General features: G+C 48.3%; 3 protein-coding genes and 3 pseudogenes across 17 annotated transcripts in view; all 6 read left to right on the top strand.

Moving 5' to 3' along the window:
- The window catches only part of LOC309853304 (leukocyte immunoglobulin-like receptor subfamily A member 6), a 5050-nt pseudogene extending 511 nt beyond the window's left edge, over nt 1-4539 (top strand). The window contains exons 2-7 of the transcript XR_014316605.1: nt 1-30; nt 211-493; nt 638-940; nt 1163-1458; nt 1657-1959; nt 3961-4539. The exon at nt 1-30 is cut by the window's left edge and continues 6 nt beyond it. The product of XR_014316605.1 is annotated as a leukocyte immunoglobulin-like receptor subfamily A member 6 (transcript). The remainder of the gene's footprint in view (nt 31-210; nt 494-637; nt 941-1162; nt 1459-1656; nt 1960-3960) is intronic.
- A 14261-nt stretch (nt 4540-18800) lies between these two features.
- Nucleotides 18801-23891, top strand: LOC309852714 (leukocyte immunoglobulin-like receptor subfamily A member 6). 9 transcript variants are annotated; one of them, XM_082709852.1, is made up of 9 exons: nt 18836-18981; nt 19230-19307; nt 19464-19499; nt 19681-19968; nt 20110-20420; nt 20636-20924; nt 21140-21442; nt 22929-22979; nt 23122-23891. In XM_082709852.1, exons 2-9 carry the CDS (start codon nt 19274-19276, stop codon nt 23256-23258), a joined length of 1449 nt encoding a protein of 482 aa, XP_082565978.1. In that variant the 5' UTR covers nt 18836-18981; nt 19230-19273; the 3' UTR covers nt 23259-23891. The 9 variants fall into 9 exon arrangements, 8 of the variants coding, with proteins under 8 accessions (XP_082565983.1, XP_082565978.1, XP_082565982.1 ...); XM_082709853.1 differs by having other exon boundaries at nt 18860-18981; nt 19233-19307; XR_014305343.1 differs by lacking the exon at nt 18836-18981 and adding an exon at nt 21704-21818 and having other exon boundaries at nt 19001-19307.
- An 8612-nt stretch (nt 23892-32503) lies between these two features.
- On the top strand, nt 32504-34844 carry LOC309853303 (leukocyte immunoglobulin-like receptor subfamily A member 6; the record flags this gene model as incomplete). The annotated part of the gene is made up of 6 exons (XM_082711139.1): nt 32504-32537; nt 32694-32729; nt 32911-33195; nt 33393-33641; nt 34014-34310; nt 34528-34844. The coding sequence occupies 6 exons, from the start codon at nt 32504-32506 to the stop codon at nt 34842-34844; spliced, it is 1218 nt and encodes a 405-aa protein (XP_082567265.1).
- Nucleotides 34845-35682: 838 nt separating this feature from the next.
- On the top strand, nt 35683-39882 carry LOC309852723 (leukocyte immunoglobulin-like receptor subfamily B member 5). Of its 4 annotated transcripts, none has more exons than XM_082709888.1 (6): nt 35683-36216; nt 36547-36589; nt 36668-36705; nt 36907-36959; nt 37713-37754; nt 37949-39882. In XM_082709888.1, the coding sequence occupies exons 1-6, from the start codon at nt 35892-35894 to the stop codon at nt 38093-38095; spliced, it is 648 nt and encodes a 215-aa protein (XP_082566014.1). In that variant the 5' UTR covers nt 35683-35891; the 3' UTR covers nt 38096-39882. The 4 variants fall into 4 exon arrangements, with proteins under 4 accessions (XP_082566014.1, XP_082566012.1, XP_082566013.1 ...); XM_082709886.1 differs by having other exon boundaries at nt 37713-37874; XM_082709887.1 differs by having other exon boundaries at nt 37710-37754.
- Nucleotides 39883-46702: 6820 nt separating this feature from the next.
- Nucleotides 46703-61687, top strand: LOC309853302 (leukocyte immunoglobulin-like receptor subfamily A member 6; annotated as a pseudogene). The gene is made up of 11 exons (XR_014316604.1): nt 46703-46772; nt 46928-46963; nt 47144-47433; nt 47578-47879; nt 48099-48395; nt 48607-48909; nt 49175-49249; nt 59109-59144; nt 59326-59610; nt 59754-60056; nt 61548-61687. The product of XR_014316604.1 is annotated as a leukocyte immunoglobulin-like receptor subfamily A member 6 (transcript).
- Nucleotides 61688-68351: 6664 nt separating this feature from the next.
- LOC309853301 (leukocyte immunoglobulin-like receptor subfamily B member 3) overlaps nt 68352-69790 on the top strand; it is a 3724-nt pseudogene continuing 2285 nt past the window's right edge. Inside the window, exons 1-3 of the transcript in view lie at nt 68352-68385; nt 68758-69041; nt 69185-69487. The product of the transcript in view is annotated as a leukocyte immunoglobulin-like receptor subfamily B member 3 (transcript). The remainder of the gene's footprint in view (nt 68386-68757; nt 69042-69184; nt 69488-69790) is intronic.

Raw genomic sequence — 69790 nt, 5'->3', positions numbered from 1 at the left:
GTGTGGGCCCCAAGACCAGAGCGCAGACAGGTGAGTCTGTCCCCAGGGTTCTAGTCCCACCTCCTCAGTGGGGACAACAGTCACCCACCAGGCAACGGGGGATGGAGAATAGAAGTTCTGGACTGACCAAGGGGAATGTCTGGGAGTTTGGGGCTGAGCTGAGACCTGGGGGAGGGGAAGGTCTCTGTCCCAGCCTCTGTTTCCTTCCAGGGACCCTCCCCAAACCCACCATCTGGGCTGAACCAGGCTCTGTGACACCCTGGGGGACACCTGTGACCATCTGGTATCAGGGGGGCTTGGAGGCCCAGGAGTACCACCTGCGTAAGAAGGAGAGTCAAGGACCTGGGACAGAGAGAAGACACTGGATCCTGGGGACAAGGCCAACTTCTCCATCACATACATGACAGATGTACATGCAGGAAGATATCACTGTAACTACTTCAGTCCCACCGGCTAGTCAGAGTACAGTGCCCCCTGGAGCTGGTGGTGACAGGTGTGAGCCCACTCAGTGTCTCAGACTCAGGCTTTGCCCTAAGGGAGGGGGTGGTCTCTCAGGGGTCTCCCTCTCACAGCCCAGCCTGGGGATAATGTGGGGGATCTGAGCCCCATTTCACATGTCGCCCTCCTCCTCTCCTAGGATCCCAGGGCAAACCCAGCCTCTCAGCCCTGCCCAGTCCTGTCGTGACCTCAGGAGGGAATGTGACCCTCCAGTGTGCCTCACGGATGGGATTCCATGGGTTCGTCCTGATGAAGGAAGGAGAGTGTCAGTCCTCCTGGACCCTGAACTCCCAGCCAGCCCCCCATGGGTGGACTCAGGCCCTATTCCCTGTGGGCCCTGTGACCTTCAGCCGCAGGTGGAGGTTCACATGCTACGGCTATTACAGCAACACCCCCCTGGTGTGGTCAGACCCCAGTGACCCCCTGGAGCTGCTGGTCTCAGGTAAGAATGTCTGACTGGTGCCTCATTCCTGTTCTGAGGCACCAGACAGGTTAATGGGGACTCTTCTCTCAGGGGAGCTCCAATGAGAGTGTGGGTGAGGGGACCACGGGGACTCGCAGGTCAGTCACTGAAGGTGATGGACAGTGAGACCTGGGGGTCAGGACGGGAGAAGGGAGGTTTGGAGAGAAGCCACCCCTGCCATCCAGGGCTGGTCTCTCCCAGGTGTGTCGGGGAAGCCCTCCCTCCTGACCCAGCAGGGCCCTGTTGTGACCTCTGGACAGAGCCTGACTCTCCAGTGTCGCTCTGATGTCGGCTATGACAGATTCGCTCTATCGAAGGATGGAGCATGTGGCCCTCCCTAGCAGCTTGGCTGGCAGCCCCAGGCTGGGCTCTCTGGAGCAGACTTCCCCTAGGCCCGGTGAGACCTGCTCTCAGAGGCCGGTACACGTGCTATGGTGGACACACAGTCTCTTCTGAGTGGTCGGCCCCAAGTGACCCCCTGGACATCCTGCTCGCAGGTGAGGGCTCACAGCATTAGTTAGGAGCCCAGACTCTGCACAGGTCCTGCTGGGGAGCTCAGGTGGTGGTGGTCTGGACCAGGGGTGGAGGCTCCCCAGGGAGGGGGGGTGATGGGAAGGGACAGACTCAGAGGACACAAACAGACTCAGTTCAGAGCAAGGGCTGGACAGCCCCTCACCTGCCCATCCTCTCTCTAGGACAGCTGCCCCACACACCCTCCCTCTCGGTGCAACCAGGACCAATGGCGGCCCCATGAGAGAATGTGACCCTGCTGTGTCAGTCATGGAGCCCTGTGGACACTTTCCTTCTGTCCAAAGAGGGGACAGTCAATCACCTGCTAAGTCTTATATCATAGTACTGAGCTGGGCAGCACCAGGCTGAATTCTCCATGAGTCCTGTGACCTCAGTCCACAGGGGGACCTACAGATGCTATGGCTCTGCCAGCACCTCCCACTACCTGTTGTCACAGCCCAGTGACCCCCTGGAGCTACTGGTCTCAGGTGAGGGACCCTGACCCTGTGCTGTCTGAGCTCTGTCAGCTCAGGACACACGTCTCAGGAAAGCCTGACACAGTAACACATGTGGGGGTCACGGGGGCTCCACAGAGGAGAGTCCTGCCTTGGAGAGGTTGGGAAGATCCACAGTGTGCACCCGGGGTCCCCCATCCTTCAGTCTCAGCAGAGTAAGGAGTAATGGCTGCATGGGGGGTGAGCGAGGATGATGGTGAGTGGACAGCACCTCCCACTCACCTCCTGTCCCTCCATAGCAGAATCCGATCCATGGTGTCAGCCCTACGGGGCACTCTCCTGGACAAAAACCTCCCCACCTGCGGGCACTGCTCTGCTGCCCACCCCGTGCTCTCCTGGGGGCCTCCATGCCCCTTGGTGCACACCTGAGACCCAGGAGGGTAGATCCCTGCTCACGGGAGTCCCCATGGAGGATGCACCCCATGTCTATCTGCACTGGTGTCCACTCTGCGTTGTGTGTGGCCCCTGGTCCAGTGTCCCTGTGTCTGCTTCTCACACCTTCTAGAGAAGCACCTGTAGATGACGACAAAGGGAACCCAGGTAACAGGGACACCAGACTCAGAAACCAGTCTTCCTTCTCCTGTGTGCATTGGGGTTACATGGATTCACAGGGTTCTTGTGGGGCACAAGCTCTGGGCACTCCTGGGTCTTAGCATGTTTTCAACGAGTCTCATTTATTTTTTGTTCATTTATTAATTTTTTTAAAATTTTTTATTTTTTATAAACATATATTTTTATCCCCAGGGGTACAGGTCTGTGAATCACCAGGTTTACACACTTCACAGCACTCACCAAAGCACATACCCTCCCCAATGTCCATAATCCCACCCCCTTCTCCAAACCCCCTCCCCCCAGCAACCCTCAGTTTGTTTTGTGAGATTAAGAGTCACTTATGGTTTGTCTCCCTCCCAATCCCATTTTGTTTCATTTATTCTTCTCCTACCCACTTAAGCCTCCATGTTTGTTCATTTATTTATTACTTATTTGTTTATTTACTTATGTAGCTCTTCTTCCCATCTCCATCCACACTGCATGCGAGCAATAACAGTGTTCCTATGACCCAGTGCCTGACCGTCACCTTTTGTGGATACATATTTATATGTCTGTTCTAGATGTGTGCACACAGATCTCTCTCTCTCTCTCTGTCTGTCTGTCTCTCTCTCTCTCTCTGTGTGTGTGTGTGTGTGTGTCTGTCTGGCACTGTGGGTATCTGTAAGTAAATGAAGAATGAATGAATGAACACATCCAAGGAGGAATACTGTAGGTACAGAAGAAAGTGCAGACCCTGAAGGAAGGGAGCTGGTTGACATGGAGGGACAGGGACCCGACCCCAGACATCAGGCCCCTCTGTGCTCCTGAAAGTCAGGAGCCCCTGGCACCAAGCCCTCATCCATGGATGCAGCTGGAACCTCAGCTACTCAATAAGTGGGAACTGTTATTTACAGGAACATGAGCCCAGAAGGTCTTGTGTCCCAGACTGAGCAGAGAACATGCGAAGACATGATGATTTCTGTGCTGGGAGGCCATTTTTCTCTGCAACCCTGAGCTGGTGGGGCACAGCCAGAATCTATCCTGAGTAACTCAGAAGCAGAGTCTGAAATCAAAGAGAACAAGGAGGCTGAAGAAATCCAGTGAGGAGAGCAGAGGAAAGCCCCCTAGTGCAGAGAAGGGCTAGTTCAGGAACTGTACAAAAACCACATAGTGACAGACTGAGGGATAGAGATACAGAGCAGAGGACAGGCTGGACGGGGGTCTCTAGCTCCTTCCATCTGCTTCCATCGTCCCTGCAGAAGCAGCTGGCACCGTGAGCCCACCCCAAAACAACTCAGACCCAAGCAGCGGAGAGTAGGAGAAATTCTCAGTGATGGGGCTTGTATGGAGGGGGTGTCCTGTCTGGGAAAGCAGGTTCCCTGGGTGGACATGCAGGATATGGGTCCTCTCTGACCTCTGCAACCTCTCTGTCCTCATTTCTAGCCTCGGATCCCAGAGATTACACGGTGGAGAATCTGACCCACATGGGCATAGCTGTCTTGATCCTGGTGGTCCTTGGGATTCTGCTGCTAGAGGCTCAGCACAGCCAGAGAAGGACCCCAGACACAGCCAGGAGCTAAACACGAGGGGGAACAAAGCCACCATTCCATGTGTCAGAGCTGTGGGCATGCATCCCGGGTGCCCAGAGGGATCTGTAGGAAAGCCTGCAGTTCACGCTCACTGATCTATCTGCTGACAACATCCAGGGGGAGCATGGTTCAGGTGCAGGACATGTCTGGGCTGCTCCCTGTCCGGGACTCCCCCGCTGTGACCTGTGGTGCTTTCCCTCCTGCATTGTTGGACATCCTTGACTGCCCCTTCTTTCCTCATCCCTGTCATTTAAGGGTTACACAGCGGGGCTGGTTCATACCTTCCGACAGCCGCAGCTCTGGTCCACCTTCGTGGGATTTATTTTCCTTCACTTTCCATTTCTACCTTCCCTGATGTGCACTATTGTCCTCCATCCCTTCAGCCCAAATCACAGACTCTGTTTTCATAAGTAAATAAGTGGGTGAAAATTTGGACCATGTTGTAGCAGATGAATCCCAAACCATTCCCTGAACCCTTTCTGGACTCACAGAGTTCCTCTGTCCTCATCTGGTGACACCTGGTGGAATATTCCAGAAACACCATCAGTTTGAGTGAGCTCAGGGGCGTTTGAGGTGTAGCCAGGTGGGGAGCTGCTACACTGACTCTATGGATTAAATGTGTGTGTGTGTGTGTGTGTGTGTGTGTGTGTGTGTGTGTTTTAAGTTGTGATTCATAGTATTTGCCCATATCTTTGGTGTAAACACTCCCATCATGGGCAACATCAAGGAGCCGTGTGAACGCACTGTGCGCCCCGGTGGGAGTCATGGATACACCGTCTTCATGAGTGTGTGTGATCCAGCTGTGGTCACCTCACTGGTGATCTCAAGGTGCACGTATGCCTCCCTGTATTGTAAACATCCTGGTATTTTCCAGCTCAGTGTAATGCCACGGTTTCAGGGAACTGTGACACACAAAATCCTACTACAACCATAGGACAGGCAAGAGAACACAATGGCAATATCCATCGTTGGAGAAAATACTGTGTACTTAGAACTTCAGTACATTCCTGATAGGCGTATAAATTGCTAAGACCAAGTTGGGGATCAGATCAGAATCACCTGGTGAAAGCAAGGGTGCAGCTCTGCCCCAGGGGTCCACACCCTAGAGGAAACCATGTGTGTAGGCATGGGCACCTGCGGGAGAATATTGACAAGTGTGTTGCTCAGTGTAGACACAAACCATAGAGTTCAATCCCACATAATTAGTATTTAATGGCAAATGTGGAATGGGATGTTTTAAGGTTGAAAAATCACAAACTTAAACCACCAGCAATGTACAGATCAATTTCATCCTCTACATCGTGTATAGGAAAGCATATGTCAAGAACCCTGCATACAGGATTAATCCATCACATACATAATGTTCATGAAGAGACCAGTCATTTTTAAAAAAATTTAATTAATTTATTTATTTCAGCATAACAGTATTCATTGTTTTTGCACCACACCCACTGCTCCATGCAAACCATGCCCTCTCTAATACCCACCACCTGGTTCCCCCAACCTCCCACTCCCCGTCCCTTCAAAACCCTCAGATTGTTTTTCAGAGTCCATAGTCTCTCATGATTCACCTCCCTTTCCAATTTCCCTCAACTCCCTTCTCCTCTCCATCTCCCCAGTCCTCCATGCTATTTGCTATGCTCCACAAATAAGTGAAACCATATGATAATTGACTCTCTCTGCTTGACTTACTTCATTCAGCATAATCTCTTCCAGTCCCGTCCATGTTGCTACAAAAGTTGAGTATTCATCCTTTCTGATGGAGGCATAATACTCCATAGTGTATATGGACCACATCTTCCTTATCCATTCGTCCGTTGAAGGGCACCTTGGTTCTTTCCACAGTTTGGCGACCGTGGCCATTGCTGCTATAAACATTGGGGTACAGATGGCCCTTCTTTTCACTACATCTGTATCTTTGGGGTCAATACACAGTAGTGCAATTGCAAGGTCATAGGGAAGCTCTCTTTTTAATTTCTTGAGGAATCTCCACACTGTTCTCCAAAGAGGCTGCACCAACTTGCGTTCCCACCAACAGTGTAGGAGGGTTCCCCTTTCTCCACATCCTCTCCAACATATGTAGTTTCCTGTCTTGTTAATTTTGGCTATTCTAACTAGTGTAAGGTGGTATCTCAATGTGGTTTTAATTTGAATCTTCCTGACCAGTCATTTTTTAAGCACAACTGACTAACTTCAACCCCATAAATAATGGGAGGAAAAGCTTCCCATAATCCATTATGGCGGTAAATCATACAAATGCCTGAGCTATGTATAGGACCGTCTCTAAGAATCTGTCTGTTCTTCCTCATGGACTCGCTCTCTGTCCTACCAGACCATCATCCTGAGCAGCTGGGAGGAACCTCAGTTCCAGCTCATTCCTCATCTGTCCCATCTCTAATCTCTGAGAGTTCAGGGCAGATAGCTGTGTGCAAGGGTGCTGATCTCCAGGGTCAGAATTCTCTCCACTCCATTCCTAGATGGAAACTTATAAGGGGCTTGACCTTGAAAACAGATACAGAACCCCTAGACCTTAGTGTTGTATTAAAAAATGGAAATAGGGTACCTGAGTGGCTCAGTGGGTTAAGCCTCTGCCTTCGCCTCGGGTCATGATCTCAAGGTCCTGGGATCGAGGCCCATAGGGTCTCTCTGCTCAGCAGGGACCCTGCTTTCCCCTCTCTCTCTCTACCTGCCTCTCTGCTTACTTGTGATCTCTCTCTGTCAAATAAATAAATAAAATATCTTTAAAATATATATAAAATTTAAAAAATTTTTTTAAAGTAGAAATGACTTTTGGGTGGCAGAGAGCTTCCAACACAGGAAAACCTCTAATGACAATCCCTGGAATAATTCTTGCCCCACAGCTAATAGTTCCTTCCCTTATGGATCTTACTTCTGGAGAGAGAAAAGAGTGGGGCCTGTGAAGAAAGACCCCCATTTCCTCCGGGGTTCACCATGCACGAGTGTCCTAGATATGCTGACCCATTTCCATGGCAATGACAATATGGCTCTCTACACCTCTACACCTGCAGGAAGAGAAATGCTCTGAGCTTGAGGATAACCAGGCTCCATGAGATCCCAGAATAAGCCAGCAGGCCCCAAGCAATGACTGTGGGCATTGCAAATGACCCCAACAGAAAGTGCCCCTGGCGAGTGGAGTTGTCAGGTCAGGGTCCTGTGTCTCCACCTGAAGCTCGTCTTCCCCTTGTGACCTGAAGTACATTAGGGACCAGACCTGGGTCATGGTGCTGCTGATTCTCACAGTAGCCCCACAAACAAATCTCTGTATGCTGTTCCACACCCTTCAGATAACAAGGTGACATGCACTTTTAAGTGCAACTAACAGTTTAGTTCTCCCATAAACCTCAGCGGGACATTAGCAATACCATTGTCATTCGGGAGAATGGTTTTCCCATCAAAATCCAAAATTTCTTGGTGAAAAACACATCCACAGGGTTTGGGGGAGGCCAGGTGTTGCTTGTTTAGTAACTCAAGCCCAGAGAGATGAGTTAACTCTTAAGGAAATGAGATTGAACTTGTATCAAATTCAGCTGCTTCCATTCAGTAAGCCAGAAGAGTTAAAATGAAGGATTACCAAAAAATGTTTGGGTGGTATCTATATTTCTGAGAAAAGAACAGCTCAGCAGGCTGGTGAGCAAGATCTAAGTTGTCCCGCTACAGAAACTGCGAGATGCCAGATGATTTTTCAGACTTATTTGTAATACTTTATTTTTTATTGTTATTTTTTATTGTGTTATGTTAGTGACAACCATAACACAATATTTGTGATATTTGAAAGATACAATAAAAGCTGAATTGATGTGGAGGAGGAGGAAATGATCTCATTTATAATAACATCAATAATAAAATATTTGGGAATAAATTTAGCCAAGGAGGTTAGAGCTATACCCTGAAAACTGTAAGACTTTTGATGAAAGAAAATGAAGAAGACACAAACAAATGAAAGATGTCCCATGTTTATGGGTCAGAAAAATACTATTGTTAAAGTATCTCTATCGCCTGTATTATCTAGATATGCATTGTAGCCAGATATCTATAATAATGAGAATGGATAAATACATGTTGATATATTCATGCAAGAAATACTATATTGCAGTCCAGAACAATGAAATGGAGCTATAAAAATTGTTATGTGTATAGCCTAGCAATATAAACTGAAACACAAAAAAGGCAGCACGTGTTGTGATTAGCACTGGGAATTATACACAGCTAATGAACCACTGAACTCTACCTCAAAAACCAATGGTGTACTATATGTTGGCTAACTGAACATAATAAAAAATATGCAAAAGCTGACAATTTTAAAAATGTGAAACAACTGTATATGCATATATGGACAGGAGAGACTGTGGACTCTGAGAAGCTAAACTGAGGGGTTTGGAGGGGAAGAGGATGGGGGATGGGTGAGCCCAGTGGTAGGTACTAAGGAGGGTACGGATTGCATGGAGCACTGGGTGTGGTGCATAAACAATGAATTCTGTTAAACTGAAAAGAAATTAAATTTTTAAAAAGATGTAAAAAAAACCTTAGCCCTTGGTGTTGTACATAAACAATGAATCTTAAAACACTGAAAAAATAAAATAAAATTTTTAAGAAACCCATTTATTGAAAAGACTGTCTTTTTTCCTGTTTTGTCGAAGATATTTGACCATAGAATTGAGGGTCCATATCTGGGCTCTCTACTCTGTTCCACTGGTCTATATGTCTGTTTATATGCCAGTACCATGCTGTCTTGGTGATCACAGCTTTGTAGTAAAGCTTGAAATCAAGTAACGTGATGCTGCCAGTTTAATTTTTGTTTTTCAACAATTCCTTAGTTTCTTCAATAAATGGTGCTGCGAAAACTGGACAGCTAAATGTAGAAGAATGAAACTCAACCATTCTCTTACACTGTACACAAAGATAGACTCGAAATGGATAAAAGACCTCAATGTGAGACAGGAATCCATCAGAATCCTAGAGGAGAAGCTAGGCAGTAACCTCTTTGATATCAGCCACAGCAACTTCTTTCAAGATATGTCTCCAAAGGCAAAGGAAACAAAAGCGAAAATGAGCTTTTGGGACTTCATCAAGATCAGTCTCAGTCTGTTTACTGTATGTGAACTTAGTTATACTTAGTAAGCACCAGTAACTTCACTTGCTAAAATAGAGACAACAATATATACCTACTTGCATTACTGGAACAATTTTATAAAATTATTATATAGAGCAATTAACCATATATCTGACATCTCACAAACATTTAATTAGCCTTTGTTTTTATTGCTATGAAAATATCTTAAAAAATACATGTGCTATGATTTCTTAAAAAAAAAAAAAGATCAAAATCTTCTGCACAGCAAAGGAAACAGTCAACAAGACAAAGAGGCAACCCTCTTTGTTGGGAGAATATATTTGCAAATGACAGTACAGACAAAAGGTTGATATCCAGGATCTATAAAGAACTCCTGAAACTCAATACACACAAAACAGATAATCATATCAAAAAATGGGCAGAATATATGAACAGACACTTCTCCAATCAAGACATACAAATTGCTATCAGACACATGAAAAAATGTTCATCATCACTAGCCCTCAGGGAGATTCAAATTAAAACTACATTGAGATATCACCTTACACCAGTTAGAATGGCCAAAATTAGCAAGACAAGAAACAACATGTGTTGGAGGGGATGTGGAGAAAGGGGAACCCTCTTCCACTGTTGGTGGGAATGCAAGTTGGTGCAGCCACTTTGGAGAACAGTGTGGATATTCCTCAAGAAATTAAAAAGAGAGCTTCCCTATGACCCTGCAATTGCACTCCTGGGTATTGACCTCAAAGATACAGATGTAGTAAAAAGAAGGGCCATCTGTACCCCAATATTTATAGCAGCAATGGCCATGGCTGCGAAACTGTAGAAAGAACCAAGATGCCCTTCAACGGACGAATGGACAAGGAAGATGTGGTCCATATACACTATGGAGTATTATGCCTCCATCAGAAAGGACGAATACCCAACTTTTGTAGCAACATGAACTGGACTGGAAGAGATTATGCTGAGTGAAATAAGTCAAGCAGAGAGAGAGTCAATTATCAAAAGGTTTCACTTACTTGTGGAGCATAACGAATAGCATGGAGGACAAGGGGAGATGGAGAGGAGACAGGAGTTGAAGGAAATTGGAAGGGGAGGTGATCCATGAGAGACTATGGACTCTGAAAAACAACCTGAGGGTTTTGAAGGGGTTGGGAGTGGGAGGTTGGGGGAACCAGGTGGTGGGTATTAGAGAGGGCACATATTGCATGTAGCACTGGGTGTGGTGCAAAAACAATGTATACTGGGACGCCTGGGTGGCTCAGTTGTTTAAGCAGCTGCCTTCGGCTCAGGTCATGATCCCAGCATCTTGGGATCGATTCCCACATCGGGCTCCTTGCTCCGCAGGGAGCCTGCTTCTCCCTCTGGCTCTGCCTTCCACTCTGTTTGCCTGTGCTTGCTCTCGCTCTCTCTCTGACAAATAAATAAATAAAATCTTAAAAACAAACAAACAAAAAAAAAAACAATGTATACTGTTATGCTGCAAAGAAATAAAAAAATTTAAGAAACCCTATGGAATAAATAAAATTAAAACTTAAGAAATAATTTCAACAGATGCAGACTAAGCACTTGTTAAAACACACAAACAATTCATAAAGAACTCCTCAAACTCAACACACACAAAACAGGCAAACATATCAAAAAATGGGCAGAAGATATGAACAGACACTTCTCCAATCAAGACATACAAATTGCTATCAGACACATGAAAAAATGTTCATCATCACTAGCCCTCAGGGAGATTCAAATTAAAACCACATTGAGATATCACCTTACACCAGTTAGAATGGCCAAAATTAACAAAACAGGAAATAGCATGTGTTGGAGTAGATGTGGAGAAAGGGGAACCCTCTTACACTGTTGGTGGGAATTCAGATTGATGCAGCCACTTTGGAGAACAGTGTGGAGATTCCTTAAGAAATTAAAATAGAACTTCCTTATGACCCTGCCATTGCACTCTTGGGTATTTACCCCAAAGATACAGATGTGGTGAAAAGAAGGGCCATCTGTACCCCAATGTTTATAGCAGCAATGGCCACAGTCGCCAAACTATGGAAAGAACCAAGATGCCCTTCAACAGACGAATGGATAAGGAAGATGTGGTCCATATACACTATGGAGTATTATGCCTCCATCAGAAAGGATGAATACCCAACTTTTGTAGCAACATGGACGGGACTGGAAGAGATTATGCTGAGTGAAATAAGTCAAGCAGAGAGAGTCAATTATCATATGGTTTCACTTATTTGTGGAGCATAACAAATAGCATGGAGGACAAGGGGTGTTAGAGAGGAGAAGGGAGTTCGGGTAAATTGGAAGGGGAGGTGAACCATGAGAGACTATGGACTCTGAAAAACAATCTGAGGGGTTTGAAGTGGCGGGGAGGGTGGGAGGTCGGGGTACCAGGTGGTGGGTATTATAGAGGGCACGGATTGCATGGAGCACTGGGTGTGGTGAAAAAATAATGAATACTGTTTTTCTGAAAATAAATAAATTAATTAAAAAAAAGAAAACAAAAACTCATGTTTCCTACCATCTATGAAGGCATGATTAGCCATCAGTATCTGGACATCATAATGGGGAACCCTCTTACACCATAGGTGGGAATGCAAGCTGATGCAACCACTTTGGAAAACAGTATGGAGGTTCCTCAAAAAGTTAAAAATGAAGCTACCCTAACACCCAGGAATTGCACTACAGTGTATTTACACCAACAATACAGATATAATGAAAAGAAGGACCATATGCGTGCCAATGTTCACAGCAGCAATGTCCACAATAGTCAAACTGAGGAAAGAACTGAGATGCCCTTCAACAGATGAATAGATAAAGAAGATGTGGTTCATATATACAAGGGAATATTCCTCAGCCATCAGAAAGGATGGATACCCACCATTTACATCAGCATGGATGGGACTGGAGCGGATTATGCTGAGTGAAATAAGTCAAGCAGAGAAAGACAATTAGTATATAGTTTCACTCATACGTGAAACATAAGGAATAGAATGGAGAACATTAGGAGAATGATGGGAAAAATAAAGGTGGGGGGGGTGAAAATCAGAGTGGGGGAAAAACCATGACAGACTCTGGACCCCAGGAAACAAACTGAGGGTTTCAGAGATGAGGAGGTCAAGGTGGTGCATTAGCCTGGTGATGGGTATTGAGGAGGGCATGGTTGCAGTGAGCACTGGATGTTACATGCAAACAATGAATCATGGGACACCACATAAAAAACAAATGAAATACTATACAGTGACTAACATGACATAATTAAAAAATTATATATATGTATATGTACTTGAAGTTCTTCTCTCTGTGATGGGAAATGTTCCAAGTATGTTTCTTTTGAGCATTTGTATTCAGCATAGCCATCAATTCATAATTGGAGATACCAACTAATTAAAGGAAACAAAACAAAGGGAGAAGCACTGAAATGGATAGAATAATACTTGTATTCCTCCACAATTTCACAGTTTGAGCATAACTAATGAATCACTGAACATTATATAAAAAACTAATGATGTACTATACCTTGGCTAATTGAATTTAAATGAAAAAAAAGGAAAAAATGAATAAAATAAAAAATAATATAAAGATGTATTGCCAAAATTGAAAAGGAGAGGGGGAGATGAACTATGAGAGACTGTGGACTCTGAGAAACAAACCAAGGGTTTTGGAAGGGAGGGGGGTGGGTGGTTAGGTGAGCCTGGTGGTGGGTATTAAGGAGGGCAGGTTATGCATGGAGCACTTGGTGTGGTACATAAACAATGAATCTTGGAACACTGAAAAAATAAAATTAAATTTAAAAAAACAATGAAAAGGAGCTTTCCAGATTCACTGCATACATGGTCAATATTTAGAAGTCAATTGCATTCAGAATTCGGGTTCTGAATGAAGATGAAGTAAGTGAATGTTGCCCTATTCCTTGAGTTTATAGCTGTTAGACTCTATTTGTATTTCTGACCTCCAGAATTTTAACATTATTTATATTGTTTTAAGACACCAAGTATGTAGTCATTTGTGACAGCAGCAGTTGGAAGCTAATTCAATGACTTCAATATTCTTTGGATTAGTGTTTCTGTTATACATTTTTCTTACTTTTTATAATGTGGTTGAATATACAGAACATAAAATTTACCATTTTAATCACTGCTAAGATATATAATTCAATGGCATGAACTACATTACCAAGTTAGACAATCATCATCACTATCCATTTCTAGAACATTCTTAATATCCCAGTGGAAAGTCCCTACCCATTACATAATTACTCACATGTGCTTTTGCCACCAGCCCCTGTCAATCTCTGCTCCACTTCCTGTCTCTTGAATTTGCCTCTTCAGGTCATATAAATGGAGTCACACAAGATATGACCTCTGTGTCTGGATATTTTTTCTTAGCATAGTGTTTTCGAGGTTCATCCACATTCTTTATTCTTTTACTTTTAACCTATTTACATCATTACATTGGAAATGAATTTCTTATAGACGCAAATAGAAGAGTCTTGCTTATAGTTGTTTTTCTTGAACCCATCTTACAATCTTTGTCTTTTAAGTGTTGTGTTTAGACTGCTGACATATAATGTAAATACAGATGAGATTGTTATTAGATCTCCATTTTATTTTTGCTTCTCTCCTCTTTCATTTGTTCTACTATTTCCATTATCTGCCTTTTCTTGGCTTTAAGAAATCTTTTTAGGATTCCAATTGAATATCCCTATTGGGGTTTTAACTATACCTCTTGGGTGCTATTAAGCAGTAATCTAGATATTATCATATGCATACTTAACACAGTCAAGTTAGAATTAGTATTTTACCTCTTCAAGTGAAATGTAGGAACCTTAAAACATCTAAATGAGGGTATCCTCACCCTTTTACATTGTAGTTGTTATATGTATTGTATCTAATGACACTTTCAGGATGTGTCAGGCCCCACGGGACCAGGCACAGGTGGGTGTGCCCTCCTCAGAAATCCTGCTTCAACCCAACAACCCCACTGGGCAGCTGGGGGATGCAGAGGGGCAGGACTGATAATGACCAATGTGGGAGGGCCCTCGGGGTTGCAAGCGGGGAAATGAAAGAAGGGTACCCTTGCAACTCTCCATCTGATTCATTTCTAGGGGGCCTCCCCAAACCCTTACTCTGGGCTGATCCCAGCCCCATGGTCACCAAGGGGAGCCCTGTGACCATCTGGGGTCAGGCATCTCTGCAGGCTGATGTCTACTCTCTATATAAAGAGAAGGTCTCTGAACCCTTCTTTGTGAAGACCTTGCAGGATTCCAGCAACAAGGCCAGTTTCTCCTTTGCATCCATGAGCTCACATGATTCAGGGTGATACCATTGTGCATATCAGAGCAGGAATAGCTGGTCACAGCAGGGTGACCTCCTGACCCTAGTAGTGACAGGTAAGGGCAGGAGCTGGCCCCCTCCCACTGGCACACCTTCTTCAAGCTTAAGGGAAGAGAGTGTGGCCTCAGGAGGATCTCTTGCTCACAGTCCACACCAGGGATAGGTGGGTGATGGCCCTCTTTAGCACACTACCTCCTTCTCCCTCAGGAGTGTAAACTACAACTCTTTTTTTCATTTCCTACCAATCATTCTATCTAGATGGCAAACTGAATGAGTAATTGGATTTATGTTAATTGTGGTAATCCTTCCTCCTAGTGAGATTGCATGGTGGATTGCAGAAATCCCACCATGTCATTCCTTAAAATAATAGATGGACAGATTGAAAAATAGAAAGTGCTGTGGAAATATATAATCCCAAGTCAGGGACCAGAAGGAGTTGGTTAATGTGTGGGGACGAAAAGGTGGATCCTGCTGTTCACTTCTCCACCTTCCTGATTTTAAAAACTGATTATTTCTTTGAGCCAGTGTAGCAGCTCACCACCAGGCTGTCACTTCGAACACCACTGGGTTCCCTCAAACAGATGGTAATTCTGGAAAGCTCTACCAGCTATCATCAAATGAGCAGAGAACAGCTCTATGAGTCCAGAGAGGGTATAGGGAATGGTCTTCCATTATCTGTTTCCAAGTAGTCTCTCTTTTTACCCCATCTATTCAGCGATTCAAAACCAGATTTTGTGTTCTATAAGGAACAGAAGTATGCTTCAAAGGATGTGGTTAATAAAAATGAAGGAGAATGTGTATATATATATAGAAATGGACCAGCTTGTGAGGGTGCACATACGTGTGGGTCCATACCTGCAACATGAATGCAGTCTCATGTCATGGGAGTGAGACAGGCAGGGACCGGTCAGGGACAATCACTATTGGTAGAGAGGAGATTACCAGCTTAATGGCACAAAAGTCCACTACAAACAAGAAATGTTCTCTCCACACATTTCCTACATGCGAACCATTTTAACTCCTCTGGACATTCTCAACATACAGTTCCCTCAGTGTAATGCTCCAGATTTTCTTCCAGGATTTACCCCACTCAGTGGTGAGGATCTACCTTGCTGAACAGACAGTCTTCTATCTTCAGATTTATCTCCTGGTTGCATCTTGGAGTCTTCTCTGACAGAGCTGCTTGAAAGAGAAGCACCCCGAGAGCCATCAGGATCACAGCAGACATGCCCATCTGGTTGACATTCTCCACTGTGTAATCCTGGCTGTTGTGAGACTAGAGGTTGTGGTGGTCAGGGCAGACTGAAATCACCAGGGATCCCTGCATGTCCACTGGGGTCAACTGCATCTTTGAAAGGATGTGACCCTCTGACCCCAGGCAGATAACCCACAATTCCTCCTCACTCACCTCTCTTGGAGTCTCACTTGTTTTGTGATGTTCTGTGGGTATCAGCTACAACAGAGAGTCAAATATAGAACCTGTGGTTGAGGAGACATAGGAATGCCTAAGTATTCCCTTCCCTCATTTCTAGGGAGTTCCTGAAACTAACTAATACCATCTCAATCCCTTGAGGTGAACATCTCCAGTGTCTCACCTTCCATCTAATGAGGAGGCAAAAATAAACATGTGAGACTTTATTTTGTCCCAAGAATCAGAAATCAGATGTCTCTGTTCATCTGATGATAGCTGGTAGAGTTTTCCAGAATTACCATCTGTTTGAGGGAACTCAAGGGTGTTCAAAGTGACAGCCTGCTGGTGAGCTACTACACTGGCTCTAAGAAATAACCAGTTTTTAAAAAGCTGTCCTTCATGGCATTTTACCTTTACTTTAGTGTAAATATGCCCATCATGGCCAATATCAAGGACCTCTGTGAAGGCACTGTGTGCCCAGGTGGGAGTCATGGATACACTCTTTCACATGTAAGTGTGATCTAGCCACCGGCACACCTCACTGGTGACCCCAACATGCTTGTATGCCCTCTTCTATTTTATTTTTCCCCTTTATTTTATAAGTAGACTCTGGGTCCAGCATGGAGCCCAACACAGGGTCTGTAACATGAACCTGAGATCAAGACCTAAGCCAGATCAAGAGTCAGATGTTTAATGGACTGAGCCACCCAGTGGCCCCTCCTTCTACTTTAAACATTTATTTTATTTATTTGAGAGAGATATATATATAGAGAGAGTGAGTAGGGGAAGGGGACGATGGCAAAGCAGAGGGAGAGGGAGAGAGTCTCAACCTGACTCATCTCTGAGCATGTTCACTGACACAGGGCTCAATCTCAAGTCACTGAGATCATGATCTGAACCAAAACCAAGAGCCAGACACTTCACTGAGTCACCCACCACTGTGCCCCTTCTTCTGGCGCCCAGAGTCTCCTTGGACTTGGGAATGTGGGCACTGCTGACACTTTTGCCTTTCTCCCTTCACAATCCCATGGGTGAGTAAGCATTCTTCACTTATCATTGCTTACAGGTGTTCTTCCCAAATCTATTTTTTTTTCTGCTCAAAGGTCAGCTTCTGTCAATTTCCTTCACTCCACCACGAGATATGGAAACACAGATTTTATGGACACTTCCATGAACACCAGTACCTGCCTGTTTTGTCTCCATCTGTAAAACACCTGACTATTGGCCAATGCGACTGTTGCCTGACACCCTCCTCACTGCTTTCCTTCTGGAACTCACAGTACCCAGTGTCCTTCCTGTTCCCCAGATATCTGCAGGCTTTCATTTCAGTCTGTTTTGTACCCCACAAAGCATCCTCAGAATTGTCTTCCAGTTTCATGTTCTGCTCTTTAGCTGTGTCTTCTCACAGATGAAACAAATACTTGCATTCTGTTGTATCAAAGATTTATTTATTTATTTATTTTTATTATGTCCAGTTAGCCAATATATAGTACTACATGTTGGCTAAGTTATTATTATTATTATTATTATTATTATTATTATTATTTACCTCCAGAGTATTTGACTAATTCATTTCCAATTTCTATATTTTTCCACAATATAATTTGTTATTACTTCAAAAATCCAATGTTCACTTTTTCAGTATTTCATGTGCTAAAAGGAAAATGAGTTTCCCATATTCTGGCTGTTCCACTGGACTATGAGGACTCTGCACACCGTTTTCCATAGCACTATTTATCATATTGGTCCACTCTCTGATGTCCATTCCTGTTGGACACTCACTTCCCACACTCTTGAGTTCCAGGCATAGTTGCTCCCAGAGCTGTCCTGAAGCTCAGGACTGTAAGAGTAGATGGCCACAGCTCCAATAACCCCCTGGCATCCATCTTCCAGCTTAGAAATGGAGCTTGGATGTGTCTGACAGGGATGGCTCCCATGGGAGCCACATACTCATACACGGGCAAGACACCACTGGGGGTGGTGCACTGGATGGAACCATTACACACACACACACACACACACACACACAGAAGATGCGGCTCAGTGTTGACCTCTGGGCTGGGTCAGTGGGCATAGACATGCCAGTGCCCACTCCACACAAGGTGGAAGGGTCACTACTTCCAAAGTCAGCCAGAAACTGGATGCCCTTCCTGCCTGTAAAGACCTGGCTACCCACCTGACCTCAGAGAGGCAGAAATCAAATTTGACTACCCCCAACTTGACCCCAGGCACTGGTGGTCACTCAGTTTGGGCCTCTGTTCTATTGAAGTCCCCAAATTCCGGAAATGTTTGTTTCTCTTTTCTGAAATAGGCTGTTGTCAATAATTTCAGAAACATGAGTAGCTTTTCTGAGTGCTAACAGCTCATGGTGTCTCTTGAGAGATGCATCACGGGTCCACCTTCACTGTGGGATCTGACACATGGACCTCTTTGGTCTTAACCACACCCCTCTTAATCAGGTCAGGAATCTAACAAGATTCATCCCATCCACATTCCAGGTCCCACTGACCCCCACAACCACTCTGAGAGTAGGGTTCAGGACAGCAGGCTACAGACCAGGTCACTGTGCTCAAGATCACTTGGGCAGTGGACACTGGAGTAGTAATGGCATGAGAATCAGCTCTGTCTCCCATATCAGAGCACTCACCCAAATATTGTTCCCTACAGCTTACAGGCAAGACACCAGGGTGGGGAGCACGACTCTGCCCCTGCAGCAAGAGGCGCCGAGGAGCCAGGAGGAACTCACACAGGCCTGTGCCCATAAATGGGGTGTGGACCATGTCACAGGAAAATAGAGAAGTCCTTGGAGGCTGTGACAAAAAGGAAGCCCACACTCCGGGGCCAGGAGAGGGGCCGTGCTTCCTTCCCTAATTGCCCGTTTTTCTCCTCTTGGCTCATTGCCACCGTGACTGTGACCTGGGCCATTCAGAGACATCACACGCATGTCTGTGCTGACATGAGCTCCCCAGCACAGCAGGAGCCCATGTCCCCTGCAGCGTCTCTGAGTCTGGGGACCCGTCCATGGTGAGGACCAAGGGTTGTGGGGATGAAGGAGACCCATGAGGGAGGCTCTGGGAGGGAAGGACCTTCCCTGGTCCCCTCACCTGGAGGGTGAGGTCCCCCTGCTGCACTGTCCTGGACACCACAGCCAGTTTAGGCCTGGGGAGGGCCGTTCCCCTTCCTATGAGGCTGCTGATGTGACAACTGTATGACAGGCAGGACTGGCCTCTGTGTGGCCACGCCCTGTGTGTTTGTCTGTCCTGTGGTCAAAGTAGGCCCTCCGTCTGCAGAGCCAGAACCAGAGAAAGGAGACACCATGACCCCCACCCTTACGGCCCTGTTCTGTTTCGGTGAGATCTGAGGAGGGGAGGGGACGCCCTAGTCTGGGAGGGACCTGCCCCACAGACAGGTCATGGTCTCTTGGAGACTCCAAGCACAGGAGGCTCATGGGGAGGGGGGGATCTGCTAGGATTTGGGGCAAACCTCTCACAGGGACTCTCTTCCAGGGCTGAGTATGAGCCCCCAGACCCAAGTGCAGACAGGTGAGTCTGTCCCCAGGGGCCCCAATCCCACCTCCTCACTGGGGACAGGGGTCACTCACCAGGAAGTGGGGGATGGAGACCAACAGCTCTGGGCTGACAGAGTGGGATGTCTTGGGGTTTGGTGCTGAGCTGGGACCTGGGAGTGCGGAAGGTCTGAGTCCCAGCCTCTGTTTCCTTCCAGGCACCCACCCCAAACCCACCATCTGGGCTGAGCCAGGCTCTATGATGCCCTGGGGGACACCTGTGACCATCTGGTGTCAGGGGAGCCTGGAGGCCCAGGAGTATCGCCTGGGTAAAGATGGGGACTCATGGAATTGGGACTCACAGAAGCCACTGGAGCCCGGGGACAAGGCCAAGTTCTCCATCACACACATGACAGATGTATATGCAGGAAGATACCACTGTGACTATCTCAGTCCAACTGGCTGGTCAGAGCCCAGTGACACCCTGGAGCTGGTGGTGGTGACGAGTGCGAGCCCACTCAGAGTCCCAGACTCAGACTCTACCCTCAGGAAGGGGGAACTCTCAGGGGTCTCCCTTACACAGCCCAGCCTGGGGATAATGTGAGGGTCTGAGTCCCATTTAACACCACTCTCTCCTCCTCTCCCAGGATCCCAGGACCAACCCACCCTCTCAGCCCTGCCCAGCCCTGTTGTGACCTCAGGAGGGAACGTGACCCTCCAGTGTACCTCATGGATGGGAATCCACAGGTTCATCCTGATGAAGGAAGGAGAGCGCCAGCCCTCCTGGACCCTGGTCTCCCAGGCAGCCCCTGGTGGGGGGACCCAGGCCCTGTTCCCTGTGGGCCCTGTGACCCCCAACCACAGGTGGAGGTTCAGATGCTATGGCTATTACAGCAACACTCCCCAGGTGTGGTCGTACCCCAGTGACCCCCTGGAGCTGCTGGTCTCAGGTGAGAAAGTCTGACTATTGCCCCATATGTGTTTTGAGGAGCCAGACAGTTAACAGGGACTCTGCTCCCAGGGAGCCCCAATGAAAGGGTGGGTGAGGGGACCACGGGGACTCGCAGGTCAGTGTCACTCAGGTTGATGGACAGTGAGACCCGGGGGTCAGAAAAGGAGAAGGGGAGGCCCGGGGAGACTCAGCCCCTGCTATCCATGGCTTGTCTCTTCCAGGGGAAGCCCTCCCTCCTGACCCAGCAAGGCCCTGTTGTGACCTCTGGACAGAACCTGACTCTTCAGTGTCGCTCTGATATTGGCTACAACAGATTTGCTCTGTCCAAGGAGGGGGCACCTGACCCTCCCCGGCAGCTTGGCCGGCAGACCCAGGCTGGACTCTCTGGGGCAGACTTCCCCATGGGCCCTGTGAGACTCTCCTATGGAGGCCGGTATACATGCTACGGTCGACATACCCTCTCCTCCGAGTGGTCGGCCCCCAGTGACCCCCTGGACATCTTGCTGGCAGGTGAAGGCTCACAGCATCAGCCAGGACCCCAGATTTTGCACAGGTCCTACCAGGGGACCCCCAAGTGGTGGTGGTCAGGACCAAGGCTCTGGGGTCCCCAGGGAGGGAAAGACAGAGAGAGACAGGGGATGGGATGGCACAGACTTGGAGGACACAGACAGATGCACTTCAGAACAAGGACTGGACAGCTCCTCACCTGCCCTTCCTCTCTCTAGGACAACTGCCTTTCACACCCTCCCTCTCAGTGCAGCCAGGACCCACGGTGGCCCCAGGAGAGAATGTGATCCTGCTTTGTCAGTCACGGAGCTCTGTGGACACTTTCCTTCTGTCCAAGGAGGGGGCAGCCGATCCCCCGCTGCGTCTAAGATCACAGTACCGAGCTGGGAAGCACCAGACTGAATTCTACATGAGTTCTGTGACCTCAGCCCAAGAGGGGACCTACAGGTGCTACGGTTCTGCCAGCACCTCCCCCTACCTGTTGTCACAGCCCAGTGACCCCCTGGAGCTGCTTGTCTCAGGTGAGCGGCCCTGACCCTGTCCTGTCTGAGCTCTGTCAGCTCAGGACACACGTCTTAGGAAAGCCACGATAACAAACATGGGGTTCATGGGGTCTCTGCAGAGGAGGGTCCTGCCCTGGAGAGGTTGGGAAGATCCACAGTGTGCTCCCGGGTCCCCCATCCTTCAGTCTCAGCAGAGTAAGGAGTAGGGGCTGCATGGGGGGTGAGTGAGGACAATGGTGAGTGGACAGTGCCTCCTACTCACCTCCTGTCCTTCCATAGCTGAATCCAATCCGCGGTGTCACCCCGACGGTACAGTGTCCAGAACAGAAACCTCCACACCTGCGGACACTGCTCGGCTGCCCCTGTGCTCATCTGGGGGCCTCCATGCTCCTTGGTGAGCACCTGACCTGGGAGTGTCAATCCAGGCTCACAGGAGTCCCCAGGGAGGCTGCACCCCATGTCCATATGCAGCTGGTGACCACTCTGCGTTGTGTGTGGACGCTGTTCCAGTGTCCCTGTGTCTGCTTCTCACACCTTCTAGAGCAGCACCTGCAGATGATGACGAAGGGAACTCAGGTGACAGGGACGCCATACTCAGAAACCAGTCCTCCTTCTCCTGTGTGCATTGGGTCAGACTGGATTCACAGGGTCCTTGTGGGGCACAAGCTCTGGGCAATCAAGGGTCTTAGCGCATTTTCAATCAGTCACATTTATTTTTTTTTTGTTCATTTATTTATTATTTACTTATGTAGCTCTTCTTCCCATCTCCATCCACACTGCATGCAGGCAATAACTGGGTGTTCCTCTGACCCAGTAACTGACTGTGTCCTTCCGTGGATACATATTTATATGTCTGTTGTAAATAGGCACCCACAGATCTCTCTCCCTCTCTCTGTGTGAGTGTGTGTGTGTATGTCTAGCACTGTGGTATCTGTAAGTATTTGAAGAATGAATTAATGAACATAACCAAGGAGGAATACTGCAGGTACAGAATGAAGTGCAGACCCTGAAGGAAGGGAGCTGGTTGACATGGAGGGACAGGGACCCGACCCCAGACATGGGCCCCTCTCTTCTCCTGACAGTCAGGAGCCCCTGGATCCAGCCCCTCGTCCTTGGATGCTGCTGGGACCTTGGCTACTGAATAAGTGGGAACTGTCATCTGCAGGGACATGAGCCCAGGAGGTCTTGTGCCCCAGACAGAACAGAGAACATGCAAGGACATGATGATTTCTGTGCTGCCATTTTTCTCTGCAACCCTGAGCTGGTGGGGCACAGCCAGAATCTATCCCGAGTGACTCAGAAGCAGAGTCTGAAATCAAAGAGAACAAGGAGGCTGAAGGAATCCAGTGAGGAGAGCAGAGGAAAGTCCCCTAGGGCAGAGAAGGGCTAGTTCAGGAACTGTACAAAAACCACATAGTGACAGGTTGAGGGATAAAGGCACAGAGCAGAGGACAGGCAAGACAGGGGTCTCTAGCTCCTTCCATCTGCTTCCATCTTCCTGCAGAAGCAGCTGGCACCGTGAGCCCACCCCAAAACAACTCAGACCCCAGCAGTGGTGAGTAGGAGAAAATCCCAGTGATGGGGCTTGTATGGAGGGGGTGTCCTGTCTGGGAAAGCAGGTCCCCTGGGTGGACATACAGGATATGGATGATTTGGGTCCTCTCTGCCCTCTGCAATCTCTCTGTCCTCATTCCTAGCCTCAGACTCCAGAGATTACATGGTGGAGAATCTGACCCGCATGGGCGTAGCTGTCTTGATCCTGGTGGTCCTCGGGATTCTGCTGCTAGAGGCTCAGCACAGCCAGAGAAGGACTCCAGACTCAGCCAGGAGCTAAACACGAGGGGGAGCAATGCCACCATTCCATGTGGCAGAGCTGTGGACATGCATCCCAGGTGCCCAGAGGGATCTGGAGGAAAGCCTGCAGCTCACCCTCTCTGATCTGTCTGCTGACAACATCCAGGGGGAGCATGGTTCAGGTGCAGGAGGTGCACCTGGGCTGCTCCCTGTCCTGGACTCGTCCCTCGTGCTCTGTGGTGTTTTCCCTCCTGCATTGTTGGACATACTGGCTTTCCCCTCCTTCCTCATCCCTGTGAGTTGAGGGCTCGTAACATGAGGCAGGGCTGGTTCATACCTTCCTACAGCGGCAGCTCTGGTCCAGCTTCGTGGGATACATTTTCCTTCACTTTCCATTTCCCTTTTCCCTATTGTCCACTATTGTCCTCCATTCCTCAGCCAAAACCACAGACTCTGTTTTCATAAGTAAATAAGTGGGTGAAAATCAGGTCAACTTTGAAACAGATGAATCCAAAACCATTCCCTGAACCCTCTCTGGACTCACAGAGCTCTTCTGTCCTCATGTGGCGACACCTGGTGGAATCTTCCAGCAACACCATCATTTTGAGTGAGCTCAAGGGCCTTTGAGGTGTAGCCAGGTGGAATACTCCAAGGAATAAATGGGTTTTCCTTTGTTGTTGTTGTTGTTGTTGTTGTGATTTGAGCGGTTTAGAGTTTCATTCTGTGAGGCACCTGCCTTGGGCTCAGGTCATGATTCCAGGGTCCTGGGATGGAGTCTTGTGTTGCAGGATGCCTGCTCAGTGGGGAATCTGCTTCTCTCTCTGTCCCTCCTTCCCATTTGTGTTGGCTCTCTGTCCCCCCTCTCTGTTTCTGTCTCTCTCTCAAAAATAAACAAAATCTTTAAAATAAATAAATAAGTAAATGAATGTACAAATGAAGATAAAGTTGTGTGTAACCATCCCTCAGAACAAGGTACTGACCAAACATGCTTGATTGTGGCACAGCAGGGGCCCGTGGGGGAGAGGATGATACATGTCCTTGCAGTGGAGCAGCTGGGGTTTCGTGCCTGCTCAGGGCGGTACTTCTGTTTTCTCCCCTTCTCCAGAGATCACCTGTAGTTAATTAGATGATTCCTTCAAATGCCTTTACTCAACCACTAACCCCATCCTGCTTGGTCAGGCATATCTGGTTTATTTATAATCTGCTTCCTCCTTTGTTGATTGTTATCTCGAATCTAACAAATACGGGACTGAGGAGTTGTTATGGGCTGCAGTCTCCACACCTGTTGACCCCTGCTCCCACTCTCTGGAAGCAGACTTGTGCCTCGTTCTTCCCCCGAATGCCGTTGGGAAGTGGCAGTTGTGATTGTGGCTTCTCCTGTTTCTTTGCATGTTTATGTAAGGTAAGTTATGAAATACTTCATAATTGTATACATTTGAGCAAGCATTTAGCGTAAAAATTGATTTTGTGCACTCACCACATCTAATGAATAGATTTGTAAATCTGATAATCTTATGCAGATTTTTTGTTATTTAGTCACCACACAGTACATCATTAGTTTCTAATGCAGTGGTCCATGATTCACTGTTTGTGTATAACACCCAGTGCTCCCTGCAACACGTGCCCTCCTGAATACCCATCACCGGGCTTATCCAACCCCACCTTCCCCTCTAAAACCCTCAGTTTATTTCTCAGAGTCCTCATGGTTCATCCCCCCCTCCGATTTACCCCCTTCATTTCCCCCTTCCTTCTCTTGATATCTTCCATGCTATTCCTTATGTTCCACATAAGAGTGAAACCATGTGATCATGGACTTTCTCTGCTTGACTTTTTTCACTCAGCATAATCTCCTCCAGTCCCGTCCATGTCGATACAAAAGTTGGGTATTCATCCTTTCTGATGGCTGAGTGATATTCCATTGTATATATGGACCACATCTTCTTTTAATAGTGACTCTGAATTACATGGGCTTAATGCTCCAATCAAAAGACGCAGGGTATCAGGTTGAATAAAAAAGTAAGAGCCATCCACATGCTGTCTAGAAGAGACCAGCAGAGTTTCACTGACTTGTGGAGCATAAGGAATAACATGGAAGACATTAGGAGTAGAAAAAAGAAAAGGGAATTGAGGGAAATTGGAGGAGTGGATGAACGCTGAGAGACTGTAGACTCTGAGAAAAAAATTGAGCATTTTGTGGGGGGGGAAGGGAGAGCCTGATGGTAGGTATTGAGGAGGGCAGGTACTGCATGGAGCAATGGGTGTGGTGCATAAACAATGAACCCTGGAACACCCCCAAAATAAAGTTTTATTCAGATCTTAAAAAATTTGAAAATACAGGAAGAAATCAACAACCTGAATAGACCAATATCTAGTAACGAGATTGAAGCAGTGATCAAAAAACTCCCAAAAAACAAGAGCCCAGGACCTGACGGATTCCCTGGGGAATTCTACCAAACTTTTGAAGAAGAAATAACACCTATTCTCCTGAAGATGGTTCAAAAAATTGAAGCAGAAGAAAACTTCCAGACTCTTTCTATGAAGCCAGCATTACCCTGATCCTCAAACCAGGCAAAGACCCTACCAAAAAGGAGAATTTTAGACCAATATCACTGATGAATATGGATGCTAAGATTCTCAACAAGATACTAGCCAACAGGATCCAACAGCACATTAAAAAGATTATCCACCATGATCAGGTGGGATTCATCCCTGGGCTACAAGGATGGTTCAACATTCGCAAATCAATCAATGTGATAGAACAAATTAATATGAGAAGAGAGAAGAGCCACACGGTCCTCTCAATTGATGCAGAAAAGCATTTGACAAAACCCAGCGTCCGTTCCTGATTAAAACGCTTCAAAGTATAGGAATAGAGGGAACATTCCTGAACCTCATCAAATCTATCTATGAAAGACCCACAGCAAATATCATCCTCAATGGGAAAAAGCTTGCAGCCTTCCCGTTGAGATCAGGAACACAACAAGGATGCCCACTCTCACCACTCTTGTTCGACATAGTATTAGAAGTCCTAGCAACAGCAATCAGACAACGAAGAGAAATAAAAGGTATCCAAATTGGCAATGAAGAAGTCAAACTCTCTCTCTTTACAGATGACATGATTCTTTATATGGAAAACCCAAAAGATCCACCCCCAAACTACTAGAACTCATACAGCAATTCAGCAACGTGGCAGGATACAAAGTTAATGTGCAGAAATCAGTGGCTTTCTTATACACTAACAATGAAAATACAGAAAGGGAAATTAGAGAATCGATTCCATTTACTATAGCACCAAGAACCATAAGATACCTGGGAATAAACCTAACCAAAGAGGTAAAGGATCTGTACTTGAGGAACTACAGAACACTCATGAAAGAAATTGAAGAAGAAACAAAAAGATGGAAGACCATTCCATGCTCTTGGATCAGAAGAATAAAAATTGTTAAAATGTCTATACTGCCTAGAGCAATCTATACTTTTAATGCTATTCCGATCAAAATTCCACCGGTATTCTTCAAAGAGCTGGAGAAAATAATCCAAAATTTTGTATGAAACCAGAAGAGACCCCGAATCGCTAAGGAAATGTTGAAAAACAAAAATAAAGCTGGAGGCATCACGTTACCTGATTTCAAGCTTTATTACAAAGCTGTGATCACCAAGACAGCATGGCACTGGCATAAAAACAGACACATAGACCAGTGGAACAGAGTAGAGAGCCCAGATATGGACCCTCAACTCTATGGTCAATTAATCTTCGACAAAACAGGAAAAAATATACAATGGAAAAAAGAGAGTCTCTTTAATAAATGGTGCTGGGAAAACTAGATAGCTATAAGTAGAAGAATGAAACTCGACCATTCTCTTACACCGTACATAAAGATAAACTCAAAATGGATAAAAGACCTCAACGTGAGACAGGAATCCATCAGAATCCTGGAGGAGAACATAGGCAGTAATCTCTTCGATATCAGCCACAGCAACTTCTCTCAAGATATGTCTCCAAAGGCAAAGGAAACAAAAGGGAAAATAAACTTTTGGGACTTTATCAAAATCAAAAGCTTCTGCACAGCAAAGGAAACAGTCAAAAAAATAAAGAGGCAACCCAAGGAATGGGAGAAGATATTTTCAAATGACAGTACAGACAAAAGTTTGATATCCAGGATCTATAATGAACTCCTCAAACTCAACATAAATGAAACAGGCAAACATATTAAACAATGGGCAAAAGATATGAACAGACACTTCTCCAATCAAGACATACAAATGCGTAGCAAACACATGAAAAAATGTTCATCATCACTAGCCGTCAGGGAGATTCAAATTAAAACCACATTGAGATATCACCTTACACCAGTTAGAATGGCCAAAATTAGCAAGACAGGAAACAACATGTGTTGGAGAGGATGTGGAGAAAGGGACACCCTCTTACACTGTTGGTGGGAATGCAAGTTGGTGCAGCCACTTTGGAGAACAGTGTGGAGATTCCTCAAGAAATTAAAAATAGACCTTCTTTATGACCCTGCAATTGCACTCCTGGGTATTTACCCCAAAGATACAGATGTGGTGAAAAGAAGGGCCATCTGTCCCCCAATGTTTATAGCAGCAATGGCCATGGTCGTCAAACTATGGAAAGAACCAAGATGCCCTTCAACGGATGAATGGATAAGGAAGATGTGGTCCATATACACTATGGAGTATTGTGCCTCCATCAGAAATGATGAATACCCAACTGTTGTAGCAACATGGATGGGACTGGAAGAGATCATGCTGAGTGAAATAAGTCAAGCAGAGAGAGTTAATTATCATATGGTTTCACTTATTTGTGGAGCATAAAAAATAGCATGGAGGACAAGGGGTGTTAGAGAGGAGAAGGGAGTTGGGGTAAATTGGAAGGGGAGGTGAACCATGAGAGACTATAGACTCTGAAAAACAATCTGAGGGGTTTGAAGTGGCGGAGGGGTGGGAGGTCGGGGTACCAGGTGGTGGGTATTATAGAGGGCATGGATTGCATGGAGCACTGGGTGTGGTGAAAAAAATAATGAATACTTTTTTTCTGAAAATAAATTAATTAAGAAAAAAAATCAGAAAAAAATTAAAATAATAAGTAAGTAAATAAATAAATAAATAAATAAATAAATAAAATAATCTTTGATTTCCTAGATTAAAAAAAAGAGAAAAAGTTAGAAAACATTGCCTTATTCCAAGTACAGGACAGTACCCAAGGATAAGGAGTTGGGAACATGCCTGCTGGGGGGCTCTCCTCCTCCCTCACAGAGATGAAGCCCAAGGCTACACGAACTCCCTGTATCCTTGTGCTTGGGGATGTGGGCCCTGCCGACGCTTTTACCTTTGTCCTTTCAAGTTCCCTTGGGTGAGTAAAGCATCCCTTATTCATGATTCTGTATAAGCGCATGTTCCAAATCTCTCTGCTTTTTTCTTCTGCTCTGCTTCTGCTCTGACTCCTGTCAACTTCCTTTGCTTTATCAGGAGATATGGAGACACAGATCTCAGGGACACATCCATGCATACCAGCAGGCTGATGCTTTATCTGTGTCTCTTTACAACACCTGAACACTGGCCCCTGGGACTGTTGCCTCACACATTCCTCACTGCTCTCTTTCCAGACTCATGGTATCCACCATCCCCCTGTTTTCTGGGTATCTGCATGTTCTCATTTCAGCCTGTCTGTCTGGCATCAGACAAAGCATCCTCAGTGTTGTCTTCCAATTTCGTGTTCTGCCTTTCAGCTGCATCTTCTCACAGATGGAAGGATCAGTCACAGTAAGTTTTTGTTTTTCTCTTTTACCTCCAGAGAATTGAATTAACTCACTTCCTGATTTCCATCTTCTTTCCATAATATAACTTCATTATTTCTACAAACACTCAATGTGCTCCATTTTTCAGTAGTTCACATTTTTTAAATTAATTTATTTTTTCAGCATAACAGTGTTCATTGTTTTTGCACCTCACCCAGTGCTCCATGCAATACTGCCCTCTCTAATACCCACCACCTCGTTCCCCCAACCTCCCATCCCCCGCCCATTCAAAACCCTCAGATTGTTTTTCGGAGTCCATAGTCTCTCATGGTTCACCTCCCCTTCCAATTTACCCCAACTCCCATCTCCTCTCTAACACCCCTTGTCCTCCATGATATTTGTTATGCTCCACAAATAAGTGAAACCATATAATAATTGACTCTCTCTGCTTGACTTTTTTCACTCAGCATAGTTTCTTCCAGTCCCGTCCATGTTGCTACAAAAGTTGGGTATTCATCCGTTCTGATGGAGGCATAATACTCCATAGTGTATATGAACCACATCTTCCTTATCCATTTGTCCGTTGAAGGGCCTCTTGGTTCTTTCCACAGTTTGGCGACCATGGCCATTGCTCCTATAAACATTGGTGTACAGATGGCCCTTCTTCTCACTATATCTGTATCTTTGGGGTAAATACCCAGGAGTGCAATTGCAGGGTAATAGGGAAGCTCTATTTTTAATTTCTTGAGGAATCTCCACACTGTTCTCCATGGGCTGCACCAACTTGCATTCCCACCACCAGTGTAAGAGGGTTCCACTTTCTCCACATTCCCTCCAACACATGTTGTTTCCTGTCTTGCTAATTTTGGCCATTCTGACTGATGTAATGTGGTATATCAATGTGGTTTTAATTTGAATCTCCGTTATGGCTAGTGATGATGAACATTTTTTCATGGGTTTGATAGCCATTTGTATGTCTTCATTGGAGAAGTTTCTTTCCATATCTTCTGCCCATTTTTTTGTATGTTTGCCTGTTTCATTTGTGTTGAGTTTGAGGAGTTCATTATAGATCCTGGATATCAACCTTTTGTCTGTTCTGTCATTTGCAAATATCTTCTCCCATTCCGTGGGTTGCCTCTTTGTTTTCTTGACTGTTTCCTTTGCTGTGCAGAAGCTTTTGATCTTGACGAAGTCCCAAAAGTTCATCTTCGCTTTTGTTTCCTTTGCCTTTGGAGACATATCTTGAAAGAAGTTGCTGCGGCTGATATTGAAGAGGTTACTGCCTATATTCTCCCCTAGGGTTCTGATGGATTCCTGTCTCACGTTGAGGTCTCTTATCCATTTTGAGTTCATCTTTGTGTACAGTGTAGTTCACATTTTTAACATAAAATGAGTTTCCTATATTCCTACCATTTCATGTCCTGGACTATGATTGATGAGTCTGCACACAATGTTCCTGAGCCCTCCTTATCACATTGGGGTCCCTCTCTGATGTCCATTCATGTTGAACACACCTCCTACACCCATGAGTTCCAGAGACAATTGCTTCCAGGGGTGGCCTGAAGCTCAGAACTGTAAGGGGTGGGTGGTTACAGCCCCACTGACCTCTGGCATCCACTGTCCCAACATAGCATCTGAGCAGGGATGTGTCTGGCAGGGATGACTGCCATGGAAGCCACAGTCTCACACGTGGACAGCTGCCTGTGCAGGGTTTCACTGGACAAAACTCTTCCACACACACAAACACACACACACACACACACACACACACACACACACACACACACAAACACACACACACACGAGACATGGCTCAGTGCTGATGTCTGGACTGAGTTATTGGGCATAGTCATGCCAGGACCCACCCGACACAAGGTAGAAGGGTCACACTGCTTCCACAGACAGTGAGACACTGGATGCCCTTCCTGCTTGTGATAATGTGGATGCCTGTTCTGTTCACACAGAGGCAAAAATCAAATTTGATGACCCCCCAATTTGATCCCAGACACTGGCAGTCACTCAGCTTTCACTTCTTTTTCTGTTGTGGTCCGTGTCAATTTCAGAAAATTTTATTTCTCATTTTCTGCAAATACCTGTTTCTACTAATTTCAGAAACATTGTAAATAGCATTTCTCAGTGTTAAGAACTATGGGGTCTCTCAAGGATGTGGAGAACCAACTGCAAGCTGACAGGGTCCTTGCAGTCTCAGGAGTCTTGCCAACGGCTAGCTCTCTCAATCCCTGCAGTTCATTCACTACTTGATTGGGATCACATTAGCTCTCGCAGTCATGCTGACACAGACCTTGAGCTCCTCTGTAAATATGCTTTAGCAAAGTCTCTTGCTTTGAACGAAGGCGGTCACCTGGCACTTGTGGTCCTCCAACCTCAATCTCCCTAATAAACATTCTTGTTATTGAAGTATAAAATAAAGTCTCTTGAGCATTTTGGGGCTCTACTGGGTCATCAGCCTGTGGAGAACTCTGGATCACAGTTTTCTCTCTTTTGTTTTTCATAATTCCCACCGTTTTCTCTCAGTCTTCCCTGGGACTTATCACAATGATCAATGATCTAACCTGACTGTGGGGTCTGACACATGGACCTCTTTGGTCTTAACCACACCCCTCTTAATCAGGTCAGGAATCTAACAAAAGTCATCCCATAGACAATCTAGGTCCCACTGACCTCACAACCACTCTGAGGAGTAGAGTGAGGATAGCATGCTACAGACCAGATCACTGTGCTAACAGTCACTTGGGCAGTGGACACAGGAGTAGTAATGACATGAGAATCAGCTTTGTCTCTCATATCAGAGCACTCACCCAAGTATTGTTTCCTATAGCTTACAGGCAAGACCCCAGGGTGAGGAGGATGTCTCTGTCCCTGGAACAAGGGGGCAACAAAGAGCCAGGAGGGACTCAAAAAGGCATTTTCCCATGAATGGGGTGTGGACCATGTCACAGGAAAACACAGAAGTCCTTGGAGGCTGTGACAGAAAGACAGCCCACACTCCAGGGCCAAGAGATGGTCTGTGTTCCCTTCCCTTTTTGCGTCTATATCTCCTCTGGCTCATTGCCACGGATATCTCAACTTGAGCCATTCAGAGACACCACACGAGTGTCTGAGCTGATATGAGCTCCCCAGCACAGCAGGAACCCATGCCTTCTGCAGCAGCTCTGGTTCTGGGGACCTGTCCATGGTGAGGACCAGGGTTGTGGGGATTAAGGAGACCCATGGGGGAGGCTCTGGGAGGGAAGGACCTGCCCTGGTCTCCTCACTTGATTGGGCATCACAGGGAGCCAAAGGGTTCCCCCACTGCACCGTCATGGACACCAGAGCCAGGCTAGGACCCTAGGCAGGGGTTGTTCACCTTCCTATTGTCATATCCTGCATACGTGACAACCCCATGATAGGACACCTACCTCTGAGAACCACACCTTGTATGTCTGCATGTCCTGTGGGCACCGTGGTCTCACCCTCTGGCACAGTCGTCTCACCCTCTGTACAGCCAGAGTGAGGGAGATGAGACACCATGACCTCCACCTTCATGGCCTTGCTCTGTCTTGGTAAGATCTGAGGAGGGAAAGGGAGGCCTTAGTTTGGGAGGAAGCCACCCCAGAGTCAAGCCCTGGTCTGTCAGAGACCCCAGGCTCAGGAGGCTCATGGGGAGAAGGGGTTCTGCTAGGATTCGGGGCAAACCTCTGACACGGACTGTCTTCCAGGGCTGAGTGAAGACCCCAGGATGCAAGCACAGGCAGGTGAGTCTGTCCCCAAAGGCCCCAGTCCCACCTCCTCACTAGGGACAGGGGTCACCCAGCAGGCCTCTGGGCATTTAGAACAGCAGTTCTGGGCTGACCCAGGGGCACTTCTGGCGGTTTGGCATTGAGCTGGTACCAGGGGATGGGGAAGGTCTGTGTCCCAGCCTCTGTTTCCTTCCAGGGACCCTCCCCAAACCCACCATCTGGGCTGAGCCCAGCTCTGTGATGCCCTGGGGGACACCTGTGACCATCTGGTGTCAGGGGAGCTTGGAGGCCCAGGAGTACCACCTGCATAAAGAGGGGGACTCATGGAATTGGGAGACACGGAAGCCACTGGAGTCCGGGTACAAGGCCAGCTTCTTCATCACATACATGACAGATGTATATGCAGGAAGATACCAGTGTGACTATGAACGCCCCAATGACTGGTCAGAATACAGTGACCCCCTGGAGCTGGTGGTGACAGGTGCGACCCCACTCAGGGTCCCAGCCCCAGACTCTGCCCTCAGGAAGGGGGTGGGCTCTCAGGTGTCTCCCTCTCACAGCCCAGCCTGGGGATACCTTGGGGGTCTGAGCCCGATTGAACACCACCCCATCCTCCTCTCCTAGGATCCCATGGCCAACCCAGCCTCTCAGCCCTGCCCAGCCCTGTTGTGACCTCAGGAGGGAATGTGACCCTCCAGTGTGCCTCACGGATGGGATTCCACAGATTTGTCCTGATGAAGGAAGGAGAGCGCCATCCCTCCTGGGCCCTGAACTCCCAGCCAGCCCCCCGTGGGGGGACCCAGGCCCTGTTCCCTGTTGGACCTGTGACCCCTAGCCTCAGGTGGATGGTCAGATGCTATGGCTATTACAGCAACACCCCCCAGGTGTGGTCGGACCCCAGTGACCCCCTGGAGCTGCTGGTCTCAGGTGAGAAAGTCTGACTGTTGCCCCATCTGTGTTTTGAGGTACCTGACAGTTAACAGGGACTCTGCTCCCATGGCCCAGAGTCCCCATCTGGGGCACAGCCTGTCTCTGCATCTTCTTCCAGAGCTGATGGTCCTTCCCGATTGCCCTTATTACCTGAATTCCTCCGGCCATTGTCCTCCCTCCCCTCCCCCTACAATGTCACTGTCATTTTGCGAAAGGACCCATGCCCCAAAGACAGGGTGGGAGAGGGGACCACGGGGACTCACAGGTCAGTGTCACGGAGGGTATGGACAGTGAGACCCGGGTGTCAGGACGGGAGAAGGGAAGTGTGGGGAAAAACAGCTCCTGCCATCCACTGCTGGTCTCTCCTAGGTGTGTCAGGGAAGCCCACCCTGCTGACCCAGCCTGGCTCTCTAATGATGCCTGGACAGAGCGTGACGCTCCAGTGTCGCTCTGATGTTGGCTATGACAGATTCGCTCTGTCCAAAGAGGGGGCACCTGACCCTCCCCGGCAGCTTGGCAAGCAGCCCCAGGCTGGGTTGTCTGGGGCAGACTTCCCCCTGGGCCCTGTGAAACCCTCCCATGGGGGCCGGTACACGTGTTACGGTGGATACACCCTCTCCTCCGAGTGGTCGGCCCCCAGTGACCCTCTGGACATCCTGCTCACAGGTGAGGGCTCACGGCATTGGTCAGGGTCCAGATGCTGCACAGGTCCTGTCAGGGGAGCCCAGGTGGTGGTGGCTGGGATTGGGGTGGGGGGGTCCGGGGGGAGGGAGAGACAGAGAGGGACAGGGGATGGGATGGCACAGACTCGGAGGACACAGACAGACTCAGTTCAGAACAAGGGCTGGACAGCCCCTCATCCCCCCCCCCTTCCTCTTCCTAGGACAGCTGCCCTACACACCCTCCCTCTCGGTGCAGCCACGACGCATGGTGGCCCCAGGAGAGAATGTGACTCTGCTGTGTCAGTCACAGAGCTCTGTTGACACTTTCCTTCTGACCAAGGAGGGAGTAGCTGATCCCCCGCTGCGTCTTAGATCACAGTACCGAGCTGGGCAGCACCGGGCTGAATTCCCCCTGATGCCTGTGACCTCAGACCACGGGGGGTCCTACAGGTGCTACGGCTCTGCCAGCACCTCCCCCTATCTGTTGTCACAGCCCAGTGACCCCCTGGAGCTCCTGGTCTCAGGTGAGAGTCGCTGACTCTGTCCCCTTGTGTCCCAACATTGTCTTCAGGACCCTGTGTCCATGAGGGCTCTGGTCTAGGATGGAAGTGAGGGGCCCCAAGGGAATGTCAGCAGAGGGGTCTACCCCTTCACAGTGCAGAAGGGAAACAGGGTCTTCCCACCCTTGCCCAACCCTCGCCCACAGCACCAGAATTGTCCTGGTGGAGGAGGGCCTTTGGGGCCACAGGGCACATGAGGAGGAAGAGTGTGTGCAGCGATAAGGTGTCAGGGGAAGCTCCAGCCTCTCCCCCGCCCAGCCCCACACTCCTGTCTTTTCCTCAGGACCCTCTATGGGTCCCGGCCCCATAACCACAGGGCCAGGCTCAGCTGACTGTGAGTCACAGGGGCTGCTGTCCAGTGGCTTTTCTTCTAGGCTTCCAGAGATGCCAGGGAGACCTCGGGACTCCAGGGGCTCTGAGGATGTTGGAGGGGCCTGGGGTGGTCATGGCAGAGGGAGGTGGAGGGGCCCAGTAGGGGAGGAGAAGTCAAGTACAGTGGGGAGTCCTGCAGGCCTTGCACCTCACCCTTGCTGACCTCAAGAGGCTCTGAGGGTGAATGATGGTCTCTGTCAGCCTTAGTGGGTGGGTCCATGGGGAGCGGAGGCTGAGCTGCCCCTTCAGGTCAAGGGCCTCCGGAGGTGCTGGCTGGCACATGCCCCTCCCCTGGGTGGACCTCAGTTTCCCCAAGTGTAAAGGAGAGAGTCGTGGACAGAGTAGATTTCCCATCAGACCATGACTCTGATCCTGGGAGAGGAGGGCTCACGGTGAAGACCCCCAGGTAGTGATCTATGGGTCCTTTAGCAACAATGACAGTGACATTGTAGGGGGAGGGGAGGGAGGACAATGGCTGGGGGCATTCAGGTAATACGGGCAATCTGGAAGGACCATCAGCTCCGGAAGAAGATGCAGAGACAGGCTGTGCCCCAGAGGGGGACAGAACTCCGAGCTGGTGTCTGCACAGGAGACAGCATGAGGAGAACACAGGAAACCCATAGTTGGGTTTTAGTCCCAGCCCTGCCGCCTCCATGCTGGGCAACCTGAGACACATGAATGACCTCTTCTCTTTGTCTCAGTTTTCTGTCTGTGGGGTGGGTGGAGGGGCAGCAGTTGTCTGCTCGGTGATCGTTGATGGATATAGAGCTGAGTGCACAGAGCCCAGCAGGTTCCTGGCACACAGTAGGCGCTCAGTTAAATGGCATCACTGGCGCATTCATGGTGTAGCTCCTGCCCAAGGTCCCCACTGGTACCTGTACATCCTCATCGTGGCCGTGGTGGCCTTCATCCTGCTGCTCAGCCTCCTCGTCTGCCTCCAGGTTCGACACAGGCATCAGAGCAAAGGCAGGAAGTTGGGTGAGAAGGGAAGGGCATGATGGGCTGCAGGGGTGGTGGCGGCTCCATGGGCCGAACAAAGATGGGCTCAGGGCAGCGGCCAGAGGGAAACCAGAGTGGTGGGAAAGGCCAGCGTAGGAGGACACTTGTGCAGAATCTCAACCCAGAGAACCTAAAAAGAAACCCTGAGGTTGGCCCCCACGTGCCAATTGAAAGTTTTCCCCTCTTTTGATCTGGAGATATGGAAAACCACCCAGACAGTATGTGTGAAGGGCGCCTTTCCCTGGAATCAAAAGGGGGGGGGTCATATCCTCCCAGTCTAGAGGGACACTGATTCTCAATGTCCTGCAGGGGCTGCAGACCCAGAGCCCAAGGACAGAGGCCTGCACGACAGGTAACTCCTGCCCGCAGTCCCCCAGACTCCCACCCACCTGCCCCTGCTATGCCTCCTAACACACTGTCTCCTCCCCAGATCCAGCCCAGCTGCTGCCACCCAGGAGGAGAGCCTGTGTGAGATGAAGGGGGATGCCTTGGGGGTGGGCTGGGAGGGTCTTGGGGAGGGTTTGAGGACTGAATTCCCACATACCCCTCAGCCCACTGCTGAAGCCCCGGGATGGCAGATGTCCTAACTGGGAGGAGGGCAGAGTCTGTAGCCCTGAGAGGAGGGCTCAGGGAACTTGCCAAGAGACACACCCCGTTCTGTCCCAGCAGATGCTGCCATGCAAGACACTCAGCCTGAGGAGGGGGTGGAGCTGGACCATCAGGTGAGACTCCCAACCCTCGTGCAGACCCCAGGGCCCTTGTGGTACCAAACAGAATCCAGTGGACGCTTCTGTGTCCTCACACCACCCAATCTAAGTAGTGTCCTTCAGAGGCCCTCACACTCCTTGGGCACCCAGGATCAGCCCACTGTGACCTCGTGGGTCCTCCTCTGTGCTCCTCTTATCTGGCTCCCCAACCACTGCCTGACTTCTGTTGTTGGGGTGCATGCCCACGTCTCAAGAGGGTGCATGAAAAAATTCTCCCACTGGTCACTAAGCCCCTTCATTCATTCAGCCAGCAAAAGACACAGGGAGCTCAGCATTTGCCAGGCCCCACCTAGTGCTGCTGGCATAGCTGTGAGCAAATCTGACCACCCTCCATGAGTTCACTTTGTAGTTGGTGGACAATATGCACGGAAATGGGCAGCATCCTCAAGAGCAACGTGTGGCCAAGGAAAATAAAGCAGGGTACAGAGTAGCAGGTGCAAAGGTCCTGAGGCAGCAACATGCTTTATCAGGAGCATGGCCCATGCAGCTGCAACCAAATGAGCAAGAAACTCTGTCCGGAATAGAATCAGAGCCAGAGTTGAATCACACGCCCCAAGGCTCAGGAAGCCCCTGGAGAGTTCACCAGGAAAGTGACCTAATGGGCAGGAAAGTTTGAAGCCTCGCTCTGGCAACCATGGGGAAAATTGTCTGAGGTTGTCGAGGGGAATCAAGGAGACAACCCTCCCCCTCACTGTCTGTCCACAGCAGAACACACAAGATGAAGACCCCCAAGGACCGACGTACATCCAGGTGAGCCTGTTAAGATCAAGATTCAGGTGGGGACTGGCCACTTCTCCTTTCCCTGTGTCAGAGGGATTACTGGACTCGGAGGACAGACAAGCAGAGGAAAACAGGCAGACGGAGTGTCAGGTGGGTCCCTTCTTCTTCAAGCATTCAGGGTCCCCCTCCTCAATCACAAACCTCCCCTCTCTTTCCCACTGCAGGTTGCTGCATATGACACCCCCCAGGATGTAACCTACACCCAGCTTCATCCCTTGACTCTCAGACAGGAGACAAGGGCATCCCCTCCATCCCAATTAGGGGAGCCCCCAGCAGAGCCCAGTGTATATGCTGCTCTGGCCATGCACTAGTCCAGGAGGGGTCCTGACCCCACACTCCATGGAGGGTGACCACAGGGACCCTGAAAGGCACAGGAGTTGCCCACAGTGAGTGTCACCTAATGATGACCCCAGCCAGCCTGGACTCTTCACTTGGACCAGCAAGAACTCCTGGGACCCTCTGGGAGTCACTGATTCTGCCATCAAAGATAGTAATACCCCTACACTTTGGAAATCAAAGCAACAGACTTCCCAATTACCCATGAATGAAATGAGAAAATCCAAATGGAAATGAGAGAAAGTTTACACTGAAGGACAGTGTAAATGTTACATATCAAATCTATGAAATGGGAAAATAAGAACCAAGAACTAATCTATTAGAACAGAAAAAGACTAAAATAATTAATGACAGAACCTATTCTATCAAGAATTTGGGAAAAGAATAGCAAGTTATTCCAAACAAAGGTAGAAGGCAGAAAATAATAAAGACAAGACATAGCTAGTAATGAGGACAAATTTAAAAATAGAGAAAAACCAATGAAGCTGAAAGTGTTCCTTTTTGTAAGCAATGGTCACATTTATAAATCTTAGCCACAAAACTAAGGAAAGAGAGAGAGAGAGAGGGAGGAGGTTCACATCATTATTAGGATGGCATCCCATCCTACAGACTTTAAATTTAGAATGGAACATTATTAACTCCTTATGCTGATATATGAGACATGTAAATGAAATGGGTAAAATTCTCAAAATAGAAGCTACTAAATTGATGGAGAAGTAGAAATTATGTATCACCTTATGAATACATTGAATGCATTGACTGTGATTAAACTGTCCCCCATCTGAAGTGTGTGGAGACTGAGAGAATTGGAGTCAGAGTGGTGGCTGGCGGGGCTGGACTGTGGAGATGGGGAGGTGTTGGTCAGGATTATAGACAGAAGAAGAACAAGGTCTCTACAGTTGTAAGACCACAAGTTCTGGGGATCTCATATACAGCATGATGACCGCAGCTCATAACACTGTATCCTATTCTTGAATGTTGCAAAGAGAGTAGATCTAAATGTTCTGTCACACACAAGAAAGGCAGCTGTGGTATGGCATGGAAGTGTGAGCTAACAGCATGGGGAGAATCATTTTGTTATATTTGTGTCTGTTGAGGAAGCTTCATTGGCAATTTCCTCCAAACACTTACCCCTTGAGGAAACACACACATGGTTACACACATGCATATACACACACCAAAATTACACAAACCTTTCCTGAGAATAAAAAGGGAGGAAGCAATATTGGATCAGGCCAGGGAACTGTGAACACCAAAAAAACTGGCAAGGTAATTACAGAATGAAAAAGGGGCAGAAATTTCTCTCACGTAAACCTAGATGTACATGTCTAAACAAAACGTTCACAAATAAGATCCAGCAATAGGACTCTACATCATGACCACACTGGATTTTGGGGGGAGGGAAGGAACAGAGTAGTTTAACTCAATCAATATAATCTGATACATTAACAGAATATGTAAAAATGACCATCTCACAAACCAGAGGGAGGGGTATGGGGAGATGGTTGAAAAGGTGAAGGAGATTAAGTCGTACCAACTTCCAGTTACATAATAAATGAGCGCCAGGGGTGAAAATTACACTTTAGGGAATATAATCAGTAACATTGTAATCATTTTTTGTGTGACACATGGTAATTGGATTTCTTAGAGTGAGCACTGCCTAATGTATATAAATGCTAATTCACTATGATGGACCTTGAAACTAATATCACATGTTAACTATAAATCAAAATTCAAAAATGATGTATTATAAGTTGGCTAATTGAACATAATAATAAAAATTTAAAATTAATAAATAATCTCAACAGTTGCAGACAAAGCTTTTGATAAAACACACCAACAATTCATAATGCATACAAAAGCTCATCAGAAATAAAATGGAGTTTCCAACAATTCATGAAGCCATGGTTAGCAATCAGCACCTGGCCTTCATCTTCAAAGGTGAGAACTTGAAGTCCTTCTCTCTGTGATGGGGATGATCCAAGTATGTTTCTTATGACCATTTGTATTCAGCACAGCATTCAGTTCATATAATTGGAGGTACCAACCAATCCTTAAACCAGTTAGCATGGCAAAAATTAACAAGACAGGGAACAACAAATGTTGGCGAAGATGTAGAGAAAGGGGAACCCTCCTACACTGTTGGTGGGAAGGCAAATTGGTACAGCCAGTTTAGGAAACAGTGTGGAGGTTCCTCAAAAAATTAAAAATAGAGCTACCCTATGACCCAGAAATTGCACTACTGGGTATTTACCCCAAAGTTACAGATGTAGTGAAAAGAAGGGCCACCTGTACTCCAATGTTCATTGCTGTAAGGACCTATTTAGCCAGAGCGACTCCATCTCGGTTAAATGGCCATTTTGTTGTTTGTGCAGTAAACTTAAATTGATCCTCCCCCAGAGAAACTTACTTAAGAGCAAGTCCAGGAAACCAATAAAATGTAGTCATCTAGTTCCTGATAACACAGCCCAGAATACAAGGACGAGTCAGGCCAGATGGAGACATCTAATCAGTAGGAAGTACTGTTTGTAACACTGAGAAGGTCTTGTCCAAACCAAAATGACTCCATCTTGGGAAGGATGGCCATCTTATTATTCACACTGAATATGTTAACTGATTAAGCCTTCCCCCAAAGTACTCTTTTTTTTTTTTTTTCCCCAAAGTACTCTTTGTAACAGTTCCTGGTATGGGGTAATCTTAAATAACACGTCACTAGACCAGATGGAACTAGCCAATCAGCAAGAGACACACAAACCCGGTGGGTTGAGATACCGAGATATGGGTTGCAGTTTCACCCAATAAAAAGTAGACTGTAAGATTGGGAGGGGTTGCTCTCTTTAGAGGTGGCCCTGACCAGTCGATTCTTGAGCCTGTAGACTGGGGGTGGTCGCTCTCTTCAGAGATGGCCCTGCTCGGTCAGTCTGACTTCTAATGCTGGCATAAAATAGAGCTTTGCATAATTTTTACTTTGTCTCAGTTTTGTTCCTTTGATAACGGACCCTAACAATAGCAGCAATGGCCACGCCGCTAAACTGTGGAAAGAGCCAAGATGACCTTCAATAGATGAATTCTTGCCTTTTTAATTGGTGTAAGGTGGTATCTCAATGTGGTTTTGATTTGAATTAATAAAATCTTGGGAAAAAAACTAATGATGACTCAAGGAGATTATGCTGAGTGAAATAAGTCTAGCAGAGTGAGTCAATTATCATATGGTTTTGCTTACTTGTGGAGCAAAAGGAATGACATGGAGGACATGGGGAGATGGAGAGGAGAAGAGCGTTGGGGGAAATTGGAGGGGGAGATGAACCATGAGAGACTGTGGACTCTGAGAAACAAATAGGGTTTTGGAGGGGAGGGGGTTGGGATGGATGGTTGAGCCTGGTGGTGGGTGTTCAGAGGGCAGCGATTCCATGGAGCACTGGGTGTGGTGCATAAACAATGAATCTTGGAACACTGAAAAGAATACAGACATTAAAAGCAAAATTCAGACATAGGATCTATACTGACTGAGACAAATGAGAACATATGCCTTTAATGATTTACATTGATTAGCTTTCTAAATTCAACAACAATAGTATTTGGGCACTTCTGTTGAATGGTAGATGCTGAGAATACATGAAATGTAATAAAACCACTTTTCCTCGTCTAAAAAAAAAAAACCAATGATGTATTTATGCTGCTTAATTGAATTTAAATTTAAAAAACAAACCTGGTCTCTTCTAGACATGTGGGTGGCTTTTACTTTTTTTTTTCATTTATTTATTTTCAGCATAACAGTATCATTATTTTTTCACCACACCCAGTGCTCCATGCAATCCGTGCCCTCTATAATACCCACCACCTGGTACCCCGACCTCCCACCCCACCCCCCACCACTTCAAACCCCTCAGATTGTTTTTCAGAGTCCATAGTCTCTCATGATTCACCTCCCCTTCCAATTTACCCCAACCCCCTTCTCTCTAACTCCCCATGTCCTCCATGCTTTTTGTTATTGTAGCAACATGGACGGGACTGGAAGAGATTATACTGAGTGAAATAAGTCAAGCAGAGAGAGTCAATTATCATATGGCTCTTACTTTTTTATTCGATCTGATACCCTGTGTCCTTTGATTGAAGCATTAAGCCCATTTAATTCAGAGTCACTATTAAAGAAGATGTGGTCCATATATACAATGGAATATCACTCAGCCTGTATCACCTGTAACGTCCTGTTTCTGTAGATTGTTTCTTAGTGGTCCGTGTTACGTTTGGGCTCTCTCTTTGCTTCACAAAATCCCCCTTAATATTTCCTGCAGGGCTGGCTTGGTGGTCACATGTCCTCTCAGTTTCTATCTTTCCTGAAAGCTCTTCACCTCTCCATCAGTTCTGCACAACAGCCTTGCTGGGTGAAGGATCCTTGGCCACATGTTCCTCTCATTTAGTAATTGAATGTGTCCCGGCTGCCCTTTCTGGATTGTCAGGTCTCTGTGGACAGGTCTGATGTTGGGGTGATGTTTCTACGTCCACAGGTTAGGAGCTTCTTGTCCCAGCCTGCTTTCAGGATTTTCTCTTTATCTCTGAAATTTGCAAGCTTCAGTATTACATGTTGGGGTGTTGATCTATTTTTATATTGATTTGGGGAGGGGTCATCTCTACCTCTGGGACACGAATGCTTGTTTCCTTTTCCAGGTTAGGAAAGTTCTCAGCTCTGGTTGCTCAAATACACCTTCTGCCCCCACCCCCAGTTTCCCAATAATTCTGATGTCGGTGTATTTCATAACATCCCTGATTTCTCAAGGCCTCTCCTCACGAGCTGTTAATTGTTTGCCTCTCTTTCCCTCAGCTTCCTTCCTTCGCACCACCCTGTCTTCGACATCACTCACTCTTTCTTCTGCCTCCTTACTCTCACTGTTAGAGCATCCAATTTAGACAACATCTGCTAGAGCATTTTTAATTTGGCCTGATTAGATCTCATTTCTGCACTAAGGCATTCTCTAGTCTTTTTTCAAGCCCAGATATTAACTTGATCACCGTTATCCAGAGCTCCATCTCTGACATCTTACTGGTATCCATATGGATTACATCTGTGGCGGAGAACATTACCTCTGGTTTTTTGTTTTGTTGTGAATTCTCACTTTGAGTCATTTTGCCCAGACAAGAATGGATGAGTGAGTGAGCAGAATCAAAAATACCCAATATATGGGGTGCCTGCATGGCTCAGTGGGTTAAGCCTCTGCCTTCAGCTCAGGTCATGATTTCAGGGTTCTGGGATCGAGCTCTCTGCTCACTGGGGAACCCGCTTCCCTCTCTCTCTCTGCCTGTCTCTCTGCCTGCTTGTGATCTCTCTCTGTCACAGAAATAAGTAAAATCTCTAAAAAATATCAAATATGACCGAAGCTGAATACAGACTAGACAAATCCGAAGAGGTCAGAAATGAAAACAGAAAAGGAAATAAAAGGGGTGGGGGTGATCTGCTTGTTCCTGAGTGAATTTTGCTTTGTGTTTGAGATTTGATACTTTTTGACACTAATTTGAGATTAAGACACTTGATCTCAAAATTGCAAAGAAAGCAAAATTTACATATATACACAAATAAAATTGAAGAGTGAAAGGAGGCCAGAAATGACCAATATATGTATAAAATGTAGATGTAAGAAATGAAAGTTTAAGCATGACTTAAATACAGAGTCAATTATCATATGGTTTCACTTATTTGTGGAGCATAACAAATAGCATGGAGGACAAGGGGAGATGGAGAGGAGAAGGGAGTTGAGGGAAATTGGAAGGGGAGATGAACCCTGAGAGACTATGGACTCTGAAAAACAATCTGAGGGTTTTGAAGGGGCGGGGGGTGGGAGGTTGAGGGAACCAGATGGTGGGTATTGGAGAGGGCACGGATTGCATGGAGCACTGTGTGTGGTGCAAAAACAATGAATACTGTTATGCTGAAAAGAAATAAAAACTTAAAAAAATACATGAATACTGTTATGCTGAAAATAAAAATTAAAAAAAAATACATGTTGGGGGAAATTGGAAGGGGAGGTGAACCATGAGAGACTAGGACTCTGAAAAACAATCTGAGGGGTTTTAAGTGTTGGGGGGTAAGAGGTTGGGGGAACCAGGTGGTGGGTATTAGAGAGGGCACGGATTGCATGGAGCACTGGGTGTGGTGCAAAAATAATGAATACTGTTATGCTGAAAAGAAATAAAAAATAAATTTAAAAAATTTCAAAACAAATACATGTTGATAAAATAGGAAAATAATTAAAAAGAGAAACAAGAAAAAAGCGAAAGATACAGATGTAGTGAAAAGAAGGGCTTCTCCTGGAGGAAGACAGAGGGTGGCCCTGTACTGTCCTTTACTGTGCTGTCACCCTGAGACCTGTTGCCCAGTCGGGAGAGGACCCATTTTGCCCATCTGGAGGATGGTGGAAGGTCCCCATGTTCCAGTCCTCTGCAGGGTGCCCAGGCTGAGAGCAGTCCCCCAGTTGGCACAGCTCGGGGTTTGTGGTGAATCAAGCTGAGAGTTCCCCCCGGGCTCACTGACCACAACCAGTTTCCCAGCTCTGCTGCTTGGGATCTCTACCGTCTCAGGCACTATGTTATTTTGAGGGTCCTGGGATCCAGGGACCACACGACCCACCTAGAAGTCTGCCTGTTTCATACCAAAAGCCCCTTTCAGGCAGCCATATATCTCACTGGAGGAGATTTCTAAGGGTTCATATTTTGCCCTCGGGGCTATAACACTCCTTGGTGGAGGACACATGGAGGCTCCCTCCACCCTCCATTTGTCTTTGTTATCTCCCTCAGATTCACGTCTCTGGACATCCCACCTTGAAAAAAGTGCTCACTTCTCCACTTGTAGAGTTCCAGGTATGTTTTTTTCTTACATCTCAGGTTGAATTCAAGGTGTGTAGAATGGCTTGATAGTTACGTAGCTAAATTCAAGGGACTGGATGAGACGGGGCTCCCCACTCTCCCACCATCTTGTCGCTTCCCTTCAATATTTCATATTCTTAGTGCAAAATGTGTTTCCCATATTCCTGCTGTTCCACGACCTGGACGATGACGGACCACTCTGCACACAGTCTTCCATAGCACTCCTTACATATCGGGGTCACTCTCTGATGTCCATTCCTGTTGGACACTCACCTCCCACACCCCTGAGTTCCAGACACAATTGTTTCCAGAGCTGCCCTGATTTCAGGACTGTAAGGGGTGGGTGGTCTCTGTCGCCCTCCCTGTGCATCCACTCTCCGAACTTAACATCTGAGCAGGAATGTGTCCATCAGGGATGACTCCCATGGGAACCGCATACCAACCCATGGGCAGATGCCAGTGGAGGGTGGGTCCACGGGACAGAAGCATTCCACATACACACAGAGGGGATGTGGCTCAGGGCTGATCTCTGGGCTGGGGCAGGGGGCAGAGACATGCCAGCGCCCACCCCACACATGGTGGAGGGTCACGCTGATTCCACAGTCACCCAGAAACTCGATACCCTTCCTGCCTGTGAGAATGTGGCAACTCTTTTGGCCAAACAGAGGCAGAAATCATATTTTACCACCCTCAGCTGGACCCCAGCCTCTACTGATCACTCAGCTTTCATCACTGTTCTGCTGTGGTCCCTCTCAATTCCAGAAACTCTTGTTTCTTATTTCCTGCAAAACGTAATGTAAACCATTTCAGAAACATCACCAATAGCATTTGTCGTCTGTAGGGATGCACAGGGTCTCTCGGGGACATGGATCTCTGGTCCACCCTGATTGTGGGGTCGGAACCATGGACCTCTTGTGTCTCAGCCACACCCCTCTTAATCAGGTCAAGAAATACCAATGATTGATTGCAACCACCAAGTGGGGTTCACAAGGTCACTAGGGCAGTGGACACGGCAGTAGTATTCACACCAGAATCAGCTTTGTTCCCCAAATCACAGCACTCAGCCATGAATTGCCCCCTACAGCTCTCAGAAAGGACCACAGTGTGGGGAGGACATCTCTGCCCCTGGATCAAGGGACAGAGGAGCCAGCAGGGGACTCAGAGGTGTGCTCCCAGGAAATGGAAGTGGACAGACTCAGAGGAAAATAGAGAAGTCCACAAGGCTGTGCAGATGGAAAGCCCACACTCCAGGGCCAGGAGAGGGGCTGTGTTTCCTTCCCTATTTGCCCCTATTTCTCTTCTGGCCTCATTGCCACCATGATTTCATCCTGAGCTGAGCAGATTTGTCACAGGTGTGTCGGTCTTCACATGACCTCTAAAGGGCAGCAGGAACCCACATCTTTGCATCATTCCTGGGGTCTGGGGACCCTCTCCATGGTGGGGACCCCGGATGTGCTGAGGAAAAAGGCGACCCATGGGGCAGACTCTGGGAGGGAAGGGCCTGCCCGGTTCTCCTCACCTGGATGGGGCACCTCAGGAAGCCACGGGGTCCACCCGCTGCACTGTCATGGACACCAGAGCCAGGCTGGGCCTGGGGAGGGGTTGTTTCCCTTCCTGCTGACGTGGACTGGGACTGCTGACGTGACAACCCTGTGACAGGCAGGACAGGCCTCCATGTGGCCACAACCTGTGGTTTTGTCTGTCCCATGGCCACAGTGGGGCCTCCGTCTGCACAGCCAGAACCAGGGAGAGGAGACGCCATGACCCCCACCCTCACTGCCCTGCTCTGTCTTGGTGAGATCTGAGGAGGGGAGGGGACACTCTAGTCTGGGAGAAACCAGCCCCACATCCAGGCCTGGTCTGTCAGAGACCCCAGGCTCAGGAGGCTCATGTGGAGCAGGGGTTCTGCAAGGATTCAGGGCAAACCTCTCACAGAGACTCTCTTCCAGGGATGAGTGTGGGCCCTAGGACCAGAGCGCAGACAGGTGAGTCTGTCCCAAAGGGTCCTAGTCCCACCTCCTCACTGGGGACAGGGGTCACCCACCAGGCATGGGGGAGGGAGAAGAGAAGTTCTGGACTGACTGAGGGGGATGTCTGGGGGTTTGGTGCTGAACTGGGACCTGGGGGTAGGGAAGGTCTGTGTTACAGCCTCTGTTTCCTTCCAGGGACCCTCTCCAAACCCACCATCTGGGCTGAGCCAGGCTCTGTGATGCCCTGGGGGACATCTGTGACCATCTGGTGTCGGGGGTGGGGCTGGAGGCCCAGGAGTACCGCCTGTATAAAAAGGGAGAGTCAAGGGTCTGGGGCAGACAGAAGCCACTGGAGTCCAGGGACAAGGCCCAGTTCTCCATCACACACATGACAGATGTACATGCAGGAAGATATCACTGTAACTATTTCAGTCCCACTGGCTGGTCAGAGCCCAGTGACCCCCTGGAGCTGGGGGTGGTGACAGGTGCGAGCCCACTCAGGGTCCCAGCCCCAGGCTCTGCCCTCAGGAAGGGGGTGGTCTCTCAGGGGTCTCCCTCTCACAGCCCAGCCTGGGGATAATGTGGGGGTTCTGAGCCCCATTTCACATGTCGTCCTCCTCCTCTCCTAGGATCTCAGGGCAAACCCAGCCTCTCAGCCCTGCCCATCCCTGTCATGACCCCAGGAGGGAACGTGACCCTCCAGTGTGCCTCACGGATGGGATTCCACAGGTCCATCCTGATGAAGGATGGAGAAGGTCAGCCGTCCTGGACCCTGAACTCCCAGCCAGCCACCTGTGGGGTGACCCAGGCCCTGTTCCCTGTGGGCCCTGTGACTCCCAGCCTCAGGTGGACGTTCAGATGCTATGACTATTACAGCAACCTCCCCCAGGTGTGGTCGGACTCCAGTGAGCCCTGGAGCTGCTGGTCTCAGGTGAGAATGTTTGACTGGTGCCCCATCCATGTTTTGAGGCACCAGACAGGTAATGGGAACTCTGCTTCCAGGGGAGCCCCAATGAGAGGTTGGGTGAGGGGACCACGGGGACTCACAGGTCAGAGTCACCGGGAGTGACAGTGAGACCCAGGGGTCAATCAGGAGAAGGGGAAGTTTGGGGAGAGGCAACCCCTGCCATCCACAGCTGGTCTCTCCCAGATGTGTCGGGGAAGCCCTCCCTCCTGACCCAGCATGGCTCTCTCGTGACCTCTGGACAGAGACTGACCCTCCAGTGTCGCTCTGATGTTGGCTATGACAGATTCACTCTGTCCAAAGAGGGGGCACCTGACCCTCCCCAGCAGCTTGGCGGTCAGCCCCAGGCTGGGCTCTCTGGGGCAGACTTCCCTCTGGGCCCTGTGAGACCCTCCCACATGGGCTGGTACACGTGCTACGGTGGACACATACTCTCCTCCGAGTGGTCGGCCCCCAGTGAACCCCTGGACATCCTGCTCACAGGTGAGGGCTCACGGCATCCGTCAGGACTGCAGATTCTGCACCAGTCCTGCCAGGGGCACCATAGGTGGTGGTGGCTGGGACCAGGTGTGTGGAGTCCCCAGGGAGAGAGACACAGAGAGAGAAGAGGGATAGGAAGGGACAGACTCAGAGGACACAGACTCAGTTCAGAACAAGGGCTGGACAGCCCCTCACACGCCCTTCCTCTCTCTAGGACAGCTGCCCTACACATCCTCCCTGTCGGTGCAGCCGCGACCCAAGGTGGCCCCAGCAGAGAATGTGACTCTGCTGTGTCAGTCACAGAGCTCTGTGGACACTTTCCTTCTATCCAAGGAGGGGGCAGCCCATCCCCCGCTGCGTCTTAGATCACAGTACCCAGCTGGGCAGTACCAGGCTGAATTCCCAATGAGTCCTGTGACCTCAGCCCATACAGGGTCCTACAGGTGCTACGGCTCCACCAGCACCTCTTCCTACCAGTTGTCACAGCCCAGTGACCCCCTGGAGCTGCTGGTTTCAGGTAAGGGGCCCTGACCTTGTCCTCTCTGAACTCTGTCAACTCAGGACACACATCTCAGGAAAGCCTGACACAGTAACACATGTGGAGGTCATGGGGGCTCCACAGAGGAGGGTCCTGCTCTGGAGAGGTTGGGAAGATCCACAGTGTGCACCCGGGGCCCCCATCCCGCAGTCTCAGCAGAGTAAGGAGTAGGGGCCGTGTGGGGGGTGAGCGAGGACAATGGTGAGTGGACAGCGCATCCCACTCACCTCCTGTCCCTCCGTAGCAGAATCTGATGGTACTGTCAGCTGCACGGGACACTCTCCTGGACAGAAGCCTTCCCACCTGCGGGCACCGCTCTGCTGACCCCGCATGCTCACCTGGGGCCTACATGCCCCTTGGTGCACACCTGAGACCCAGGAGTGTCGATCCCAGATCACGGGAGTCCCCAGGGAGGCTGCACCTTGTGTCCATGTGCACTGGTATCCTCTCTCCTTTTTGTGTGGTCGCTGGTTCAGTGTCCCTGTGTCTGCTTCTCACACATTCTAGAGAAGCACATGCAGATGATGACAAAGGGTACTCAGGTGACAGGGACGCCAGACTCAGAAACTGTCCTCCTTCTCCTGTGTGCATTGGGGTTAGATGGATTCACAGGGTCCCTGTGGGGCACAAGCTCTGGGCACTCCCCAGTCTTAGCATGCTTTCAATGAGTCTCATTTATCTTTTTTGTTTGTTTATTGGTTGGTAGGTTGGTTGATTGGTTGGTTGGTTGGTTTATTTACTTATGTAGCTCTTCTTCCCATCTCCATCCACACTGCATCCAGGCAATAACGCCGTTCCTATGACCCAGTGCCTGACCATCACCTTTCCTGGATACATATTTATATGCCTGTTGTAGATGTGCGCACACAGATCTCTCTCTCTCTCTCTCTCTCTCTCTCTCTCTCTGTGTGTGTGTGTGTGTGTCTGGCACTGTGGGTATCTGTAAGTATATGAAGAATGAATTAGTGAACATACCAAGGAGAAATACTGTAGGTACAGAATAAAGTGCAGACCCTGAAGGAAGGAACTGGTTGACATGGAAGGACACGGACCCGACCCCAGACATGGGCCCCTCTCTTCTCCTGACAGTCAGGAGCCCCTGGCTCCAGCCACTCAACCATGGACGCTGCTGGGACCTCAGCTACTGAATAAGCGGGAACTGTCATCTGCTGGGACATGAGCCCAGGAGGCCTTGTGTCCCAGACTGAGCAGAGAACATGCACGGACAAGATGATTTCTGTGCTGGGAGGCCATTTTTCTCTGCAACCCTGAGCTGGTGGGGCACAGCCAGAATCAACCCCAAGTGACTCAGAAGCAGATCTTAAATCAAAGAGAACAAGGAGGCTGAAGGAATCCAGTGAGGAGAGCAGAGGAAAGCCCTCTAGTGCAGAGAAGGGCTAGTTCAGGAACTGTACAAAAACCACATAGTGACAGGCTGAGGGATAGAGACACAGAGCAGAGGACAGGCTGGACGGGGGTGTCTAGCTCCTTCCATCTGCTTCCATCGTCCCTGCAGAAGCAGCTGGCACCGTGAGCCCACCCCAAAACAACTCAGACTCCAGCAGTGTTGAGTAAGAGAAAGTCCCAGTGATGGGGCTTGTATGGAGGGGGTGTCCTGTCTGGGAAAGCAGGACCCCTGGGTGGACATACAGGATCCTGGGTGATCCTCTGCAACCTCTCTGTCCTCATTCCTGGCCTCGGACCCCGGAGATTACAGAGTGGAGAATCTGACCCACATGGGCATACCTGTCTTGATCCAGGTGGTCCTCGGATTCTGCTGATAGAGGCTCAGCACAACCAGAGAAGGACCCTAGATGCAGCCAGGAGCTAAACACAATGGGGAACAAAGTCACCTTTCCCGTGTGGCAGAGCTGTGGGCATGCGTCCCAGGTGCCCAGAGGGATCTGGAGGAAAGCCTGCAGCTCACGATCGCTGATCTCTCTGCTGACAACATTGAGGGGAAGAAGGGTTCAGGTGCAGGACATGTCTGGGCTGCTCCCTGTCCACGACTCGTCCCCCGTGACCTCTGGTGCTTTCCCTCCTGCATTGTTGGACATCCGGGTCTTGCCCCTCCTTCCTCATCCCTGTGAGTTGAGGGTTCATAACACAAGGCAGGACTGGTCCATAACTTCCTAGAGCAGCAGCTCTGGTCCACCTTCGTGGGATACATTTTCCTTCACTTTCCATTTCCACCTTCCCTGATGTCCACTATTGTCCTCCATCCCTCAGCTGAAAACACAGACTCTATTTTCATAAGTAAATAAGTGGGTGAAAATCAGGTCCGCTTTGGAATCCAAATCATTCCCTGAACCCTCTCTGGACTCACAGAGCATTTCTGTCCTCATGCGGCGACACTTGGTGGAATCTTCCAGAACCACCATCAGTTCAAGTGAGCTCAGGGGTGTTTGAGGTGTAGCCAGGTGGGAGCTGCTACACTGACTCCAAGGAATAAATGGGTTTTCCTTTTTAATTTTTTTAGTTGTGATTTGAGTGCCTTAGAGTTTCATTCTGTGAGACACCTGCCCTGGGCTCAGGTCATGATCCCAGGGTCCTGGGATGGAGTTCTCTGTTGTAGGTCTGCTTCTCCCTCTGTCTGTCCTTCCCATTTGTGTACGCTCTCTCTCTCTCTGTTTCTGTCTCTCTCTAAAAAATAAACAAATAAAATGTTTAAAATAAATAAATAAATAAGTAAATGAATGTACGAATGAAGATAAAGTTGTGTGTAACCGTCCCTCAGAACAAGGTACAGACCAAACATGCTTGATTGAGGACCAGCAGGGGTCCCTGGGGAGAGGATGATACACGTCCTTGTAGTGGAGCAGCTGGGGTCTCGTGCCTGCTCAGAGCGGTTCTTGTTATCTCCCCTTCTCCGGAGATCACCTGTAGTTAATTAGATGATTCCTTCAAATGCCTTTACTCAACCACTAACCCCATCCTGCTTGGTCAGGCATATCTGGTTTATCTATAATCTGCCTCCTCCTTTGTTGATTGCTATCTCGTATCTAATGAATACAGGACTGAGGAGTTGTTCTGGGCTGCAGTCTCCACACCTGCTGACCCTGCTCCTGATCTCTGGAAACTGACTTGTTTGTGCTTCATTCTCCCCCGAGTGCCGTTGGGAAGTGGCAGTTGTGATTGTGGCTTCTCCTGTTTCTTTGCATGTTTATGTAAGGTAAGTTATGAAATACTTCATAATTGTAAACATTTGAGCAAGCATTTAGCGTAAAAATTGATTTTGTGCACTCACCACATCTAATGAATAGATTTGTAAATCTGATAATCTTATGCAGATTTTTTGTTAGTTAGTCACCACACAGTACATCATTAGTTTCTTTTTTTTTTTTTAAAGATTTTATTTATTTATTTGACAGACAGAGATCACAGGAAGGCAGAGAGGCAGGCAGAGAGAGAGGAAGAAGCAGGCTCCCTTCGGAGCAGAGAGCCCTACGTGGGGCTCGATCCCAGGACTCTGGGATCATGACCCAAGCCGAAGGCAGAGGCTTTAACCCACTGAGCCACCCAGGCGCCCCACATCATTAGTTTCTAATGCAGTGTTCCATGATTCACTGTTTGAGTACAACACCCAATGCTCCCTGCAACACGTGCCCTCCTGAATACACATCACTGGGCTTACCCAACCCCACCTTCCCCTCTAAAACCCTCAGTTTATTTCTCAGAGTCCTCATGGTTCATCCCTCCTCCGATTTATTCCCTTCATTTCCCCCTTCCTTCTCTTGACGTCCTCCATGCTATTCCTTATGTCCCACATAAGAGTGAAACCATGTGATCATGGACTTTCTCTGCTTGACTTTTTTCACTCAGCATAATCTCCTCCAGTCCCGTCCATGTTGATACAAAAGTTGGGTATTCATCCTTTCTGATGGCTGAGTGACATTCCATTGTATATATGGACCACATCTTCTTTATTTTTTTTAATATTTTATTTATTTTCGGCATAACAGTATTCATTATTTTTCACCACACCCAGTGCTCCATGCAATCCGTGCCCTCTATAATACCCACCATCTGGTCCCCAACCTCCCACCCACCCATCAATTCAAACCCCTCAGATTGCTTTTCAGAGTCCATAGTCTCTCATGGTTCACCTCCCCCTCCAACTTCCCCCAACTCCCTTCTCCTCTCTAACTCCCCATGTCCTCCACATCTTCTTTTAATAGTGACTCTGAATTACATGGGCTTAATGCTCCAATCAAAAGACACAGGGTATCAGATTGAATAAAAAAGTAAGAGCCATCCACATGCTGTCTAGAAGAGACCAGCAGAGTTTCACTGACTTGTGGAGCATAAAGAATAACATGGAAGACATTAGGAGTAGAAAAAAGGAAAAGGGAATTGAGGGAAATTGGAGGAGGGGACAAACGATGAGAGACTGTAGACTCTGAGAAACAAATTGAGCATTTTGTAGGGGGCAAGGGAGAGCCTGGTGGTGGGTATTAAGGAGGGCAGGTATTGCATGGAGCAATGGGTGTGGTGAAAAAATAATGAATACTGTTTTTCTGAAAATAAATTAATTAATCGAAAAAAAAAAGGAGAATAATAAGTAAGTCAGTAAATAAATAAATAAATAAAATCTTGTTTGATTTCCCAGATCAAAAAAAGAAAAGAAAAGAAAAGAAAAAGTTAGACAACATTGCCTCATTCCAAGTACAGGAGAGGACCCAAGGATAAGGAGCTGGGAACACGCCTGCTGGGGGGCTCTCCTCCTCCCTCACAGAGATGAAGCCCAAGGCTACATGAAGTCCCTGTCTCCTTGTGCTTGTGGATGTGGGCCCTTTCGACCCTTTTACCTTTGTCCTTTCAAGCTCCCTTGGGTGAGTAATGCATCGCTCATTCATGATTCCGTATAAGTGCATGTTCCAAATCTCTCTGCTTTTTTCTTCTGCTTAAAAGTCAGCTCCTGTCACCTTCCTTTGCTTTATCAGGAGATATGGAGACACAGAACTCAGGGACACATCCATGCATACCAGCAGGCTGCTGCTCTACCTGTGTCTCTTTACAACACCTGAACACTGGCCCCTGAGACTGCTGCCTCACACATTCCTCACTGCTCTCTTTCCAGACTCATGGTATCCACCATCCCCCTGTTCCCCTGGTATCTGCATGTTCTCATTTCAGCCTGTCTGGCATCAGACAAAGCATCCTCAGTGTTGTCTTCCAATTTCATGTTCTGCCTTTCAGCTGCATCTTCTCACAGATGGAATGATCAGTCACAGTAAGTTTTTGTTTTTCTCTTTTACCTCCAGGGAATTGAATTAACTCACTTCCTGATTTCCATCTTCTTTCCATAATATAACTTCATTATTTCTACAAACACTCAATGTGCTCCATTTTTCAGTAGTTCACATTTTTAAAATTAATTTATTTTTTTCAGCGTAACAGTATTCATTGTTTTTGCACCTCACCCAGTGCTCCATGCAATACGTGCTCTCTAATACCCACCCCCTGGTTCCCCCAACCTCCCATCCCCCACCCATTCAAAACCCTCAGATTGTTTTTAGGAGTCCATAGTCTCTCATGGTTCACCTCCCCTTCCAATTTCCCTAAAGTCCCTTCTCCTCTCCATCTCCCCTTGTCCTCCATGCTATGCTCCACAAATAAGTGAAACCATATGATAATTGACTCTCTCTGCTTGACTTATTTCACTCAGCATAATCTCTTCCAGTCCCGTCCATGTTGCTACAAATGTTGGTTATTCATCCTTGCCTATGGAGGCATAATACTCCCTACTGTATATGGACCACATCTTCCTTACCATTTGTCCGTTGAAGGGCATCTTGGTTCTTTCCAGAGTTTGGCAACCGTGGCCATTGCCACTATGAACGTTGGGTACAGTTGGCCCTTCTTTCACTACATCTGTATCTTTGGGGTCAGTACCCAGTAGTGCAATTGCAGGGTCATGGGGAAGCTCTCTTTTTAATTTCTTGAGGAATCTCCACACTGTTTTCAAAGTGGCTGCACCAACTTGAATTCCCACCAACAGTGGAAGAGGGTTCCCCTTTCTCCACATCCCCTCCAACACATGTTGTTTCCTGTCTTGCTAATTTTGGCCATTCTAACCGGTGTAAGGTGGTATCTCAGTGTGGTTTTAATTTGAATTTCCCTGATGGCTAGTGGTGATGAACATTTTTTCATGGGTCTAATAGCCATTTGTATGTCTTCATTGGAGAAGTGTCAGTCCATATCTTCTGCCCATTTTTTGATATGTTTGTCTGTTTTGTGTGTGTTGAGTTTGAGGAGTTCATTATAGATCCTGGATATCAACCTTTTGTCTGTATTCTCATTTGCAAATATCTTCTCCCATTCCGTGGGTTGCCTCTTTCTTTTCTTGACTGTTTCCTTTGCTGTGCAGAAGCTTTTGATCTTGACGAAGACACAAAAGTTCGTTTTCGCTTTTGTTTTATTTGCCTTTGGAGACATATCTTGAAAGAAGTTGCTGTGGATGATATCGAAGAGGTCACTGCCTATATTTTTCCCCAGGGTTCTGATGGATTCCTGTCTCACGTTGAGGTCTTTTATCCATTTCGAGTTTATCTTTGTTTATGTTGTAGTTCACATTTTTAACATAAAACGAGTTTCCTATATTCCTGCCATTTCATGTCCTGGACTATGATTGATGAGTCTGCACCCAATGTTCCTGAGCCCTCCTTATCAAATTGGGGTCCCTCTCTGATGTCCATTCCTGTTGAACACTCACCTTCTACACCCCTGAGTTCCAGAGACAACTGCTTCCAGGGCTGACCTGAAGCTCAGGACTATAAGGGGTGGGTGGTGACAGCCCCACTGACCTCTGGCATCAACTTGTCCCAACTTAGCATCTGAGCAGGGATGTGTCTGGCCGGGATGACTAACATGGAAGCCACACCCTCACACGTGGACAGCTGCCTCTGCGGGGTTCCACCCACATGCGCACACACACAGACACACACACACACACACACACACACACACACACACACACAGGGGACATGGCTCAGTGCTATTGTCTGGACTGAGTTATTGGGCATAGTCATGCCAGGACCCACCCCACACAAGGTAGAAGGGTCACACTTCTTGCACAGTCAGTGAGACACTGGATGCCCTTGCTGCCTGTGATAATGTGGATGCTTGTTCTGGTCACACAGAGGCAGAGATCAAATTTGATGACCCCCAACTTCACCCCGGACACTGGCAGCCACTCAGCTTTCACTTCTTTTTCTGTTGTGGTCCGTGTCAATTTCAGAAAATTTACTTACTCATTTTCTGCAAATACCTGTTTCTACTAATTTCAGAAACATTGTAAATAGCATTTCTCAGTGTTAAGAACACATGGGGTCTCTCAAGGATGTGGAGAACCAACTGCAAGCTGACAGGGTCCTTGCAGTCTCAGGAGTCTTGCCAACGGCTAGCTCTCACAATCCCTGCAGTTCATTCACTACTTGATTGGGATCACATTAGCTCTCAGAGTCATACTGACACAAACCTTGAGCTCTTCTGTAAATATGCTTTAGCCAAGTCTCTTACTTTGAAGCAAGGCAGTCACCTGGCACTTGTGGTCCTCCAACCTCAATCTCCCTAATAAACATTCTTGTTATTGAAGTATGAAATAAAGTCTCTTAGGCATTATGGGGCTCTACTGTCGCTCTCGGCCCACAAGAACGACTCGGAGACTCACGTAGCGGTAAACCTTCTTCTTTAATCGCTTTTTTCTTCCTCTCCCTTTACCCTCAGCGCATGCGTTTTTATACAGGCAGTGTTACCCAATCACAATGCAGTGCTCATGCACCTCCCACGAGAGTGGACCTAAATGAACAGCCAATCATATTCAGTCCCTTACGGCTCTTAGAGTAGGCCTCCTGTACCGGCTCCCGACACTCTACTAGGTCATCAGCCTGTGGAGAACTCCTGATCACAGCTTTCTCTCTCCTGTTTTCTTAATTCCCACAGTTTTCTCTCAGTCTTCCCTGGGACTTATTACAATGATCAATGATCTAACCTGACTGTGGGGTCTGACACATGGACCTCTTTGGTCTTAACCACACCCCTCTTAATCAGGTTAGGAATCTAACAAAATTAATCCCATGCACAATCTAAGTCCCACTGACCTCACAACCACTCTGAGGAGTAGAGTGAGGATAGCATGCTACAGACCAGGTCACTGTGCTCACAGTCACTTGGGCAGTGGACACAGGAGTAGTAATGACATGAGAATCAGCTTTGTCTCTCATATCAGACCACTCACGCAAGTATTGTTTCCTATAGGTTACAGGCAAGACCCCAGGGTGAGGAGGATGTCTCTGTCCCTGGAATAAGGGGGCAACAAAGAGCCAGGAGGGACTCAAAGAGGCATTTACGCATGAATGGGGTGTGGACCATGTTACAGGAAAACACACCCCTCTTAATCAGGTTAGGAATCTAACAAAATTAATCCCATGCACATCTAGGTCCCACTGACCTCACAACCACTCTGAGGAGTAGAGTGAGGATAGCATGCTACAGACCAGGTCACTGTGCTCACAGTCACTTGGGCAGTGGACACAGGAGTAGTAATGACATGAGAATCAGCTTTGTCTCTCATATCAGAGCACTCACCCAAGTATTGTTTCCTATAGGTTACAGGCAAGACCCCAGGATGAGGAGGATGTCTCTGTCCCTGGAATAGGGGGCAACAAAGAGCCAGGAGGGACTCAAAGAGGCATTTACGCATGAATGGGGTGATACCATGTTACAGGAAAACACACCCCTCTTAATCAGGTTAGGAATCTAACAAAATTAATCCCATGCACATCTAGGTCCCACTGACCTCACAACCACTCTGAGGAGTAGAGTGAGGATAGCATGCTACAGACCAGGTCACTGTGCTCACAGTCACTTGGGCAGTGGACACAGGAGTAGTAATGACATGAGAATCAGCTTTGTCTCTCATATCAGAGCACTCACCCAAGTATTGTTTCCTATAGGTTACAGGCAAGACCCCAGGATGAGGAGGATGTCTCTGTCCCTGGAATAGGGGGCAACAAAGAGCCAGGAGGGACTCAAAGAGGCATTTCCGCATGAATGGGGTGTGGACCATGTTACAGGAAAACACACCCCTCTTAATCAGGTTAGGAATCTAACAAAATTAATCCCATGCACATCTAGGTCCCACTGACCTCACAACCACTCTGAGGAGTAGAGTGAGGATAGCATGCTACAGACCAGGTCACTGTGCTCACAGTCACTTGGGCAGTGGACACAGGAGTAGTAATGACATGAGAATCAGCTTTGTCTCTCATATCAGAGCACTCACCCAAGTATTGTTTCCAATAGCTTACAGGCAAGACCCCAGGGTGAGGAGGATGTCTCTGTCCCTGGAACAAGGGGGCATCAAAGAGCCAGGAGGGACTCAAAGAGGCATTTTCCCATGAATGGGGTGTGGACCATGTCACAGGAAAACACAGAAGTCCTTGGAGGCTGTGACAGAAAGACAGCCCACACTCCAGGGCCAAGAGACGCTCTGTGTTCCCTTCCCTTTTTGTGTCTATTTCTCCTCTGGCTCATTGCCACGGATATCTCAACTTGAGCCATTCGGAGACATCACATGAGTGTCTGAGCTGACATGAGCACGGCAGGAACCCATGTCTTCTGTAGCAGCACTGGTTCTGGGGACCCATCCATGGTGAGAATCAGGGTTGTGGGGATGAAGGAGACCCATGGGGGAGGCTCTGGGAGGGAAGGACCTGCCCTGGTCTCCTCACTTGATTGGGCATCACAGGGAGCCCCAGCGTGTCCCCATTGCACCGTCATGGACACCGGAGCCAGGCTAGGACCCTGGGCAGGGGTTTTTCACCTTCCTATTGTCATATCCTGCGTACGTGACAACCCCATGACAGGACACCTACCTCTGAGAACCAAACCTTGTATGTCTGCATGTCCTGTGGGCACCGTGGTCTCACCCTCTGGCACCGTGGTCTCAGCCTCTGCACAGCCAGAGTGAGAGAGACGAGACACCATGACCCCCACAATCATGGCCTTGCTCTGTCTCGGTGAGATCTGAGGAGGGAAAGGGAGGCCTTAGTTTGGGAGGAAGCCACCCCAGAGTCAAGCCCTGGTCTGTCACAGACCCCAGGCTCAGGAGGCTCAAGGGGAGAAAGGGTTCTGCTAGGATTTGGGGCAAAACTCTCACATGGACTGTCTTCCAGGGCTGAGTGAAGACCCCAGGATGCAAGCACAGGCAGGTGAGTCTGTCCCCAAAGGCCCCAGTCCCACCTCCTCACTAGGGACAGGGGTCACCCAGCAGGCTGCTGGGCATGTAGAACAGCAGTTCTGGGCTGACCCAGGGGCACTTCTGGGGGTTTGGCATTGAGCTGGTACCTGGGGATGGGGAAGGTCTGTGTCCCAGCCTCTGTTTCCTTCCAGGGACACTCCCCAAACCCACCATCTGGGCTGAGCCCAGCTCTGTGATGCCCTGGGGGACACCTGTGACCATCTGGTGTCAGGGGAGCTTGGAGGCCCAGGAGTACCACCTGCATAAAGAGGGGGACTCATGGAATTGGGAGACACGGAAGCCACTGGAGTCCGGGAACAAGGCCAGCTTCTCCATCACATACATGACAGATGTATATGCAGGAAGATACCAGTGTGACTATGAACGCCCCAATGACTGGTCAGAATACAGTGACCCCCTGGAGCTGGTGGTGACAGGTGTGAGCCCACTCAGGGTCCCAGCCCCAGACTCTGCCCTCAGGAAGGGGGTGGGCTCTCAGGTGTCTCCCTCTTACAGCCCAGCCTGGGGATACCTTGGGGGTCTGAGCCCGATTGAACACCACCCCATCCTCCTCTCCTAGGATCCCATGGCCAACCCAGCCTCTCAGCCCTGCCCAGCCCTGTTGTGACCTCAGGAGGGAACGTGACCCTCCAGTGTGCCTCACGGATGGGATTCCACAGATTTGTCCTGATGAAGGAAGGAGAGCGCCAGCCCTCCTGGACCCTGAACTCCCAGCCAGCCCCCCGTGGGGGTACCCAGGCCCTGTTCCCTGTTGGACCTGTGACCCCTAGCCTCAGGTGGATGGTCCGATGCTATGGCTATTACAGCAACACCCCCCAGGTGTGGTCAGACCCCAGTGACCCCCTGGAGCTGCTGGTCTCAGGTGAGAAAGTCTGACTGTTGCCCCATCTGTGTTTTGAGGCACCTGACAGTTAACAGGGACTCTTCTCTCAGGGCCCAGAGCCCCCATCTGGGGCACAGCCTGTCTCTGCATCTTCTTCCAGAGCTGATGGTCCTTCCAGATTGCCTTTATTACCTGAATTCCTCTGGCCATTGTCCACCCTCCCCTCCCCCTACAATGTCACTGTCATTGTTGCAAAAGGACCCATGCCCCAAAGACAGGGTGGGAGAGGGGACCACGGGGACTCACAGGGCAGAGTCACAGAGGGTGATGGACAGTGAGACCCGGGTGTCAGGATGGGAGAAGGGAAGTGTGAGGAAAAGCAGCCCCTGCCATCCACTGCTGGTCTCTCCCAGGTGTGTCGGGAAAGCCCACCCTGCTGTCTCAACAGGGCCCTGTCGTGATCTCAGGACAGAGCCTGACCCTCCAGTGTCTCTCTGATATTGGCTACCACAGATTCGCTCTGTCCAGCGAGGGGGTACCTGACCCTCCCGGCAGTTTGGCCGACAGTCCCAGGCTGGGTTGTCTGAGGCAGACTTTCCCCTGGGCTCTGTGAGACCCTCCCATAGAGGCCGGTACCCCGTGGATACATATTTATATGCCTGTTGTAGATATGCTCACACAGATCTCTCTCTCTCTCTCTCTGTGTGTGTGTGTGTGTGTGTGTGAGTATGTGGTGTGTGTCTGGCACTATGGATATCTGTAAGTAAATGAAGAATGAATTAATGAACACATCCAAGGAGGAATACTGTAGGTATAGTATAAAGTGCAGACCCTGAAGGAAGGGAGCTGGTTGACATGGAGGGACATGGACCCGACCCCAGAAATCAGACCCTCTGTTCTCCTGACAGTCAGGAGCCCCTGGCACCAGCCTCTCATCCATGGATGCTGCTAGGACCTCGGCTACAGAGTGAGTGGGAACTGTCATCTACAGGGACATGAGCCCAGGAGGTCTTGTGTCACAGACTGAGCAGAGAACATGCGAGGACATGATGATTTCTGTGCTGGGAGGCCACTTTTCTCTGCAACCCTGAGCTGGTGGGGCACAGCCAGAATCAACCCCAAGTGACTCAGAAGCAGAGTCTGAAATCAAAGAGAACAAGGAGGCTGAAGGAATCTAGTGAGGAGAGCAAAGGAAAGCCCTCTAGTGCAGAGAAGGGCTAGTTCAGGAACTGTCCAAAAACCACATCGTGACAGGCTGAGGGATGGAGACACAGAGCAGAAGACAGGCAGAACGGGGGTCTCTAGCTCCTTCCATCTGCTTCTATCTTTCCTGCAGAAGCAGCTGGCACCGTGAGCCCACCCCAAAACAACTCAGACTCCAGCAGTGGTGAGTAAGAGAAAGTCCCAGTGATGGGGCTTGTATGGAGGGAGTGTCCTGTGTGGGGAAGCAGGTCCCCTGGGTGGACATACAGGATCCTGGGTGATTTGGGTCCTCTCTGACCTCTGCAACCTCTCTGTCCTCATTCCTAGCCTCGGACCCCAGAGATTACACAGTGGAGAATCTAACCCGCATGGGCGTGGCTGCCTTGATCCTGGTGGTCCTCGGGATTCTTCTGCTAGAGGCTCAGCACAGCCAGAGAAGGACCCTAGACGCAGCCAGGAGCTAGACACGAGGGGGAACAAATTCACCATTCCGTGTGGCAGAGCTGTGGGCATGCATCCCGGGTGCCCCGAGGGATCTGGAGGAAAGCCTGCAGCTCACCCTCGCTGCTCTGTCTGCTGTCAACATTGAGGGGGAGCATGGTTCAGGTGCATGACATGTCTGGGCTGCTCCCTATCCAGGACTCGTCCCCCGTGACCTCTGGTGCTTTCCCTCCTGCATTGTTGGACATCCTGGTCTTGCCCCTCCTTCCTGATCCCTGTGAGTTGAGGGTTCATAACACAAGGCAGGACTGGTTCATAACTTTCTAGAGCGACAGCTCTGGTCCAGCTTCGTGGGATACATTTTCCTTCACTTTCCATTTCCACCTTCCCTGATGTCCACTATCGCCCTCCATTCCTCAGCCGAAAACACAGACTCTGTTTTCATAAGTGAATAAGTGGGTGAAAATCAGGTCCGCTTTGGAACAGATGAATCCAAATCATTCCCTGAACCCTCTCTGGACTCACAGAGCATTTCTGTCCTCATGCGGCGACACTTGGTGGAATCTTCCAGAACCACCATCAGTTCAAGTGAGCTCAGGGGTGTTTGAGGTGTAGCCAGGTGGGAGCTGCTACACTGACTCCAAGGAATGAATGGGTTTTCCTTTTTAATTTTTTTAGTTGTGATTTGAGTGCCTTAGAGTTTCATTCTGTGAGACACCTGCCTTGGGCTCAGGTCATGATCCCAGGGTCAGGATGGAGTCTTGTGTTGCAGCATGCCTGCTCAGTGGGGAATCTGCTTCTCCCTCTGTCTCTCCTTCCCATTTGTGTGTGCTCTCTGTCTCTCTTTTTCTGACACTCTCTCAAAAATAAACAAATAAAATGTTAAAAATAAATAAGTAAATGAATGTATGAATGAAGATAAATTTGTGTGTAACCGTCCCTCAGAACAAGGCACAGACCAAACATGCTTGATTGAGGACCAGCAGGGGTCCCTGGGGAGAGGATGATACACGTCCTTGCAGTGGAGCAGCTGGGGTCTCGTGCCTGCTCAGGGCGGTTCTTGTTATCTCCCCTTCTCCAGAGATCACCTGTAGTTAATTAGATGATTCCTTCAAATGCCTTTACTCAACCACTAACCCCATCCTGCTTGGTCAGGCATATCTGGTTTATCTATAATCTGCCTCCTCCTTTGTTGATTGCTATCTCGTATCTAATGAATACGGGACTGAGGAGTTGTTCTGGGCTGCAGTCTCCACACCTGCTGACCCTGCTCCCGATCTTGGAAACTGACTTGTTTGTGCTTCATTCTCCCCCGAGTGCCGTTGGGAAGTGGCAGTTGTGATTGTGGCTTCTCCTGTTTCTTTGCATGTTTATGTAAGGTAAGTTATGAAATACTTCATAATTGTATACATTTGAGCAAGCATTTAGCGTAAAAATTGATTTTGTGCACTCACCACATCTAATGAATAGATTTGTAAATCTGATAATCTTATGCAGATTTTTATTTTGTCACCACACAGTACATCATTAGTTTCTAATGCAGTGTTCCATGATTCACTGTTTGTGTACAACACCCAGTGCTCCCTGCAACACGTGCCCTCCTGAATACCCATCACCGGGCTTACCCAACCCCACCTTCCCCTCTAAAACCCTCAGTTTATTTCTCAGAGTCCTCATGGTTCATCCCTCCTCCGATTTACTCCCTTCATTTTCCCCTTCCTTCTCTTGATGTCCTCCATGCTATTCCTTACGTTCCACATAAGAGTGAAACCATGTGATCATGGACTTTCTCTGCTTGACTTTTTTCACTCAGCATAATCTCCTCCAGTCCCGTCCATGTCGATACAAAAGTTGGGTATTCATCCTTTCTGATGGCTGAGTGATATTCCATTGTATATATGGACCACATCTTCTTTTATTTTTTTAAATTTTTTATTTATTTTCGGCATAGCAGTATTCATTATTTTTCACCACACCCAGTGCTCCATGCAATCCGTGCCCTCTATAATACCCACCACCTGGTACCCCAACCTCCCACCCACCCGTCAATTCAAACCCCTCAGATTGCTTTTCAGAGTCCATAGTCTCTCATGGTTCACCTCCCCCTCCAACTTCCCCCAACTCCCTTCTCCTCTCTAACTCCCCATGTCCTCCACATCTTCTTTTAATAGTGACTCTGAATTACATGGGCTTAATGTTCCAATCAAAAGACACAGGGTATCAGATTGAATAAAAAAGTAAGAGCCATCCACATGCTGTCTAGAAGAGACCAGCAGAGTTTCACTGACTTGTGGAGCATAAAGAATAACATGGAAGACATTAGGAGTAGAAAAAAGGAAAAGGGAATTGAGGGAAATTGGAGGAGGGGACGAACGATGAGAGACTGTAGACTCTGAGAAACAAATTGAGCATTTTGTAGGGGGCAAGGGAGAGCCTGGTGGTGGGTTTTAAGGAGGGCAGGTATTGCATGAAGCAATGGGTTTGGTGAAAAAATAATGAATACTGTTTTTCTGAAAATAAATAAATTAATCGAAAAAAAAGAAAATAATAAGTAAGTAAGTAAGTAAGTAAGTAAATAAAATCTTGTTTGATTTCTCAGATCAAAAAAAAAAAAAAGAAAAGAAAAAGTTAGACAACATTGCCTCATTCCAAGTACAGGAGAGGACCCAAGGATAAGGAGCTGGGAACACGCCTGCTGGGGGGCTCTCCTCCTCCCTCACAGAGTTGAAGCCCAAGGCTACATGAAGTCCCTGTCTCCTTGTGCTTGAGGATGTGGGCCCTTTCGACCCTTTTACCTTTGTCCTTTCAAGCTCCCTTGGGTGAGTAATGAATCCCTCATTCATGATTCTGTATAAGTGCATGTTCCAAATCTCTCTGCTTTTTTCTTCTGCTTAAACGTCAGCTCCTGTCAACTTCCTTTGCTTTATCAGGAGATATGGAGACACAGATCTCAAGGACACATCCATGCATACCAGCAGGCTGCTGCTCTACCTGTATCTCTTTACAACACCTGAACACTGGCCCCTGGGACTGTTGCCTCACACATTCCTCACTGCTCTCTTTCCAGACTCATGGTATCCACCATCCCCCTGTTCCCCTGGTATCTGCATGTTCTCATTTCAGCCTGTCTGGCATCAGACAAAGCATCCTCAGTGTTGTCTTCCAATTTCGTGTTCTGCCTTTCAGCTGCATCTTCTCACAGATGGAATGATCAGTCACAGTAAGTTTTTGTTTTTCTCTTTTACCTCCAGGGAATTGAATTAACTCACTTCCTGATTTCCATCTTCTTTCCATAATATAACTTCATTATTTCTACAAACACTCAATGTGCTCCATTTTTCAGTAGTTCACATTTTTAAAATTAATTTATTTTTTTTCAGCGTAACAGTATTCATTGTTTTTTCACCTCACCCAGTGCTCCATGCAATACGTGCTCTCTAATACCCACCCCCTGGTTCCCCCAACCTCCCATTCCCCATCCATTCAAAACCCTCAGATTGTTTTTAGGAGTCCATAGTCTCTCATGGTTCACCTCCCCTTCCAATTTCCCTAAAGTCCCTTCTCCTCTCCATCTCCCCTTGTCCTCCATGCTATGTTCCACAAATAAGTGAAACCATATGATAATTGGCTCTCTCTGCTTGACTTATTTCACTTAGCATAATCTCTTCCAGTCCCGTCCATGTTGCTACAAATGTTGGGTATTCATCCTTGCTGATGGAGGCATAATACTCCATAGTATATATGGACCACATCTTCCTTATCCATTTGTCCGTTGAAGGGCATCTTGGTTCTTTCCAGTTTTGGCAACCGTCGCCTTTGCCGCTATGAACTCTGTGGTACAGTTGGCCCTTCTTTTCACTCCATCTGTATCTTTGGGGTCAATACCCAGTAGTGCAATTGCAGGGTCATAGGGAAGCTCTCTTTTTAATTTCTTGAGGAATCTCCACACTGTTCTCCAAAGTGGCTGCACCAACTTGCATTCCCACCAACAGTGGAAGAAGTTTCCCCTTTCTCCAATCCCCTCCAACACATGTTGTTTCCTGTCTTGCTAATTTTGGCCATTCCAACCGCTGTAAGGTGGTATATCAATGTGGTTTTAATTTGAATCTCCCTGATGGCTAGTGGTGATGAACATTTTTTCATGCGTCTAATAGCCATTTGTATGTCTTGATTGGAGAGTGTCTGCCCATATCTTCAGCCCATTTTTTGATATGCTTGTCTTTTTTGTGTGTGTTGAGTTTGAAGAGTTCATTATAGATCCTGGATATCAACCTTTTTCTGTATTCTCATTTACAAATATCTTCTCCCATTCCGTGGGTTGCCTCTTTGTTTTCTTGACTGTTTCCTTTGCTGTGCAGAAGCTTTTGATCTTGACGAAGACACAAAAGTTTGTTTTCGCTTTTGTTTCCTCTGCCTTTGGAGACATATCTTGAAAGAAGTTGCTGTGGCTGATATCGAAGAGGTCCTTGCCTATATTCTCCCCTAGGGTTCTGATGGCTTCCTGTCTCATGTTGAGTTCTTTTATCCATTTCGAGTTTATCTTTGTGTATGGTGTAGTTCACATTTTTAACATAAAACGAATTTCCTATATTCCTGCCATTTCATATCCTGGACTATGATTGATGAGTCTGCACCCAATGTTCCTGAGCCCTCCTTATCACATTGGGGTCCCTCTCTGATGTCCATTCCTGTTGAACACTCACCTTCTACACCCCTGAGTTCCAGAGACAACTGCTTCCAGGGCTGACCTGAAGCTCAGGACTGTAAGGGGTGGGTGGTGACAGCCCCACTGACCTCTGGCATCCACTTGTCCCAACTTAGCATCTGAGCAGGGATGTGTCTGGCAGGGATGACTGCCATGGAACCCACACGCTCACACGTGGACAGTTGCCTGTGCGAGTTTCCACCCACATGCGCACGCACACACACACACACACACACACACACACACACACACACACAGGGGATATGGCTCACTGCTATTGTCTGGACTGAATTATTGGGCATAGACATGCCAGGACCCACCCCACACAAGGAAGAAGGGTCACACTGCTTGCACAGTCAGTGAGACACTGGATGCCCTTCCTGCCTGTGATAATGTGGATGCCTGTTCTGGTCACACAGAGGCAGAGATCAAATTTGATGACCCCCCAACTTGACCCTAGACACTGGCAGTCACTCAGCTTTCACTTCTTTTTCTGTTGTGGTCCGTGTCAATTTCAGAAAATTTTCTTTCTCATTTTCTGCAAATACCTGTTTCTACTAATTTCAGAAACATTGTAAATAGCATTTCTCAGTGTTAAGAATACACGGGGTCTCTCAAGGATGTGGAGAACCAACTGCAAGCTGACAGGGTCCTTGCAGTCTCAGGAGCATTGCCAACGGCTAGCTCTCTCAATCCCTGCAGTTCATTCACTACTTTATTGGGATCACATTAGCTCTCACAGTCATGCTGACACAGACCTTGAGCTCCTCTGTAAATATGCTTTAGAAAAGTCTCTTGTTTGGAAGCAAGGCGGTCACCTGGCACTTGTGGTCCTCCAACCTCAATTTCCCTAATAAACATTCTTGTTATTGAAGTATGAAATGAAGTCTCTTAGGCATTATGGGGCTCTACTAGGTCATCAGCCTGTGGAGAACTCCTGATCACAGCTTTCTCTCTCCTGTTTTTCTTAATTCCCACTGTTTTCTCTCAGTCTTCCCTGGGATTTCTCACGATGATCAATGGTCTAACCTGACTGTGGGGTCTAACACATGGACCTCTTTGGTCTTAACCACACCCCTCTTAATCAGGTCAGGAATGTAACAAAATTCATCCCATGCACAATCTAGGTCCCACTGACCTCACAACCACTCTGAGGAGTAGAGTGAGGATAGCATGCTACAGACCAGGCCACTGTGCTCACAGTCACTTGGGCTGTGGACACAGGAGTAGTAATGACATGAGAATCAGCTTTGTCTCTCATATCAGAGCACTCACCCAAGTATTGTTTCCTATAGCTTACAGGCAAGACCCCAGGGTGAGGAGGATGTCTCTGCCCCTGGAACAAGGGGGCAAGAAAGAGCCAGGAGGGACTCAAAGAGGCATTTCCGCATGAATGGGGTGTGGACCATGTCACAGGAAAACACAGAAGTCCTTGGAGGCTGTGACAGAAAGACAGCCCACACTCCAGGGCCAAGAGACAGTCTGTGTTCCCTTCCCTTTTTGCGTCTATATCTCCTCTGGCTCATTGCCACTGATATCTCAACTTGAGCCATTCAGAGATACCACACGAGCGTCTGAGCTGACATGAGCTCCCCAGCATGGCAGGAACCCATGTCCTCTGCAGCAGCTCTGGTTCTGGGGATCCGTCCATGGTGAGGACCAGGGTTGTGGGGATGAAGGAGACCCATGGGGGAGGCTCTGGGAAGGAAGGACCTTCCCTGGTCTCCTCACTTGATTGGGCATCACAGGGAGCCCCAGTGTGCCCCTGCTGCACCGTCATGGACACCGGAGCCTGGCTAGGACCCTGGGCAGGGGTTGTTCACCTTCCTATTGTCATATCCTGTGTACATGACAACCCCATGACAGGACACCTACCTTTGAGAACCACACCTTGTATGTCTGCATGTCCTGTGGGCACCGTGGTCTCACCCTCTGGCACAGTCGTCTCACCCTCTGTACAGCCAGAGTGAGAGAGATGAGACACCATGACCCCCACCATCATGGCCTTGCTCTGTCTCGGTGAGATCTGAGGAGGGAAAGGGAGGCCTTAGTTTGGGAGCTAGCCACCCCAGAGTCAAGCCCTGGTCTGTCAGAGACCCCAGGCTCAGGAGGCTCATGGGGAGAAAGGGTTCTGCTAGGATTCGGGCAAACCTCTCACATGGCCTGTCTTCCAAGGCTGAGTGAAGACCCTAGGATGCAAGCACAGGCAGGTGAGTCTGTCCCCAAAGGTCCCTGTCCCACCTCCTCACTAGGGACAGGGGTCACCCAGCAGGCTGCTGGGCATGTAGAACAGCAGTTCTGGGCAGACCCAGGGGCACTTCTTGGGGTTTGGCATTGAGCTGGTACCTGGGGATGGGGAAGGTCTGTGTCCCAGCCTCTGTTTCCTTCCAGGGACCCTCCCCAAACCCACCATCTGGGCTAGCCCAGCTCTGTGATGCCCTGGGGGACACCTGTGACCATCTGGCGACAGGGGAGCTTGGAGGCCCAGGAGTACCACCTGCATAAAGAGGGGGACTCATGGAATTGGGAGCCACGGAAGCCACTGGAGTCCGGGTACAAGGCCAGCTTCTCCATCACATACATGACAGATGTATATGCAGGAAGATACCAGTGTGACTATGAACGCCCCAATGACTGATCAGAATACAGTGACCCCCTGGAGCTGGTGGTGACAGGTGTGAGCCCACTCAGGGTCCCAGCCCCAGACTCTGCCCTCAGGAAGGGGGTGGGCTCTCAGGTGTCTCCCTCTTACAGACCAGCCTGCGGATACCTTGGGGTTCTGAGCCTGATTTAACACCACCCCATCCTCCTCTCCTAGGATCCCAGGGCCAACCCAGCCTCTCAGCCCTGCCCAGCCCTGTTGTGACCTCAGGAGGGAACGTGACCCTCCAGTGTGCCTCACGGATGTGATTCCACAGATTTGTCCTGATGAAGGAAGGAGAGTGCCATCCCTCCTGGATCCTGTACTCCTAACCAGCCCCCCATGGGGGTACCCAGGCCCTGTTCCCTGTTGGACCTGTGACCCCTAGCCTCAGGTGGACGGTCAGATGCTATGGCTATTTTAGCAACACCCCCCAGGTGTGGTCGGACCCCAGTGACCCCCTGGAGCTGCTGGTCTCAGGTGAGAAAGCCTGACTGTTGCCCCATCTGTGTTTTGAGGCATCTGACAGTTAACAGGGACTCTTCTCTCACGGCCCAGAGCCCTCATCTGGGGCACAGTCTGTCTCTGCATCTTCTTCTGGAGCTGATGGTCCTTCCAGATTGCCCTTATTACCTGAATTCCCCTGGCCATTGTCCTCTTTCCCCTCCCCCTACAATGTCACCGTCATTTTGTGAAAGGACCCATGCCCCAGGACAGGGTGGGAGAGGGGACCACAGGGACTCACAGGTCAGAGTCACGGAGGGTGATGTACAGTGAGACCCG

This window comes from Mustela nivalis (genome assembly GCF_964662115.1).
Source record: "Mustela nivalis genome assembly, chromosome: 18".
NCBI lineage: Eukaryota > Metazoa > Chordata > Mammalia > Carnivora > Mustelidae > Mustela > Mustela nivalis.
Note: the sequence above shows the minus strand (reverse complement) of the source record. Positions and strands in the feature narration are given on the sequence as shown.

Bases quoted from the DNA above. Each gene is read 5' to 3' on its own strand.
- LOC309852714 (XM_082709851.1), top strand. From the start codon at position 19,166: ATGACAGGCAGGACTGGCCTCTGTGTGGCCACGCCCTGTGTGTTTGTC. The intron at 19,969-20,109 runs GTGCGAGCCCAC...CTCCTCTCCCAG, and splicing joins GGAGCTGGTGGTGGTGACGA to GATCCCAGGACCAACCCACC. The intron at 21,443-22,928 runs GTGAGCGGCCCT...ATCTTCCTGCAG, and splicing joins CCTGGAGCTGCTTGTCTCAG to AAGCAGCTGGCACCGTGAGC.
- LOC309852723 (XM_082709885.1), top strand. From the start codon at position 35,892: ATGCTGGGCAACCTGAGACACATGAATGACCTCTTCTCTTTGTCTCAG. The intron at 36,706-36,906 runs GTGAGATGAAGG...CTGTCCCAGCAG, and splicing joins CACCCAGGAGGAGAGCCTGT to ATGCTGCCATGCAAGACACT. The intron at 37,875-37,948 runs GTGGGTCCCTTC...TTCCCACTGCAG, and splicing joins ACAGGCAGACGGAGTGTCAG to GTTGCTGCATATGACACCCC.